Raw genomic sequence first — 70,796 nt, forward strand, 5'->3', positions numbered from 1 at the left:
AAAGACAAAGACAAAGACAAAGACAAAGACAAAGACAAAGACAAAGACAAAGACAAAGACAAAGACAAAGACAAAGACAAAGACAAAGACAAAGACAAAGACAAAGACAAAGACAAAGACAAAGACAAAGACAAAGACAAAGACAAAGACAAAGACAAAGACAAAGACAAAGACAAAGACAAAGACAAAGACAAAGACAAAGACAAAGACAAAGACAAAGACAAAGACAAAGACAAAGACAAAGACAAAGACAAAGACAAAGACAAAGACAAAGACAAAGACAAAGACAAAGACAAAGACAAAGACAAAGACAAAGACAAAGACAAAGACAAAGACAAAGACAAAGACAAAGACAAAGACAAAGACAAAGACAAAGACAAAGACAAAGACAAAGACAAAGACAAAGACAAAGACAAAGACAAAGACAAAGACAAAGACAAAGACAAAGACAAAGACAAAGACAAAGACAAAGACAAAGACAAAGACAAAGACAAAGACAAAGACAAAGACAAAGACAAAGACAAAGACAAAGACAAAGACAAAGACAAAGACAAAGACAAAGACAAAGACAAAGACAAAGACAAAGACAAAGACAAAGACAAAGACAAAGACAAAGACAAAGACAAAGACAAAGACAAAGACAAAGACAAAGACAAAGACAAAGACAAAGACAAAGACAAAGACAAAGACAAAGACAAAGACAAAGACAAAGACAAAGACAAAGACAAAGACAAAGACAAAGACAAAGACAAAGACAAAGACAAAGACAAAGACAAAGACAAAGACAAAGACAAAGACAAAGACAAAGACAAAGACAAAGACAAAGACAAAGACAAAGACAAAGACAAAGACAAAGACAAAGACAAAGACAAAGACAAAGACAAAGACAAAGACAAAGACAAAGACAAAGACAAAGACAAAGACAAAGACAAAGACAAAGACAAAGACAAAGACAAAGACAAAGACAAAGACAAAGACAAAGACAAAGACAAAGACAAAGACAAAGACAAAGACAAAGACAAAGACAAAGACAAAGACAAAGACAAAGACAAAGACAAAGACAAAGACAAAGACAAAGACAAAGACAAAGACAAAGACAAAGACAAAGACAAAGACAAAGACAAAGACAAAGACAAAGACAAAGACAAAGACAAAGACAAAGACAAAGACAAAGACAAAGACAAAGACAAAGACAAAGACAAAGACAAAGACAAAGACAAAGACAAAGACAAAGACAAAGACAGCCAGGCCCCCGGGGGTCGCGGCTGCGCCGCTCCCCCCGACGCCCCCCGCCCCGCCTGCGGCGGGCCGGGGGCCCCCGGGGGTCGCGGCTGCGCCGCTCCCCCCGACGCCCCCCGCCCCGCCTGCGGCGGGCCGGGGGCCCCCGGGGGTCGCGGCTGCGCCGCTCCCCCCGACGCCCCCCGCCCCGCCTGCGGCGGGCCGGGGGCCCCCGGGGGTCGCGGCTGCGCCGCTCCCCCCGACGCCCCCCGCCCCGCCTGCGGCGGGCCGGGGGCCCCCGGGGGTCGCGGCTGCGCCGCTCCCCCCGACGCCCCCCGCCCCGCCTGCGGCGGGCCGGGGGCCCCCGGGGGTCGCGGCTGCGCCGCTCCCCCCGACGCCCCCCGCCCCGCCTGCGGCGGGCCGGGGGCCCCCGGGGGTCGCGGCTGCGCCGCTCCCCCCGACGCCCCCCGCCCCGCCTGCGGCGGGCCGGGGGCCCCCGGGGGTCGCGGCTGCGCCGCTCCCCCCGACGCCCCCCGCCCCGCCTGCGGCGGGCCGGGGGCCCCCGGGGGTCGCGGCTGCGCCGCTCCCCCCGACGCCCCCCGCCCCGCCTGCGGCGGGCCGGGGGCCCCCGGGGGTCGCGGCTGCGCCGCTCCCCCCGACGCCCCCCGCCCCGCCTGCGGCGGGCCGGGGGCCCCCGGGGGTCGCGGCTGCGCCGCACCCCCCGACGCCCCCCGCCCCGCCTGCGGCGGGCCGGGGGCCCCCGGGGGTCGCGGCTGCGCCGCACCCCCCGACGCCCCCCGCCCCGCCTGCGGCGGGCCGGGGGCCCCCGGGGGTCGCGGCTGCGCCGCACCCCCCGACGCCCCCCGCCCCGCCTGCATGATTTGGGGTGATCCAAAGATTGTTGGGGGTTTCAGAGGGCTTATATTTTCACCACTTCCTTATTCAAAGCCATGTCAAATACAGGGTGCTTGGAGCCAAGCCACATTCGAGGCCTTAGGTCCAGAACCAGAGACTGGATCAGCTCCAGCACATGCCCTCTTGTAGGGGACAGTCTCTGGAGTTCAGGGGTGTGTGATTTGGGGGGATCCAAAGATTGTTTGGGGTTTCAGAGGGCTTATATTTTCACCACTTCCTTATTCAAAGCCATGTCTAATACAGGGAGCTTGGAGGGAGGCCACATTCGAGGACTTAGGTCCAGAACCAGAGACTGGATCAGCACCAGCACATGTCCTCTTGTAGGGGACAGTCTCTGGAGTTCAGGGGTGTGTGATTTGGGGGGATCCAAAGGTGGTTTGGGGATTCAGAGGGCTTATATTTTCACCACTTCCTTATTCAAAGCCATGTCTAATACGGGGTGCTTAGAGACAGCACATTCGAGGACTTAGGTCCAGAACCAGAGACTGGATCAGCACCAGCACATGTCCTCTTGTAGGGGACAGTCTCTGGAGTTCAGGGGTGTGTGATTTGGGGTGATCCAAAGATTATTTCGGGTTGCAGGGGCTTATATTTTCACCACTTCCTTATTCAAAGCTATGTCTAATACAGGGTGCTTAGATACAGCACATGGGAGGACTTAGGTCCAGAACCAGAGACTGGATCAGCACCAGCACATGTCCTCTTGTAGGGGACAGTCTCTGGAGTTCAGGGGTGTGTGATTTCGGGTGATCCAAAGATTGTTTGGGGTTTCAGAGGGCTTATATTTTCACCACTTCCTTATTCAAAGCCATGTCTAATACGGGGTGCTTAGAGACAGCACATTCGAGGACTTAGGTCCAGAACCAGAGACTGGATCAGCACCAGCACATGTCCTCTTGTAGGCGACAGTCTCTGGAGTTCAGGGGTGTGTGATTTGGGGTGATCCAAAGATTATTTCATTTTAGCAGGAGTATAGGAATTTGGTAAACATTGCACTTTCAAAACCTCTTAAAAACCAACGCTGGAACGTTGCTTCAGTCAGTGGATTCCCTTAGGCTCCTGCATTCCCTTTAGGCACAGAATCAAAGATGATCACATTAGTTTTTATTTCCAATTTATCTTTATTGAGAGAGGTGGTTGATAATGTACATAAACGGTGCTAGGGCATCTAGCACCAACTTTCCCTCGTCAAGGTGGCATCTGTTGCCAGCGGCCACCTCGGGCTCCTCAGCCTGAAATTTTATTCAAGAAATGGGGGCAGTGTTATTGAGTAACACCACATATTTCGAGTACAAATTACTTCCGACCACAAAGCATTTGATAATCAAACAAAATGACAAACATAAAATTAATCGTTACTCCCCCTGGTGACCATTTGAGGAACAATTCCTAACAATAATTCAATTTATGAGGAAATGGAAGGGATGCATGATGGGATACCGTTCACCAGTCTCGGAGGAATGCCAGGAGAATCCGTGCAAGGGCAGACACGTGTTTGATTACATTGCTGAAAGACTGACGAGTGTACAGAGGAGACCCGTGTAAGTTGGTTCCCGTGTCATTCAGGAGTATTTAGTAACGTGTGGTCCGGCTCTGTGTTTTAACTCGATGGGAAAGCTTGTTTACGATTGTACTGCGCGTGTTGCATAGAAGGCTCTACTTGCGTTCAACGCGACTCACTCTTCAATGGACCGGAGCTCTTGTCTTGTAAATAGCTAGGTCCCCTTGTGTAAGTTTTATTTATTTATTTACTTTCCATTTCTATTCCGCCCTCCCCGAGCTAGCAGGCTTAGGGCGGATTACATTCTGTAAAAATTACACTAAAAACTTACGATTTTAAAACAACAATATAAAAGTACAATATAAATATTTTTTTAAAGGTAATAGAAAGCAGCACAGGTGTAATCAGTCAATCCATCAATCTGCCACCTAATCTGCCATATTAAAAGTTACTTACAAGTTGGTTAAAAGGTTAGATGGTGGATGCCTCTAGTAAGGAGGGACTCATTCACCTCTAGTCGGCTGGTGGGGGCCCAACTCAGCCTCAACCATACAGAACAGCTCTGTCTTACAGGCCCAGCAGAAGGATAACAATTCCTGCCAGGCCCTGTGCTCATTGGACAGACCGAAAAGGCCCTGGCTCTGGTCAAGGCTAGGTGGGCCTCCCTCGGGCCAGGGACCACCAATAGATCAGGAGTCATCTCTGGACCCTGTGACTTGAGGGTGGGGAGAACAGGTGAAGTTCAGTTTTTCCTTTGAGGAGGTAGGGGAGCTCATTTGTAGCCCTTGTACAGAGCTTTAGAAAGATCAGCTGAAAAATCGCAACCTAGTTTGGAATAAGTCTTGACTGTTTTCGGTCTGCAACTGGAACTGATGGTATGCTCTGTTGTGTTATGGAGCGGTAAGGCAATTGCCTTTCCATTCCTCAAGGTAGAGGAGGGCCCGAGGCCCTAAGCAGTGGATAATAATATCTATGCACTGTTGTTGTGGAAGCTGCTGGTCCAGCATTACCAAAATATTCAAAACACTGTTGCGGTTAGCAAAACTCTATTTGGGATAATCTCTGAAGATGCAAAATGTGAAAGATCCTGCAGTGGGTTAGTTATCATATGGTGTGCCAAACTGCCACCTACCCTCCCCCCCCCCCCCCCACACACACTGGGCCAGTCTGATTGCAATAGCCTGTTTAGGAACGCTTAGTGTTGAACTGGGGGGGGGGGGGTACTGGGAGTGTTGGGAAATGGGAGAATCATTGAATGTTTCTGAAAAATAATAGTACATCATATTAACAGGATGCTGCCTTCCCAACCTTTTTTTGCAGCGGAGGAACACCTAAATTAATTTTTCAGTTCTCATTTATTCTCAGTTTGGACATGTGATAGCATCTTCAAGTACTAATAGAGAAAGATTATACAGGACAATGAATCTGTTCAGGAACTGAAAAAGATACAGCTGCAAGAGAGAAGATAAATCAGATGCAGGTCCCAGCACCATCATTCCTATAGCAGTGACAAATGATTTTTTCACAATCAACTGCAATTTTATAATTGTGTTTGAATACATTCTTTCCCCTCTGTTGCAGCATCTGATATAATTATGGAGCAGAGTGGCTCTCGCTTTGAGTCTGAACTTGATTTCTGCCCTGAGTGTGGTACGGTCCTGCCTCTGCCTGGGATCCAAGATAAGGTGACATGTCTGTGTTGCTCCTTCTCCGTCGATGTCCGGGGTGAGTGCTTTGGGCTTTTATGGATGATTTGGTTGAGATCCTAGATAGCCAAGGACTGTAGTCAGGACGCCTCTTTCTTCTGCCCAGTTCAGCTCCTCTATATTAAATGTTTGTAACAGAGCGTTTTACAAAGTGTATTATTAGCTCCACAGTAATCACCCTATAAGGTGGGTGGGGCTGAGAGAGCTCTGAAAAGCTGTGACTACCCCAAGATCACCCAGCTGGCTTCAAGTGAAGGAGTAAGGAATCAAACCTGGTTCTCCAGATTAGAGTCCTGCTGCTGTTAACCACTACACCAAAAAGTATACCTACTTTCCTCCCCAATGAAGACCCAAAGCAAGTCTCTTCCTCTATCCTCACAATAACAACCTTGACAAATAGATTAGGCTGAAAGAAATGAACTAGCCCAAGATCACCCTGTGAACTTTCACAGCAGAGTGGAGTTTTGAACCTGGGTCTCCCAGATCTATTCTGGCACTCTAAATACTGCACCTCAGTGGTGCAAGGGCATTCTTCTACTTAGGAAGCATGGAATGCTGAGGGCAGTTTAGCATTAGTTAAAGGTATGTGTGTTATCAGGGGCGGGGGGGATAGAAAGGGGTGGAAAAGCTAGCTTGTCCAGGCCCCTAAGAGTTGGAGGGTGAGATCCGGTGAGGATTTCACAGTAAACCATTCCCCCTGCAATTCCTTTCAGGTCCCAGCTTGGAAAAAATGTTACTGGAGGGGGACTGCACACCTGAATTTATAAGTTCTGTTGTTGATTAGCTTGTAGTGTTTTGTTGCACAGAGTTTGAAGGAAGAGTGATCTACACATCCATCACATTCAATACAGTAGATTCCATATCTAAGATGAAAGTGGAGGAGGGAAAAGAGATCAAGGGCCCCTTGGTGAGTAAACAAGTCAGTTAAAAGGAGTGATCATCTTGGTGGTGGTTTCATCTAATTCAGAACTGTTTCCCCTTTCCCTGCCTCTAGATTTAACCTGTAGCTACTGAGCACTGTGCCAGAAGGCAAGACCTTGTTTTATTATTATTTTATTATGGAACTCAAGGTGGCTTAGGTTTTCCAGGAAGTCTCCCAACCAGGCACTGACCAAATCCAAACTCGCTTAGTGTCAGTAAGGTAGCTGTGTTGTGTCCCCTGTAAGTGTACTTTGTGCCCAAATGTGCCCATTTTTAGCTGAGGTGGGGCTTTCTTTTGGGGTCTCCTTGCCTTGTGGAGGAGAATCACAACGGTAGAAATCACAGTTGGCACTCACAAGAGAGCTATTGCTTATGGCAAAATAATATCCATTTGAGCTGGTCTTTGACCATAATAAATCATTCATTCATGTATCTGTTACATGTTTCTCCTATCATTCAAGGGGCATGTGTGCTTCCAATGTTATCCTCACAAACCCCCCAAGAAGTAGGATAAACAAAGAGAAAAAGGCTGGCCTAAGATTTCTGGCTGAGTGGGCATTTAAACCAGAAATGTACCCACCCAGTCCTCATCCTGCCCCTTAACCGCTGTACCACATTGGGTTGTTTTGGGATGACAGTAGCAAAAACTGAACTGGAAAAATGTACCCCACTGAGCCACAAAATAGGTGATGGTGGCTTGATTCCTCTGCAGGTTTAATGCTGTGCCTAGAAAGAGAAGGGGGAGAATGGCACAGCTTTGTGTTACCTAGCAACCACACCCTTAGGTGTTCTTAGACTTCTTGCCACTAGAATGAGCTTTACCACTATTGTTGCTAAGCAACCACCAGCACAGAAAACTGGAGTATCACAATGGTGCCTTTCCTTCATTATGTGATCTAACATTCTTACTATAGAGTAAGAGTACCGAACATCAGGCTCTGTCTCTATATTAGACCCTTTGGGTCCCTGCAGGACCACCTTACACGTTCTGCACAAATCACTTTCAGAGTCAGAAGCCTCGAATGGCAGCTGACACTTCTTACTTTCCAGGAAATCCAGTGTTGGCTTGCCATTTTTCTAACTTGGATCAGCAGCTAAGCAGTCTACCACACCAGCATTCATGTCAGGGCGCTGAGGGGAAAGGGATTCCTGCCTGCTTAACCTGGCCCTTTTCAGCTTGACAGGAACTGTCCCCAGTGTGGGCATGAAGGCATGGTGTACCACACCCGTCAGATGAGGTCGGCGGATGAAGGACAGACGGTCTTCTACACCTGCCCCCACTGCAAGTAAGGAAATGGCCACTAACAAGTTGTTCCATATGTTGCCTGTCTGACACCTGTTCACCTTGCTCGTTCATTATGGAATGTATTGGTTTCTCTCTGCTGAATCGTTACTATTATGAGCATCTTGAACTGGGCTGTTAAAGGAACTTGCTCTGCAGGCTTTGTTAGGATTACATTGGGTTGAATCCTGTGACTCTGTTCAGTAGTAGTGGAGCGTTCCTGTGTTGCAAAGAGCCTCTTCTGTCCGAGGAAGGCCCCACCATCAGCAGTATGAATTCATAGGATCAGATCCATTATATTCAACCTATCCTATGGCTTCACGGCAAGCTCTGATATATTTATTTTATTCACATTATTTATAGTCCACCTTTCTTCTGTCTTTGTTGCTGTGCTGACACATGTACCTGATTCCAGAGTGAAAGCTGACCTGTGCTTCAAGCAAGCTATCAGTTCATTTTCTGTTTTGTTTTCAAAACCCCTGCAAGGTTATCAGATTAAAGGCTTGCTCAGAGCATTATTTTTAATGGCTTTTTGTTTTACTCATTTGAAATTGCTCCCAGCAAGGGAGGCAAAATTGGTTGAGTGAGTAATGCAGAGGACAACCAACCAGCACTGTGCTCAGCTCTGCTATGAGAAAGGGAACATAAACTTCATGGTTTTTCAAAAATCCAGCCAATCAGGACTTTGTAAAGTCTTTTTCTTTGTTCTCAAAAGCTGAAAAATGATCCCTTCTTTCTCCAAACTCAATCCTGCAGGGATGTTACGGGTGACACAAATACAGTAAGAGCAAGATTCAGCTCCAGGACCAATAGATTTCCAGGATGTGAGCTCTTGAGAGTCAAAGCTCCCTTTGTCGGACTCTTGAAATCTAGTTGGTCTCTAAGGTGCTACTGGACCCAAATCTTGCTCTTCTACCACAGTCCAACACTGCTGCCCACCTAAAACTACAAATACAATAAGTACACTTCCACATTTAGCTCTCTGCTGAAGAGGTTTATATCTGTACTTTGCCTTAGTTATACTTCCTCTTTCTATATTTAAGATATTTGAAGTTGAATGTGCACACTCTGACGTTTTAAACAACTGTTGTGAGGAGGAGCTTTATCTCTGCTGTGGGCAAGGCATCACTTTTAAAACAGACATGGAATAAAAGAGTCTCTTTGTCTGCTTTAAAGCAATGCTCTGACCTCTAAATCGCAGAACTGTATTAAAAGGGCTGTTCACTTCCTCCACCTCTTGTTACAGCCACAGCCTTCTGACGAGGAATCAGATGTTTCTTTTTATTCCAGTTGTAAACTGAAAACCATGTATATCAGCCAAAAATCACTCATGATTGTCTTTAAGAGTTTTATTTAAAATCAATCTTGAAATAGGCAGATATACAAAGGTCACAAATATGCAAAAAAAAAACCCGTGTCAAAGATAATAGAGGCAGATAAGCATACATATCGTCATCCCTTATCTATCTTAGACCTATCAATACAATTTTAAGAATTTCACCAAAGTGCTTTGCAAAAGATTAAGCAGTGTGAGAGATTCAGGGATTTTTATAATTCCTGTCCCCCACTGGTTCCAAAAATATAGACACTGCCAGAATTTCATGTGTTAAAATATATTCTGGCTCTGATCCAGGGTGTTCCATGTAGGTATGCACATCTCCATTACAGCCAAACAGATTTCTATTATTTTGTCAGAACAGATAATCAGCAATATTATTACTGCCAGGAAAACTTAAACCTCCTGTAAAGAGTCATTAATTGACTGATCTTCTGTGTCCCAACTATTTTGTTGATGATTCTATGGGCTTGATGTGTACCGTTGCTGCATTCCATGACTGACACAGTTTATGAGTTTTGTTTTTAATTTAATTTTTTTTAACTTCTAGATTCCAGGAGAAGGAAGACTCTTGATCAAACAACATCTCCATCCACTCGGGCAAATCTGAACAACCCTCTCCTTTTGATTTAGGATTGTTCCAGATCCGGGAGGGGGCGGGGTATACAGTGACTACAGCATTTTTGGGTGCTCTGGAAACATCCTCTTCTGGAGTTTAGTTCACATTCCTCCATCCACTGTTTCCTTTGTGGAGCTGCCATTGCTGTCTAACTTATTAGCCTTTATAGATCAGGTTTGGCTATGGGGCCACAAGTTGCTGGCCTGTCATCTGTAAAGAGGCTTTGATGTGCAGAGGATTGCAAAGGGTTGGTTGCAGTGACCTGCAAGAACGATGGTTCTGTAGTGACATATACCTTTTAACTGAAGTTTGTTGTGTCTCTGTTTCATGCTTAATCCCTCCCTACAATTCCCATGCTGTATTTATATCCTGCCAATTATGAATTGGTCTGTAATTATCTCTATAAAATAAAATATTTTATGGCCTTCTTTGCACATGCATCTTCCTATGTAGTACATTTTTATCCCTTCCTTGAAGGAGCATTGTTTATATGGTTCTCCCTTCCTCATTGTATCTTCACAAAAATATTAGGAGGTCAGCTAGACTGACAGCAATGAAGATTAAGCTGTTTTCTATATTACTGTAAAGAATGAGAGATCAGAGATTAACATTGATCTTTTATCCTTACACCAAGAGTTGGGCAGTTTCAAAGCTTTATCACATCTACAGATTCCCAGGGCTATTTGCTATTTTCTACACTGACACAGTGACTTAGTGTCAGTCAATGTAATTATCAGCTGGGAAATTCAATAAACAATACAATAGAGCATGTATGGATTTGCAGAAATTTGGAAACAAGCAGAACTCCAATACAGAACTGAAACAAAACACAAGAAATTTAACATGACATTAAATTATGCAGACACTAACCAGTAGCCGCATACTTGCAGCCACAGTATGGTGTACAGTTCTTAATCCCTTTACCAAAACATCTCTCTGTAACTAACTGCACAAAGCAATAACTTTACTAGAACAACAAAATGCAGTTTGGCCACAACACTAAATAACTTCTTGTGACACAACATCTAAAAATTGTAATTAATTATGTAAGTGTAAATGATTCTCCAAACAGTAAATTATTCTCTTTTGTTTTTATACTGACATCCACATGGGGGGGGGTCATCCCAATGGAGATAGGGCAGCCCTAGGTTGGCACTGATGATAGTTTGCATTCCTGCTTGGAAATACCCACATTTATAGATGTCCAGTAGGAGCTCCTACTAAGCTAAATAGCATATTTATTTATGTCATTTATTTATGTCATTTATAGTCCTCCTTTCTCATTGGGACTCAAGACAGATTACACAGTATGAGATTAGTACAATCAGTATCAAGTACATTTCAATACAGTATCAAGTATTTCCATAAACAATGCCATATGGTAAATAGATACAAGTTTAAAAGACATAATATCAGCAAGAACCCAATACAGAATTAAAAAAATACTGAAACAACATAATCAATTCTAGGACTAACATTCGACAACATGGAGCACAGTTGGTACACAGGAGTACATATTTAAAGCAACAGATAATATGTAAGGCGATTAGTGATGAAGTCTATGGTCCCTAACACATTAGTGAAGCATCTGAGACCCCATCCCTACAATACAGCCCTCCCATTTGAGTAAAAAGCCTTTTTGAATAGTTCAGTTTTGCATCATTTATGGAAAGCCAGGAGAGTGGGGGCTCTCCTGACCTCAGGCAGGTCATTCCACAGGATAGGGGCCACCACAGAGAAAGACCATGTATGGGCTGCTGCTGACTTCACCCGTGTGCTGCCTGGCACAGTGCTAACAAATGACACAGTAAGAGAAGCTGCTACCCATATACTGGCACTCTTGGTCTCACAAAACATTTGACCAGGTTCACCTAATTGTCTGGCATGCCAATAAATAAAAAATCCTTCAAGCTGAAACTGACTAGAGATGTAATTTATTGCTAGGGTGTTTATTTCCCCTCTTTCTTAAAAACTAAAAAAAGGTTGGCAATGGCATCTGTACTTGGCAAAAATTACTCAGCGTGAACCAACCTCAACTGTTTCAGAACCATGAGAACTAGATATACTTCTACACACATCTGTTTTCATTGGTGGTTGTGGGTTTTCCGGGCTGTATTGCCGTGGTCTTGGTATTGTAGTTCCTGACGTTTCGTCAGCAGCTGTGACTGGCATCTTCAGAGGTGTAGCACCAAAAGACAGAAATCTCTGTCTTTTCGTGCTACACCTCTGAAGATGCCAGTCACAGAGATCTCTGTCTTTTGGTGCTACTCCTCTGAAGATGTCAGTCACAGCTGCTGGCGAAACGTCAGGAACTACAATGCCAAGACCACAGCTATACAGCCCGGAAAATCCACAAGAATCATTGTTTTCCGGCCGTGAAAGCCTTCCACAATATATCTGTTTTCATTATTTCAAAAATATTTTGATGGATATATGCATTTAGACATGCATTCTGAGTAAACATGCATAGGCTCCATCCCTATCCCTAAAGTGCAGTAGAGGGAAACTACCCTCCATCAGTTGACCTAGAACTGCTGCAAACGAAGCCGCTTCTTGCGCAAACGTCTTTTTGCGTATGGCGGAAGTGACTCTGGGGTCCACCTGGGGGACATTTTAGTGAACGGGATACACACCGGAAGCAGGAAGAAGCGGCACCGGAAGCGAGCTGCTTCGGGAGTGTTGCACGGGCGAGGGAAGAGGCAGGAAGGGAGGCGGCTGATTGATACCCTGAGGCCGGGGCGGGTTTGGGTGAGCTCCGTGGCGGAGCTCTCCGAATAGCCGCCCTTCCTGCAACCGACACCGCGGCGGGCGGGGTCCCGAGCATGGCGGAGTCGACAGCCAGCGTGGGAGCCACAGCGACTGTCACCGAGACTGAGGTGACTGAGCCGGTGAGATGGGGGCGCCACGGAGGTGTACATGGTGACCTGGAACATGGCGGGGGGAGGAGGTACGGGGATCGCCATGGCAACCGGGAGGATGCAGGAGCCATGGCAACGCCGGTGGTTGCGGGCCGAACTGCCACGGTTGTCGCGGCAACTACCGGGCGTTTATGGAGACCTCGTGAAGGGCCCTGCGGTGACACGGTGGCCACTGTTTTGGCGGCGGGGAGGCGATGGGCTCGTTCACCTGCGATCGTCCTTTACTTGTCACCAGCCTCCTCTCATTGGCCGCTTCTGATTTTAACGCACGCACTTTTATTTTATTGGTCCCAGGGGATGAAGGCGCGTGATGCAGCCACTTTGTTGGAATTAAGCAGGTGTGGGTCAGGATGGACGATCTCTTGTGGTGGCGGAGAGTGCCCTCAAGTCAGAGTGGGGTTTTCATGGCAAGAGACTAAAGTGGTTTGCCTTTGCAACCCTGGCCTGCCTTTGCAACCCTGGTCTTCGATGGAGATCTCCATCCAATTACTAAGCAACGCTGACCCTGCTTCTGAGATCTGACGAGATCAGTCATCCTGAGCTATCCAGGTCAGGGCGGAGGATCTTTTAGCCTGCCTGATGTAGGCAGACTTGAGTTTCATGATGTAGAAATGCAGAAATCCCACGTTTCTGCCATCTCAGGGTGGTATGTGTGGGGCCTCTCGGCACTGACTAGGCTCAGTTCTGCTTAGCTTCAGCACAGTTGCTGCATTGTTTGTCTTTTTGAAACATGCTAGCTTCTTTTCTTCAAAATAACAGCAGTAACTAGTAGGGGTTGGACTGGAATGAGAGTAGCACAGGAGTGTAGGTGTGATGCTGTAGCTAGAATGTCAGGATAGGATCTGGGAAACCCAGGTTTGAACCCCCCTGCTGCCCTCGAGGCTCACTGGGTGACCTTGCGCCAATCACCTTATTTCAGCTTAACTTACCTCAACTGTTGTGAGGATGAAATGGAGGGAGAGAATGCTGTTGTGAGCTGTCTCCATTGGGGAGAAAAGCAAAGTATCGAGGAGTTTGGAGAATTTCAAAGTGGGGTGGAAGAGCCAAGCATGTCACAAACTACTAGAGAAGGCTTATGTTGCCAGATCTGGTCTGTGGGCCAATCATTGCTTGTCAAGCAGGCCAGCCTCAGGATTTCGGCAAGATTCTCTAAATACAGAAGCATTGGAGTCAGGTACGAGTTGCTGGAATATTAGAGAGCACCATAGGAATGCAAGAGCCGGAAGAGCAAAATCAGTGCAATCCATCCAGCTTCCTCAGTAGATGGTAATCAAAGCTGCTGTCAATGTCAACCAATTCTGCTTTAGCATCTTGAAAGTGATGGCACTAGCAGACCTGAAGGTCTGTTAGGGCAGCAGCATAATGTGGGAGGGCTGTGACTGTGTATTCATTTTGGCAAGATGGAAGCATATTAGTAATTGTAACAATGCTAGTAGGGTGTATGCCGTGTTCAAGTTACAAACTAGGGCCAATCGATATGCCTGAAACAACCGGGTGGCCAGTGGCCCTTAGCCATATAGGGGATCCCTTTGTTTGCTGTGCATAAGGGAGTTGAACAATCCTATAATAAGAACGAAGGTATTTCTTGCTTGTCAGAAACCATGGCAACTCAGGAGAGGTGTTGAAAGCTAAGTAAGCCAGGATGCAGAAGCCATTGAATCTGGATGACGTGGGAGCCAGTTTTTGCAGAGATTATGGAGAATATGTGTCGGCTCTAAAATATGGAAGCTGGAATAGAGGTTTTGGGAGGTGGGGTGGGTACAAACCTATTGACTTTTCACAACAGCTGGAAAACATTCCATTGTATATTCCTTGGGACAGAAGCATTGATCATTATGACCTTCCTATTCTTTCTAGTACTATGAACCTTCCACAACCTTTTGTCAAGTGTTTCTGATTGTATGTGCCACACAGAAGTGTACACATCTTATTATGTGGTACATCTTTTCCGATCCCATCAGTAGCCTGTGGAGTTCTGTTGCTGAAGCAGTAGCTCTACCTGTTTTCTTGACAGAGCCCCACCCATCCTGTACTGTAGTTTCACAGTGCCACAAAACATGGGTGAGACTACAACAGAAGTAGCCACTTTAGCCTAGCCTGGCCTCCAGCACCTTTGTCAGAAAGTCAGTAACATCACATCTTGCTTGGCATAAGGATGTCATCGCATGAGTGAAAGTTAGCAAGAAAAGCAGGAGGAGCTATCTCTGTTAGGGTGTCCCTTTAGTTAATAAATATCCTGATTTGCAGCTGGCATCTTCAGTTAAAGGATCTGGGGAAATGCTGTGCCTGAGATCCAGTCTGAACAGATAACAGATACCGCTGAGCTAGGTGGACCAGTGCTCTGGCTCAATTTAAGACCACGTCTGATGCAGTATAAGGCATGCTGGCATTCCTCGGAAGCTACCAAGGTTGAGAAGATCAATGATGGCAGAGGACTTTTCTTGCAAGGTAGTTTACCTACCACTTCTGGTGATTTTCCCCATCTAGATTGGGATACATTCTGAGGCAAGACTCAGCAAGCCTTGAACATGCTCCCAGAATCTTCTGCAGTGCACATGGTGGCTTCTATGGTCAGTGTGCCGATTCTCTCAGTAGACAAGCCAATGTGGAAAAGATTCAGCCTCTCATATGTTCACGACAGAGGAGCATATCCTTCTTCATACTATAATTGAAAACTCTGTTCCTCCCTTGCCTTCACCCTCGTACTTGCAGGAGAATCGCAGTCTCACCATCAAGCTAAGGAAACGAAAGCCGGCCAAGAAAGTGGAGTGGTCAAGTGACACAGTGGACAATGAACACTTGGGACGTCGGTCTTCTAAATGTAAGCAGCACACTCATCTGTGTCCCTTTATGTCTACCATCCCATTATGCAAGCCTCCATCTTTCATGTTAATCAGTTAAGTGACCCACAAGCATGCGCTCCATGTGGTTAACAGCTCCCTCACCCCTGCTACCTTGATTCCTTTTGATACTGTTGGTGGCAGGATGTACATTTACAGAATCCTAAGGAAATGTGGCAACTGCATAATAGGAGCATAGGAAAGCTACTCAGTAGGCTGAGCAAGATGGATGTAGCTGTAGGACCAGTTGCGGAGGTCTGAGGTTTATCACTTGCCAGTTTGGCTGACAGCAATGACTGTACTTATGAAGGATGAGCAAAGGTAGGATTTCTGGAGTGTGTTTCTCAGCTTCTGTGTGGGAGGAGAGTCTAGAGCATTGGTAGCCCATGGTCTGAATCCAAGCCCTTGGATGGTTTTACTCAGCCCCCAGTAGCTCTGCTAACTGTCTTTTCCTCCCAGGCTCATAGTTTGGATGAACTTTAACCTTTTAGTCCTGGCAGTGAAAGAGACAAAGCCTTTTTAAAAAGAACTAGACATAATGGTTACATGTTCTTAACTATTTAACTATTCTATCAAAATACATGGAATGGTTAACAAATTCTTTGTCATGAATAAATCAATGCTGTCAACATCATGGCCAATCCAGAAAATTCTTCTTAATACATGAAAATAAACTCCTAAAAACGTTGTCATCGGTCCTTGGGTTAAATCCAGACAGATTTTTTGTTCAATCTTGTGTAATTCCTCTCCTTATTACAGCCCGTGTCCAACATGGCTTTTGTCCATGCAGGTCCCATGATTTTTTGTGGTTAAAGGGGACTCCCTGCTCCCTTTTTCACCAGTGTAAATTCTGGTTGGATCCAACCTGTTCCCTGCACTGATAACCTTGCATAATATAAAGCTACAGTCAGGGTGGATAAAAATCAATGATTTAAAAAAAAAAATTAAAAAATCAGATTTTTTTTTATTTAAATCGGATTTTTTTAAATAAAATGCTTTTTGAGGAAAATATATTACCATCCAAAGGTTATTCCATCATGAAATAAAGATTAGTTTTTAATTATATAGAATAAGGCTGTATATGTTTAATTTTTTTGGTAAATAAATTCCATTAATCCATTCACAATGTCATGCTCTTCCAGAGGTTTTTGTAAGATTATTGGGCAGTTTCTCTGCCTACAAGATATTATCACAGATGCTTGGTTTTGCAGTTCTCAAAACTGAATTTGTGTCAGCTCAGCAGAGATCACATGCCTCTTCTTCACAGCAAAAATGTTATAACATGAACAGAGTTGAGAAAACGACCTTAATCCTATTGTTCTACAGACCTATGAAGACAGAATCAACCCCTCCAGTGCTAAGTTTCAAGAAGTTCAGTGAATAGAAACAATGTTTTTCTGATTGTTTGGAGTGGAATAGATCTGCACAAGAAGAAACTAAGTGTGAGGAGGGAGGGGCAAGCAGTACAAAATGAAAGTGAAACTTTTTGAGCACAATACTGCACAAGTCTTTGGATCTTTTGTGTGTATGACCTGAGGTTTATCACATTCTTTCCTTGGAGGAAAAAACCTATAATGGCAGCAGGCCGTAAAAGAGACCCAGTTTGGGAATACTTTAATGAAGTTCCTTTACCTATTGGTAAGGCAGGCATCTACTTGCATATTAAAGTTATACCAGCAAGAATTAGTCTTTATGTAGAAAATTATGATTTAAATCTAGCCTTAATGACTAGTGATTTAAATCGTGATTTAAATCGTGATTTAAATCATGATTTAAATCAGTTTGATTTAAATCAAATCCACCCTGGCTACAGTTAATAATCTTAGTGATTTCCAAGAACCAAGTGACAAAAGCCAGCATGGTGTAGTGATGAGTGTTGGACTAGGATCTGGGGGTCCCAGGTTTGAATTCCTACTCTGCTACAGAAGTTTGCTGGATGACCTTGGACCAGTCACACACTCGCAACCTAACCTATGCCACGAGCAAGATTCTTGACCGTTTCTAATCTGGCTTCAGCCTAGGTTTGGGACTGAGATAACACTTGTAGCCCTGGCTGACAACTTCTACCTTCAGTTAGACAGAGGTAGTTCAGTGTTTGCTGATTAGATCTGTCAGCCACTTTTGACACAGTTGATCATTTGATCCTGGTCGACCACCTGGCCTTAATAGGGGTTTAAGGTACCACCTTAGCATTGTTTTTTTAATTCCTCCAGGGATGCTCTCAGAGGGTTGCCATTGGAGACAAAAGGTCCTTCTAGTGGTCACTAGTTTGTGGTTGTTTCATAGGGTGCAATCTTCTCCCCAGTATTGTTCAATATTTATATGTGCTGTCTTGCTGAACTCATCATGCTGATGACAACCAGCTCTTTCTCTTGCTGAAGAAGCAGCCTGAAGTGGCTTTCTCAGACGTGGCCCAGTGGCTGGATTCTGTGGTCAGGTGGTTAAGACAGAGCTGGCTGAAACTGAATCCATCTAAGATGGAAGTTATTTGGTTGGGGAGGACTGGGCTTCTGGAGGGGGTGCAGTTACTGACTCTTGATGGGGTCTAGTTATCTTTGGTGGATTCCATGAAGAGCCTGGAGATTTGGTTGAATACCTTGCTTTCCTTGGATAAGCAGGTGTCCACAGTGGCAAGATTGGCATTCTGCTATCCTCACTTGGCTCGCCAGCTGGCCCCCTATCTGACTTGGTCAGATCTGGCCACAGTGATACACACCATGATCATCTCCAGGTTAGACTTCTGTAATTCGCTCTATGTAGGGCTAACCCTTGAAGATGCTCCAGAAACTGCAGGTCGTCCAGAACGTAACTGCTTGGTTCTTGACCAATTCGTCATAGTCTACCCATATGCAGATGGCTCTTCCAGTATGATCCTCCACAAAACCTGTGTTCTTCAGCTTACAGCTTACTACTCTAATAAGTAGATAAATAAATAAGTTTATTGTGAGGATAACATGGAGGGTAGTTGAGGAGAATAATGTAAGCCTCTTTGAATCCCCATTGGATAGAAAGGTCAGAGTATAAATGACATTTTTAAAAAATTAAGAGTTGGACAGTTCTTGCTTGTTGGAGCACACGGACTAGGAGATTTATAGCAGAAATTTTTAACTCACCTAGAAGAGAAGATAAAACAAAAAAGTGATTAAAAATATATCAACATCCCTTTGGGATATGACCTTATCTTTTATCACGTTCAGTGGGGTACCTTCCCCACCTTGACTTTCAGCACAAAATGATAGTTAATTAAGAAATATCTCTTTATTAGGATGGACTGTTGGTACCTTAATAATTCTCTGGAAGATTACAATCCAAACTGGGTATTGTCAAATGATTTGTGTTGCCTGTTTTCATTAAATTGGCTTGTCTCACCCCCTTTCATTTCTCAGTTCACAAGGCCAATACATTATCAACAACACTATCATATCTTGGAGAGCCCCTCTTCTCCAGTTCAAGAGTTTCTAACCTTATTTGGGAGAAAATTCAACCAATTCTTGGCAGTTTTCCTTATTTGTTATACAGGCATACGTAGTCTCAGTCAATTGATATTCCTCTTAAGTGGCTTTTCCCACTTGTTTACCACTCAGATCTATTCTAGACTATTTAGGAGTTTCCCACAGCCCCGCATACTGCTCTATGAGTCAGTATGAACTCTTTTTTCCCCAGCCATGTCAATTGAATGTCAGAGATGGAGAAGGCAGTACGGCAGACCAAAAGCAATCTGCTTCAGACAAAGTCCCAGTATATATAATGGCCTTGAAAACCTTGAATGCGGGTGTTTCTTAAAGGCAGAGGGCTTCACAGAATGCAACAGCTCTGCCAAATCATAGCCAGCATATGATAAAACGACTGTCCGTGGTTTAATTTGTAAAGAAATATGTTTCCAAATTGCAGGAAATATTCCACACTTTGTTACAAACAAATTAGAAGTGTATGTTACATGTAAAGGTATGTATTTCCATTTAATGCTCAGCTTGAGCATAAGTGCACCACAACCGGGAAGAACCTGCTGCTGCAAGATAATTATGGCATAATTGTGGCAATGTATAAAATGGCCTCAGTTTGCTTGACAAATACTCTTCTGGCCCTCAGACAACTATGTAGATGAGAATGGCCTCCCAGAGTGCCGAAGTTGGACATCCCTTCTCTGGTGTATTAGGCTGGAGTGTGGGCTTTAGGAAGGAAGGTAGTTGAGAGTTCGGATTGCTGGGTTCTGTTTCTGGAAGTCTGAGGATTACTACAGATAAGCGGGGGGGGGGAACAGTTGGGAATATGTAAGTGATATGTAGGAAGCTCTTGTGAAATTTTTTACCAGTCTCGCCTGCAGTCCTCAGTGTGGGGCCAGACGAAAGCTGATGGCTCCCTAGAAAGGAGAGGCCTCATGTCTGTCCTAGGCTGTAACTTCACTGAATCAAAACCCAAGGACAGAACCTGAAACTGAGATCCTTTGTAGAGAGAAAAGATTGCGTATGTCCTTCTGAACCTATTTCCTGCTGGTAATTGGCATCTGTCCAAGGTATCTTGGGCACTCAGCAGTTCTGGCTAAAAGCTTGAAGAGAGCACCTCACATGATAGTTGTAATGGGATAGGGAGGGGGAGAGGATGGCTATTTTAACAGGAGCTGAATTGATGGAAGAAGGGAGTGATGGTAGGAAGGGGGAGGAGGTCAGAAAAGAAGGGTAACAGTAGTGTACCTGAGAGCAGATCAAAGCCTGAACAACTGTGTTAGCATTAGATGCAGGAAGAGTGTGTTCAAGAGAAATAAATTGGGAGAAGCTGCAGTGCTTGAAAGCAGGAGGAGAGGGGCCGGAGGGCAACGAGATTAAAAACGGCTAGGGTGGAAGAGGTGTTACATAGAGCTTAGCTATCATGGCATGGATGGGGCTTAAAAAGTAAATCCGGGGGGTGGGGGAGATGGAAGTAAAGGAATGGGAGGGGATGTGCTCAAGTGAACAGAGTTGGAAGCACCTAAAAATGACCTTCCTGGATCTGACCAGATGGATTTCCATCTGCAGGGTGGGAAAAGGGAGGAGAGGACCAATGGGTGTGGGTGAATGGAGGAAACCTTTATCACATCCATGTTTTCCTTCAAGATTTTGTCCTTGAGTGCTGTCAGATTTTTAGATGAGGAAGGGAAGAGCCTAAGAAGGAAATACTGATATGGGGGGAGGTCAGTAGTAGTTTGCCTTGTCTGAGACATGAGTTTGTTGGCACCCACTAAGGAATCCTCAGGCAGGAGGATAGGAGCCTTGCTCTTTCACCCTTCTTTTCCTTGAGTTTGCATTTGTCCATCTCTCTTTGGAAACCCTGTGCTCCTTTCTTCTGTGGCCCACTGGCTACATGCATGCCAGTGTAGGAGTTAGAGCATTGGCTTAGAGCAGTGATGGCGAACCTTTTTGAGCCCGAGTGCCCAAACCAGCTTATTTATTTCAAAGTGCCAGCACTGCAATTAAACCTGAATACTGAGGTTTTAGTTAAGAAAAAACAACTCATACAGTTGTCCCAACTAATTAACATCTCTTTCTCTCACTCACTCAGGAGCCACGAATGAAAGTAAAGCAAGTTAAATCAAAGCAGTTTGCCCTTCTTTAGACCAGCAGCCCTGCTTGCAAGCACTAAATCTCTCTCTCTCTTACTCACTCACTCAAGAGCCATGACTGAAAGTAAAGCAAGTTAAATCAAAGCAGCTTACTCTTCTTTAGAAAGCCAGCCCCAGCAGCCTCACTGCTGCCTCCGCTTCCTGCTGCTAAAGAGACGGGCAGCAGGGAGGCAGCCTTGAGGAAAAGGAATCATGTGGGCAGGGCCAAAACCCATGTGATCTCTGCTCAGAGCTACTGGAACACGGTTGCAGGCGTTCCCCCTCCAAATGAGCCCTGGACCTAGCGACTGGTGACTTGGCTTGCATGCCCACAGAGAAGGCTCTGTGTGCCAGCTGTGGCATGCGTGCCATAGGTTCGCCATCGCTGGCTTAGAGTGTCAGCCTAGGATCTGGGAGGCCCAGGTTCAAATCCCCGTCCTGCCATGACATTCACTGGTGACTTTGGCTAGACACACACAGCATCACACAGTTGTTGAGGCTAAAATGGGGAAACAAGACCCACAAACACTGCATTGAGCTCCTTGGTGATAGGGTGGTATAAAAATGTAGTAGGCAGACACATATGAAGAAATGGGGGAAGGGAAGGAGATCCAAGAACATAAAGCGTCTTTGCTGTTTCTTGATGGCTGCCTCTTGTGGTGAGTGGGTCACTTCACGCCACTTTTCCTCAATCCCAGAACTCATACATGGCAGGAGGTAGGGATGCTTGTACCAGTCTTGTGTGTATTCACTGAGTTGACATCCCATTCTTGAGAAGGATGCCCACTTTTCCCTTCCTTTCTCTCAGAGTGAGAGGAGTCCTGTACCAGAGAAGGTTACATGGCTGAGGTTCCCCCAGGGATTTGAATGGTTGACAGATGGTGTGTTCTGATTCTCTCTCTTTGTCTCTCTCCTCCTCCCTCCCACATCCTCCTTCTCTGCATCATGTTACCCTCCTGTCTTACGATTGCTCTTCCCTCTCCCTCTTTCCTGTTATGTTTGTGATTTTTCTTTTCATCCCACCACTTGTTAAAACCATGCTGTCCCTCAACCCCCTTTACATAATGATCTTCCGTCTCCTCTGTATCAAATCCCTTCTTTTCTCTTCCCTGGTGTCCCCCACTGTGCCTCTGAATCCCAATTCTATCTTCTTTTCATTCTCTCCCCGCCCTGACACAGGCTGCTGCATCTACGAGAAGCCACGGGCTTTCGGTGAGAGCTCGACAGAGAGTGAAGATGAGGATGATGAAGGCTGTGGCAATGCGCACTGTATCCGGGGCCACAAGAAAGGCCAGCGGGGGAAGGCACGGGATAAAGCAGGAGACGCTGGTCCCTCAGACAGCAGCCCCCAGAAGTCAGAGCCACCTGACCAAAACCACGCTGGGGCCATGCAGCATTGAACCCCCCCTGCTGCAGTGTGGGGGGAGAGCCCCAACTCCAACCCTGACCAGGGACTGACGCCGCCCCAATTCTGGGGCAAGGGGGGGGGAGGGCAAGGCAGGGCACATGCATCCAGCCCCCCCATCTGTCTTGTGCCGGTGCTCACGCCACGCCAACTTTGGGGGGGGGGAGGGCACGGGCATCCTGCTCCCGTCTGTCTTGTGCCAGTGCTGCTGCTGTCGTCTTATTTGTCCATCTGTGGCTGGTGAGTCCGTCTGGTGCTGCCTGTCCCACCCCACGTGGAATGTATTGACAGAGCCATCCAGTTCTTTGGCTGAATTTTTTTTGTCTGCTTCTCAATTAAATATTTGTATCGGTGATGATCCAGGTGGGAAATGGGTGCTGCTTTGGAAGGGGTGGTGATGGAGACCCCTTTGTCCAGCACAGGTGGCCCCTGACCTTACTCCCCGAACCTTGTCTTGGAGCCCCTTCCTCCAGCACCTCTGATTTCTGCCAACGTACCTGCATACCGTCCCACTTCTTCCCAGCTCCCGGCCTCTCTGTCCTTCCGTACCCTGCCTTTGCTTTCTCTCTCACTGTGCCTCAGCTGTTAAGATTCCTCTGGGTACCAGCTCCACTGCCTTCATCTGTGTCCCCTTGCTGTTTAGTCGCAGCTTTGGAGATGAATGTGACACACAGCTAGCAGTCTTCTTGGGACAGCCTCCAGTTCTCCCTCCTGCCCTAAATTTTTCCAGAGACCAGAAATAGAAGCCTTGATTCCACTTCCTTGTCGCTTCCTGACTATCTTTGTTGTTTACAAGTATGTCTTTCTAAGAGGATACCTTTTCCCTCTGATTGTTTTTTTTTTGTTTTATTGCACTTTTTGTTGTTATTGCTGTGGAAGCCTGTAAGATTTTGTCTTGTTTGGGAGAGTGGAAGTAAGGGGGAATCTGGAAAGGGGAACAGAGTCCATGGGATATGCTATGGCTTGGATTGTAAAGAATGTTAATGTTTCTTTGAGTTGTATGTGGTCTAGTACATTGGGGAAGGAGGTATGAACAAGTCTACTGTCTTGTGGAATTTTACATTTGCATCACAAGGCAAGACAAAACCTCTAGGAGTGATAAACCACTGTTGTCACTATTACTTATTTAGAATATTTTTTATCCTGCCTCTCCAAAATCATGTTCGGGGGTGGCTAATAAAACCAAGATAAAACCAATAAATACACACTTGAAAATGAATGAAGAGTTCAACGCAGTTCAAAACGTTCCAAGTACTGAAGTTCTCAGCAGTAAAGCCATTTCAGTGACAAAGCAATAATCAAGTAAATCAACTGCGTACGGTAATTTACAGCAGAGAGCAGACACTGTGCTGTTTCTGTTGACTTCCCAGCTTACTTAGGATTCTTCCCATGTAAGGCTGCCTTCTGCAGTCGCACACAGATCCAAAAGTTTCCTGGCAAATGTCCCACAGGGGCAAGGCTCCTTTTCCTCTTCAGTAGCTCACATCACCTAATTGCTCTTCCTACTTGAGTTGTGATGAGAATGTGTGTACACCCTCAGCATTTCCCATGGATTTCTATGCACCGCTGTCAGCAAGCATCTACTTTAAAAGCAAAGAAACTTCAATAGTTACAGCCTATTTATAGAGGGTTTCCTGAAACACTGCTTGCATGTATGTGGTCCTCAGGGCTAACTCATACACTCCACAGAGCAGTTTCCCTTCAGATGGCTGAAGTCCACTCATTTTGAATTCAAAACTGGAGACGTGCTTCTTAAGGGGAAAGGTGTGGGGTTCTTTTGAGAAGTGTTCATTTCATGGATTTCTGCATCTGAGCTTTCCTCTTGCTTGGTGAATCATACAGAGATGCAGTGGGCAGCCACCTTCCCCCATGGATGCTTTAGATGTGGGGAAACTGTTCAGTATCAATTTATTTCTTGTGCCATGTTAGTGTGCTCCAATTTCTAGTTGCAGTGTTGCTAGATAGAACAGAGTCCAAGTGGGATCCTTTGGGGAATGGACCTGCACTGGGGCCTTACAGCTGGCCTGTGTTGAACGGCAAGGCTACTCTGCTGGGGGGGCCACCAAACTGCATTAGCATGTCGATATAAGGTGTGGTGCATCAAATAATAATGATGCTGGACAAGACGCTCTCCAATAACACGTCTATTTTCTCTCTTCCCGTGTAACAAGAAGCTGCTTCATCTTTTAAAAACATTTTTAAGAAATACATTGACTTGGATCCAGTGATGCACAGATGGAAACATAGACTGACTTTGCACAGTTCTGCTTGCTCAAGGTCTTGTGCAAGCAGAAACACAAGTAGTGATACAGTAAGTTTTATTTAATACAAACAGCTACTGGATTCTTTTCCTTGTGCCTCCATAAGCACCAAAACTCTAGCACAAATGGAAATCTTGCGCCCATTGGAAATTTTCCAACCCATTGTCTGCTGAATACAAATAATTTTTCCCTGTTCACAATGACATGAATAGATCATTTGATACATCAATCAAGTTTGACAAATCTAAACTCAAGATCTGTGTGGCTGAAGTTTGGATGTATGATTCGAGGCCTTGCTGCGAGTGGGGACTGCCCTCATTATAGAATAGCACAAGTACGGAAGAAATGTAGCATATGCAAAAACTGCTGTGCTAGGAAATCGGACAAGAGGATGCTGCAAACAATGAAGTATCTATCAAATCCTTGCATTCACTCGTTTCCCTCAAAAGCCTGCATGACCTCTGCAACAGTGAAGGTTTGCAATATGCCTTTTGCAGATTTGCTAAGATCTAATGAGTAGACTTTAGCCTGCAAGCTACATTTTAATTTCCCTAGTTCAATAAAGGTCATGCAGCCAACCAAGATCCTTGCTTTTATATGCAAGCAGTTATGAAATCTTAGCTGTAACTTGCTGCTCTTTTAAACCATGTGAATGCAATTCTACAAATACCATGTGATGAAAGTGATAGATTCGCCACTAGAGGGCAGGAAAGTGGTATATATAAAAAGATTTGCCAATATTTTCCTGGAGAGGCGCATTAACCCCTTGTTTCAGTGGATGGTTTGTTGAATTTCTGTATTCCAAGTAGGTGAGAGCAGGAGGTGCAGGAAGAGTCTGAGGGAGGCATGAGATGCTCCTATGCTATTTGATTCAATCAAGATAAAGACTGATAATCTGTCTCCCTCCCTCCATAGCTGCAAGATTAAGCTGTAGCTTAGTGGAAGGGAACAGATCTTAAAGGTAAAAAGGTCCCAGAATTGTCCCCAGTGCCTTCAGTTAAAGAGTCTCAAGCAGTAGAGTGGCAAAAGCATAGAGGAGCTGCTGCAACTGCAAGAAGATGGTCGTCAGATTGTTCCCTCTAAAGGTGCTCCCTGTGGCAGGGGCACGGTGAAGCACTTCTATGCTGGAAGGTCCAGCTTTCTTTCCCTGGTTTCCGATTGGATGGCTTCTATTCAGGTCTGTGTGCCTGAGCAAGCGAAATTCTGCACCAAGAAAAGCTGCATCGTGTGATATATAAATTAAACAGGTTTGCACAGTTATTTAGCATAATTGAGTCTAACTTTTACAGTTTTGCATCAATTATTCTGATTAGCTAGTAGGGAAGGCAAAGAACTTATATAATCACCCACAGCCAAGGGAAATCTTAATGAGCAATCTTGTGGATTCAAATACGCATACGTTGTACATTTTCAAATATTCCATAAGGACTAGAAGCATACTATTTTTAAAAAATGGAAGCTGGCTTCTGTGCCTAATACTGCATTAGGTATCCTTGCAGAAACACAGCATGCTCACAATCTTGTTTTTTTTATTTTAAATACACATTACCTCAAAAGCTCTGCAAATCAGCACTGAAAATGACATTCAAGGGTTTCTTCATCTTGCTTAGAGGATGCATGGTAAAACACACCACTCATAGATAATGGCTACATCTAAAGTTAAATCTAAAGCTTTTCCCAAGGGAAGTGTAGCCAGTTCAGGGTAGCACATCAGTAGCATGGATCGCCAGATTTCTTGACTCAAGTAGTCTCGTTAATATATTTTTTAAAAATATCTCTGTCCTGCCTTTCTCCCTGCAAGGGGGCTCGAGGCAGCTCCCAAAGCAAGATCGCTCCACGTACCTATGCACAGCCCGGTTGATCAGTGTCCCATTTCTCTGAAACGCTCTCTATGAATGTATTAGAAGCCAAAAATGAAAATGTTGCGGGGTGAGTCTTGCTTTCATTGGTCTGCATGGGCAAGGAAGCCATTCCTTTGACAGGGCCATGTGTGTTTGTAGGCCTGCAGGTCTGCAGTAAGGAAACATTTCCATTTCGCCCCAAATTGCAGACATTCTGGTTCTTCCCCCAACTCCTCTCCAGTTGACAGACTGTTTTTCACAAATTCCAAGATTCTTTTCCTGTGGCTTTGTAATTTTGCTGTTTGTATACATTCAGCTTTGAAATGGCACATATGCAGCATTTACAGATGATGCTTTGTGGATTAAGAGGCATTCGGACAGTGTGATTATTCCTCCGGATGTTTACTCGAAAGTGATTCCCTACTGAGTTCTGTCAGATTTACTTTCTCTTAAGCGTGTTGAAAAATTGATGCCTGATCCTGTGCACGTTTGTACGGAAGGCAGGCCCAGTGTATTCAGCAAGGCTGGGGCCCAATTTAAACACAATACCAGATCTGCAAGAAAACCTGGGAGTGTGGGATTGTCACACACTTAATGCTTCCACCTGCAAAAATGAATAAAAAAAGGAAGCACCTTAGGAAATAATCTAATTTAGGCTTTTGCATTCTCTGCTAGTTTTCCACATGCAGGGAATAACTTTGGAAAAAATAATCCCCTCCCTGCAATCACAGGCTGTCCGGTCGCTGTCACCCTGGCACTCTGCCGTTTCGTTGCCATTTCATCTTTTCCATGTGAAGATATGACCTCATTTATGCTGCAGTCTGTGCCATCTGTGTATTGCTGCCAACCTCCAGCTGGGGCCTGGAGATCTCCCAGAACTGATTTTGAGGCTACAGAGATCCATTCCCCTGGGGGAAATGGCTGCTTTGGAAGTTGGAATCTGCAGCATTATACCTCCCTTACCCACATCCTGCCTTTTCCAGGGTCCATCCCCAAAGCTTCAGGAATTTCTCAGCAAACCTGTATCCGTGCCTCATTTAAATTGGGCTGCCTTGCCTACCTGTGTGGCATTATTACAAAAGGAACTGATGGCTCCTATGGGCTGAATGCCAGTGTGCTAATGCTACATGCATAGCATCTGAGGGAGGGTCCCCGTTTAAGCAAGAAGCCCAGCTGCATACAATGCTGAATGAATGAGGCCCTAATGCTATGTTTTAAAAACATAGCCTGGTTCCCAGGGCAGTGTGCATAAGATCACAGCTCTAATATTGCTTATGAAAAACTCTTGCAGTGATTAGCAAGTTAAAAACAACAACACACTAGCGAGTCCCTACATTGTTGCTTCAAGCTCCCCTTCAGACTCTCCGTCTCAGCTCTAAAAGTTTCCCCAGAGAGAATGGGAGATCATCCATGCTTGCCTGGATGTTGTTGTCCCACTTTACTGGGAACAGATTAGAATTCCTGCATTACGTCTCTGTGCCAATTGATTTTGGTTGTGATCTACCCTAAAGTTGCTGGCCTACATTCCCATACTTTTCACACACACACCCCTCCCTGTTATGGTTGCTAACTCCACCTTGAGGATACTCCTGGAGATTTGGTGGTGGCGCCTGGGAAGGGCAGAGTTTGGGGAAGGGAAGGAGCTCAGCAGGGATGTGATAATGCATTGTATGATGTTACATCCACATCAAAGACGAACCCCTCAACTCTGCCCCTTCCTGTGAGGTAATTTCTGCCCATCAAATTTTAAATTGAAAGTTCCCACCTCATACCTCTGCCCTGCCTTTTTCTCCCACCTTACATCATCTGTAGGCTTTTGTATGCAAGTTCTGTATGTCATACTATGCTTTTTCTCATAAATATTTGTGGTGGTATTAACTGGCTGCTCCCCAGTGCTGTCCTAGTCAAGCTTTACAAAAAATCTTCTCAAAACCCTCTTCTGGTTTTCCTCTATTTTAAGGAGAAAAAACCTCTCTGAAGACCATAGTAAGACCAACCAGTATCAGTCCCAGCTCTCAATTCCCAACTGATCTTTGGCTTTTAGTATCTTTATGGGTGACACTCAATTTCTTTTTGTCTCTATAGTATATCACAGTTTCTCTCTGGTATACCATAGGAGAAGCAGAAGTCTTAGAGCATTCACTCTCTGTAGCCACTCCATTTCTCCTGGACTCTATGGTGTCTAGGGCTGCTAGGTCTCCAACTGTGGCAGGAGACCTGATGGCACCCCTTGTTGCTCGCCACTACTCAGAGCAGTGGCAGAGGATTTTTTTTTTTTAAAAAAAATTAGTGTTGCTCATTGCATCACTTCCAGGGACACACAAAAGTGATGTCATGTCTCTTTAGGGTTCCCAGAGAGATGTGACATCACTTCCACTTTTTCTTGGAAGTGATGTCATGACACACACACACACACACACACATGTCCCACCACCTCTCATGTCCCAGCCATTCCCCCCCCCCAGGCTCCTGGTGGTTCCCAGGCACAACATGGCAATCTTAATGGCATACCATAGAGTTCATCCTCTGCAGCTGCCATTTCTGCCAGGTCATAGTTCTAGAGGAGTTAGCCGTGTTAGTCTGTAGTTGCAAAAGAGTATAGAGTCTAGTAGCACCTTTAAGACTAACCAACTTTATTGTAGCATAAGCTTTCGAGAACTACAGCTCTCTTCGTCAGATGCATCTCTCTTGCATCTGACAAAGAGAGCGGTAGTTCTTGAAAGCTTATGCTACAATAAAGTTGGTTAGTCTTAAAGGTGCTACTGGACTCTTTTCTATTTCTGCCAGGGGAACTGACCTCTCTAGTCATCTGAAGGTCAGTTGTAATTCCAAAACTGTAGGACCCACTTTGAGGTTGATAACCTTCTGAGTTCCATGAGGTTTTGGGGTGTTCTGTGCTTGCCAAGGGAACGAAGCAAATTCCTGCCTCACTCATATCAGTCACATTCAGTCATCAACTCCATCATCAACAACGGTCATAAATGTAACTCCTCCTGTGCATCTTTTTAAAAAAGGCTACTGGCATGCATGCAGGAGAACAGTTATACATAGAAAAAATGGGGAAAGAAAGGAGACACATAACTGTACAATTCTTACTATTGATGTGGCTATCACGAACCACCAGGAGCTGTGAACAAGCAGCTCACGTGCTCTAGAATTGCTCAAACACTGCATTTCGTCATTTATTATTGATAAAACAATGGAAGCTCAAATTTCCAGTTCCATCAGAAATTAGAGGTGTTCTTACAAAAACACTGCAATGCTTAATTTTGATCTGAAAAGTATTTCAGAGCTGCTACAATAAGCATTTTGTGTTTTTACAATATTTTTATTGTTGCAATAGTTGACATTTTATTCCTGCAACATTGCTTTCTTTTCTTTTTCAGTTCAAACTTGGGAAAAACTTAGCAAAGCAAAACCCGTTAAGTCCTGTAACTGAAGGTAAGATTGCCTGTGCAACAATATCAACAGAAATCTGGAACAACAGTAAAACAAAAAAGAATCTGGAAGAATAAAAATCTGGATGAGGATTTATTAATAAACTATTAACAAAGCCTGTTGTGGGGAGAAAGTCAACGGGCTCTAGAAAACTGATTTGGCTGTGCCCCGCAGCAGGCTGAATTGTCCCCAAATGTGCCCGATTCAGGCTGAATCAGGTCGCTGCAGAGACTAGGAGTGCTGCTGGGGGCGGGGCATAAGAGGCCCTGGAGCGCTCCTGCGCTCTGCAGCCACCCAATAGCTGTGGGCTGGGAGCGCAGAGGGTGGGAGGCAGAAATGGCAGTAGAGTGCTCCTGTACAGGAATGAGGTTGATAAAAATGGGGTGGGGGATTCACTATACCATCCATATATTTCTGTCCTGACTTTTAAAGATGTATTCGTTAAAGTCACAGCTGGCGTATGAGATGGCAACCTCATAGGGTTTCCAAAGCAAGCGATGTTCAGAGGTGGTTTTGCCATTCCCTTTGCATAGCAACTCTAGAATTCCTTGGTGGTCTCCCATCCAAGCACTAACCAGGGAGCTTATGAATCACAATTAAAACACTGCAATTTAAAACCAACAAAATAAACCCTTAATAATCCCCTCCCCTCCTAAGATACCTGTGTGGTCCAAAAAGTTTAGGCATCAGTAGATTTCCTCAGCCTGTTCCTTCTCTTTTCTTCCCCTGTGCCATTAGGAAGCAAGTTAGATTTGGGTTTCCAACATGCTTGGAGAATTTAAAACTTCTGCCGTCCTTTTAATGGAGGTCGAAGCTGCAGAAATCAGCAAGTAAAGCTTTTTATGGCATGGAGGGGAACCTCATTTCTGGTGATTTGTGGTTGATCAAACTGCTATTTTAAGGAACATTTACAGAGGCAACCAGTGAGGAAAACGGGCAGAAGATTCAGGACAGATGAAAGGGAGCATTTATTTTGCTGCTGCATAATTGTGGAACTCCCACAAGGTTTTTAAAAAGATTTTTTTAAAATTCATGGATGATGGGGTCCACCGATGGCTATTGGACAAGCTGGCTAAGTAGACACTTCATCTTCAGAGGCAGTACATCTCTGAAAACTAGTAGCTAAGGAGGCAACATCAGCTGGAGGCTTTGTCCCCTGTTTATGGACCTCTTAGGTTACCTAGTTGGCAACCGGGAGAAACAGAATACTGGACAAGATGGACTTTTGGTCTGGTCTAGTAGGGCTTCTCTGATGTTTTGGGAGCTAGTTCAAAAGTTAGTAACTTGGTCAGGTGCCCACTATAGATAGTTTGAACTCTCTAGTAGAACATTTGTGGTTTTAAGATTAGTATGATAGAAATAAAGAGGCAATGCCTTTTTTTCCCTATGACGACGCATTGGTGGGGCGCACCTTTACTAGTGGTATACCATTTTTTCCAGGTGTTGTTTTGTAATCAGGGACTTTTGTTAGTTCTGTTGGTTATTGCTCCCATTTATTTTTGTCATATTTGAAAACACTTCACAAAGGGTTTTTTCCTCCCCGTTCTTTGAAAATAAAAATACAACCCTACTGTGCAGGTATCAGAAGTACAGCTAAAGTCAGAAACTCCCATCTTATGTCATTAATTTTCTGCTCCTGTTGTGCATTCTCTTGGCAGTTAGCACCCAAACATCTGTAAAAAGCTGGATCCTTCCCTGGCCCCAAACTTGGCTGTACAACCTCCCGTTTTCCTTAAAAGCTATTTTCCCCCTTGCAGACGTGCTGAGACAGGGCGGCCTAACACAAGAAAAATCCAGGTGGGGTTTCTGAGCAGTCATCAGCCCTGAGACACATTTAAAGCTGAGTTTTCAACAATTCTCACAAACTGTGAATGTTAATTACCTTGGCAAGACTCAGCCTGAAGGGCTCAGAGTTTTGCATCATATTTGGATAGAAAATGCACTTTAGAATGGGAGTTGAGACATCATCATCATCACAGTTGAGTTCCCACATGCAAAAGCGATGAGGAGAGAATATATATGTTCTCAGGGCCAATAAGAAAAACAGCATCTTTGACAGACTCCTTCTCCCAGACTTTTTTTTTTTTGTAGAGAGCTATTTTTCAGGTAGGGAACATTCAAAGGCAAACTCCTCACCTACAGCCAAAAGCGGGCCACGGCACAAAAAAACTCTCTTTCACTGAATATGTCAACTGGCCTTTCCAGTCTCTCCCTCTGAAACCCTGGGCTGCCACTAGACAGATTCCCAGTGAGCCTTCCCACTGCACACAAACACAGTCGAAGCATCCTATGAAAGTCACATGACTTGGCCAGGTATGTCCCCCCCCCCCGCCCGCCCACCTGCCCCATGACTAGAACCCTAGAAATTTCATCAAATTAATCTCCCCACACACAACTCGTACAGCCATTTAAAAAAAAAAAAATGGAAATTCTGTGGCTTGAGAACCTGCTGGGGAGGATAGAGTGTATCTCATCTCAAGTCTCTGGCAGAGCATTTTACAGGTCTCTCCTTCCCACAGATGTTGTCAACACGGTCTTATCATGCCTGCCGATCATTTTTTGCTGTCTTCGGTAAACAGTTTAATTTAAGCCAGGGCTCAGACCCAGAACGTGCATACATGCCAAGACTTAACTCTGATGAATGAAGTCATCACAAAAGGCAATATTCTCTCCTATGTTGCTTTGCCACTGTTTTAACTGGCCCTGTTCTTGTATTTTTAGGAGCAGGTCAACATGCAGAAGTTTAGAAAGCGGAGTTTTCCCTGTAGCTTTACCCTCTGAATTCCTGCATATCAGGCAGCTGAGAAAAGTCCAGGGCCAGTAAAAAAAGGCTGCAGCCCTGCTACCCTAGTGCCACTGGAATTAGGGCCCCCCTAGCAGGCTGACCCATTCGCACCTCTTTCTCACTAAACAAATTCCTACTATCCTTGTATAGCTCGCCAGTAGGATTGCCAATTTTTTTTTAATAAGGCTTCTGTGCTTTTAACGACTGCCAAACAGGCAGCAATTAACCAAGGCTCACGCAGCTGCATCCTGGTGGGTGCTATTGGTCACACAATAGTGCAGTTGAGTAAAACTCCTTCCACAAAAATGTCTCTTTCTGCACAACTGTTAACAATTCCCACCCTATTGTTGAAGTATATGACTTGGAAAATTAGCTGGAGCCACTTCTTTAACTATTCCTGCAAACAAGCTTCCTGTGGATAGGCTCCTTATGAAGCTGTCTTGGTAAGATTCTCTTACATGCCTGTGAGCATCTTTCTCAACACCAGTGACCAGGAATCCTTTCTCAGGAGGCGCCTGGGACCCTCTGCACGTGAAGCATCTGCTCTTCCATTAGGCACTGGTCCCTTCCCGCTTTGTTACATGGCAGGCTGACTGATGTGGGTGGTTATAATGTGGTCTGGAAGATCTTCCTGTAGAATCTAGAATGGGATTGGAATATATCATTTCTAGTGCCTGTGTTTCCCTAAGCTGCCTGTGGTGAGATGGTATCCAAACTGCTGGGCTGTAGAAATTAACTCTCCAAGGGGGAAAAAAATCTCTGATTTCCTTTGCAATGTTGCTTTTATTTACCTGGAATTTTACAGCTGTAAGTCCATTCCAGTAAAGGACTACAATAGATAAGCACATACAAAAAAACAAACATTGATACTCGGTACACAACAAATAAAAACTAAGCAGTGTTAACTGCACCACAATACTGCCTTTTCTTCCACATGCAGGTCACAAACAGCACAATATATTGGGGAGATGGGTTTCAGGAAAAGGAAATGTGTTAATGACATTTCTTTGTAGGTATGAGGATAGGGCTGCCAACAGACTTGGGGGGGGGGCGGAATGACCTGCCCCTTTAATAAAGGCTTACCGTGTAAAAACTGGAAGCTGAGGTTTTCATAACTGAGGTAAATAACACCTCATTAAGCCTCTGTTAAAGGGACAGGACACTTTTTCTCCTGGCAGTTGGGAACTCTATATGAGGAGGGCAAGAAAAGGAGTCTTCCCATTTCTGTCTAGAATGATGCTTAGCTTAACTTTAGAGACTGATTAGCATCAATGGCATATGGGGCTTTTCTTTGCTATCCTAGCATCCACCCCAGTCTAAATGTCTACCCTGTTATCAAAGTAGGATTTCCATCTCTGGATTGGGAAATTCCTTGGGATGGAGCCAGGGGAGTGACCTCAACAGAGTATAATGCCACAGAGCCCATATTCCAAAGCAGTCTTTTTTCCAGGGGAACTGATCTCCATATTCCAGAGATCGATTATAATCCTGGGAGAAATCTAGGCCCCAGCTGGAGAATGGCAACCTTATAGTCAAAAGAGATACTTGAAAAATGAGACTAATCGTTTAAGGAATAATTACACCATGCACTTAAATGCAATTTGATGTTCAGTGAACACTAAATTATATTTAAAAGCCACTTTCATTTCTGCCTCCCAACATTTAAAACAGTCCTGAGATTACAGTAGACAAAGACTGTGGAAGAAATGTGACCTTTGCACAGATAATTTTAAATGTTTGTTAAGACAGATGAGCAAATGGTAGAGGGTGCTAATAGAGATTTATTTATTCATTACATTTATTAAAACCTTTGTGTCCTGCCTTTCCCTTGTGGCTCACAATTAGCCCATGAATTGTAGGAATCACAAGCGGAGCCATTAAGACTGAACTCCCTTCATACATTGTATTTTGCAAAATCACAAACATAGGAGCCATCAACAACCAGCTCACTGTGTGGGATCTGCAATATAAACTAGAAATCAGCAGTTCGTCTCCAAGGCCCAACAGCCCCCTGCTAATGCCCGTCATCTCTTGTACTGAAGTCTTCTCCCTTACCAAATGGCATCTTGGCAAGTACCAGCGTAAGATTTTCCCAGGAAGCCGATTTGATGGTTTTGGCGTTATGCAAAACCTCCCTGATTCAGTCCAACCAAAGTCTGTTCTGGTAACTGGGGCAGGGCTTACATTCAAGTGGAGACCTGGAATAAGTCTTCAGTTGACAGGATTCAGTCACAGAAGATGCAAAGAAGTCTCAAAGAAAAGGAGCAATCTTGCCATAGAGTGAATGCTGTTTCCTTTTTACAGTCCATAGCTTCTGAAGGCTTGAGGGCTGGCATTTCCCTCTTTTTTAAAATTGCTGGGGGGATCCCTTCCAACTCTTGCAGCTCTGTTCTGACGTGCAGATCTTCATACCTGGCTACAGGCCCAGAATCTTCTGCTGCTCCCCCTCCTCAGAATCCAGCTCTCCTCCATGTAGTAATCTGCTCCAGAGAAGGCCTGCTTCCCCCGTGTATTGACTCTCTCAGCTCTTGGCAAGATGGTTGGAGCGGCTTCATGTTGAATGTCCAGCAAATTCATGTCTGGGAGGGCATCAGAACCGTACTAGCTGTGGATTAGAACATGAAAATATAAATAGGCAGCTTGCGATTCTGTGCGCCCCATACAGAACCATAGCCCTGAAGTATACATTATATGTCGTTTCAAGATTCTTTAAAGGTGTGCCTCTTTTCACAGAATGCTGCTGCTGAGGTGGTAATTTGAAGAGGGAGACCAGAGTGAAGGGAGAGGGGCCATGTAACTGCTTTCCTCATTTCCCGGTTGAAAATCCACCCCTACCCCCTGCCAGCTGCTTTTTGTCCCAGTGGGAGTAGGGTTACCAACTTTGCAGGTGGGGTCTAGAGTCCTGAAAGAAAAATCTAGATATACATACACTTTCTCCAGCAGGGCTAAAAGCAACTGTGTGTGTTTTGGGGTGGGGGTGGGGGGTACCAGGAAAACAGACTGAGGATAAAAAGCCCCTCCCACGGTGCCTAGCTTGTGTCCCATGTCAAACACAGAAATATACGTGATGAGCATGTAGACGGTGAGTAGGTTTGCCTGGTCCCCCGGGCTCCAAACTGGGGGAGATACTCACTGTGCACATGCGCAAAGCATGTACACACTCCAGACCCTTTGTTGTTGCACAAGGAATGATGTCATTCCTGGCACAACAATGAAGGGTTTGGAGCATGTGGGATCATGCTCCAGAGCTCCTGAGCCCATTTCCTGCACCTTCTTTGCAGATGGCAGAGGCTGGTAGTGGGGATCCTCCACTCCCACTGGAGGACTGGGAACCATAACAGAGATTACTCTTACACATTCTAGAAATGAACCGTTTTTAGATGGATAAGTGACAACATCCCATTCTAATTCAGATACAAATGTATGCCTTGGCTATCAGAAGTTTGAGAAATATTGCTATTGAAGAGACAATGAAAAAAATCAGCATTTGTGCTGCAAAACAGTCCTCTGGCCAATACATGGTGTCCCCCCCCACACACACACATAACAACAAACTGAATGAAACAAGTGTCACTTTAAGATTCTAGGACAGAGCCCCCAACCTTGCTGAACTTCTGGCCACTTCTGGAATTCTGAGAAGGGGTAATAGGCACTACAACAAAATGGCTGCCATTTAGATGAAGAGGTCCCAAGGTAATCACGGGCACTCCCTGCAGATACAAAGTCGAAGCCTTCAGAGCTCTTCTGAAGCACCTCCTGCTCCAATGAACTGGAGGGAATACTCACTGTTGTCTGATACTATGAAAAGGTGAGACAGCTGTTATTTGTGGAATTTTTTTATGGGCCAAGCATGTTTATTAACTGGAGCATACATAATTCTCATTTGCATGTGTCTGAGTCTATATGTCACTGGTAGGGCACATGCTTTGAGTGCATGGGTTTTCTCCTTGGCAGCTCCAGTTACAAGGTAGCTCAAAAAGAAAACGAACTTACCATCTGCAGACTTCTCTGATGTCCTGCTGGAGAAAGAGAGAAGATGGCATTAGATGGATGATTTACTTATCTATGGTTATGGAGCAAAGGAAAACTTAAAATGGCCTTCCTCGTAGTGTTCTTCAGCAGTAGTAGTGTTATGGCAGACAAAAGGAAGTGCACCCTCCCATAATGCATAAATAACATACAGAATTCATAACCATAGTCTGTTCCCATCAGAAGGGGAGATGAGGGCCTCCCGACACATTTGATCTCTAGCCACTCCTCTTTTGGGGAAACAACCACTGTACAATTGATTAAATGTTGTGAGGCAAACAGCTATTGTTTTATTTTAGGGGAGGCTTCTCATATGTGCTCAGCATTTCAGACTCCACCTGTGTTTGCATGCATGATGCTCAGTGCTACTCAGGCATTCAAAGCACAGGTGCAAGTTCAAAGCACATGCTTCCACTGATTTCTGTTTCCTCACTTGTAAACAATGGGCATTATTCAGTTATAAGCTGAGACAAACTACGAGCTCCTCCTTCAGTGTCATGCTGTCAAAAAAGTGTCATCTGAAGTCATCAAAAGCACAAACTTTGGATGTACCTTTTTAGCACAGGAAAGTTCAGAGGCACTCCACTTCCCCACAAAAACTCTTCCTTGCCATCTTTTTCTTGCCTCTGCACGGCACAGCCACCCCCTCCTTTTGGTCCTCCATTCTGCCACACACAGTGGTGGCTTAGACCCTCTGGGTAAAGTTGTAAATCTGGCCCTTCCTCTTCCTGCCAAATGACTCTGATGTCAGATTACTTCCTTGTCATATGCTGGCAGGTCTGTGAGTCCAATGGCACCACCTGGCGATTAAAGGTTTGTCCCAGGTCTGGAAAAGTGGAAGACCACTGCCTTAGAAGACAGCTGTAATCTTAAGGAATTTTAAGATTACAGGAATTTTACGGGAATTTTAAGATTAAGGAATCTTAATCTGTAATCTTAAAGAAGGGAGGTTTATTCAATATGTTGTTGTTCCTCTTTTCAGCCAAACGTCGGCTTTTAAAACTGCTCACAGGGGTCAGAATCTAACTCAAATGACACAATTCAACACAAAATCTACCTCAAAAAGGGTACTCTCAGCTGAGGTAGATTCCTGCATGGCTGAGAGGTGTTTAACCACTTCTTGCCCTCTTCCTGGTGTTCTTGTTGACAACAGTATCCCTGACAACAGTGGCAACACTGGAAATTGCACATGCCCATCTCATTAAAGATTTATGTCTGATATTTATCTGAACTTGTTATCACAACATCCAAATTATCCTAATAAGGGCAAGGCTGTTATTACAATAAACTAGCTGAGTGATGGATCCGGCTAGTTTAAGAAGATTTCCCTTCTGGTAATGGTGCTGCTCCTGTCGACACCCTGGTTGACCTCTGCAATAAGGAAATGACCTGGGCAATTGACTTCAATCACTTCTAGGTGCCCTTCTCAGGTCTAAGAGCCCAGGCAGCCTCTAGGTTTACTGAGGGTCTGTGGAAGACGAAAGGATGAGACAGCTAGAACAACAGTGGAGAATGACTCAGGACAAATCTGACAAGGTACGGGCTAGAGCTCATTTTGAAGCCTGCTCTGGCAGTGATAGTGAAGAAGAAACAATATTTCTCTGCCACCACTGCATCTACACAGTCTAGGCCTGGGGACGTAAAGGGAAAACTGTGGCAACTGGAAAGTTATTATATTTGGAGATTAGGTGATACGAATCTTTATCTGATAAAGGGAAGTTTTAACTATTGGGTTTAAGATTAGAATTTGATCTGAAATTAATGGATATTATTTAGTACAGTAAAGTAAAATGTTATAATGATATGTAGAAAGGATAAGTAAGTAATAGATTTTGCTATTGGGTTGGAAAGCTGTTGGAAGTCTTAGAAAAAGGGGGGGAGGGAAAGGGTGGGGGAATATAGATATTAAGGTTTTAATAGATAAATGTCATTTGTAAATTATGCTCACCTAATAAAAATACTTTTTAAAAAAATACACAGTCTAGGCCTGTAGACCTCTTCTAGTGGTCAGGAATCTATTGGGATCCAGCCTACAAGAGGAGGTAGTCGAAGTTCAAGTTCAAGTTTATTATTATAGTCTAGGACCAGTACATATAAAACCATTTGCAAATCAGTTTAAAAACAGTTGAGACTGGATACAGGGGAAGAACGGTGAATAAATATACGAGTAAAAAAATAAGATCATCATAAATTAGTTGTTTAATGGAGGAGGTAGACTGGTCCGCAGCCCAATGCAATAATTTTGCTAAATGCTTTGTGGATAAAATCTCTCACAACTGCTCCATCTTGGATTCTACATTAGCAGTGACAGGACTGGATAGTGCCAGGGTGCTAATTTGTCCACTTGTGCAGGATAGCTTTCTGCCTGTCCAGTCTGAGGATGTGGACAGGATTCTTGGATGTTTGAGGCCTACTACTTGCTTGTACCAAACTTGCCCCTCCTGGTTGCTTAGGGGGGCTCATGGAATGAGTCTAGGAGACAGTAAATGCTTCCCAGAGAGGAGGAGGAGTCAGTCACCCCTGCCTTAATGTGGGCAGTGGTGTATCCACTCTTAAAGAAACTACTCTTGACACAGGAGAGTTGAATAACCGCTGTCCAGTGTCAAATGAGCAAGGCTGAACAGAGGACAAGTACGAACAGTGCTATTCTTAATGAGGAAACTAGATTAAAGCCAAAAGGACATCCAATTGCTGATGTGAATAGATGCAAAAGGAAAGTCCAGAGCTGTACAACGCATCCCGTCAGTGACCAGACCCTGCCCAGCTTAGCTTTGGAAAGGATGCAATGGACGCATACCCTGGCTTGATTGTGTGGGAAAGAGCCAGTCTGTGTTGTCTGTCTCAGGCTGGAAAAAGTCTGCTGCTGCTGGTTCTGGTTGTTTTCCTTTTACAAAAGCTGTTAAAAGCACAGGAGCTCTTCGCCATAGAAAATCTGGCCACTCTTCTTGCAAGGCACCATCTGAGCTGCACTTATTTTATTTGGAGGGTGGAATGATTCTCCTTGCAACTCTTGGTGGGACGATTTCAGAAAGGCTGTAATCACAGCCACTTTAAAGCCTGCACTCCAGCGCCATCATGTCCAAACAGCAAATGCACATGTCTTTAATGTACATGTTCCAAGGAGGCAGGGTTAACAACTGCCTAGAGAAAAGTATCCTGTCCCTTTTAATAGAGGCTTAATGGGAAGTTATTTACTTGGTGTAATTATTTATTTCCATGAGCAGCTTCAACTGCTCATTAAGCCTCTATTAGAAGGACATGATCGTTTTTCCTGGCCTGTTGGCAGCCCTATAAAGAGGAAGCACTGGAAAAGCAGGTACATAAGGATAATAGGTAGAGAGGTGGCTGGATCAAGTAATAATAACAACAACAACCGATTTATATACCGCCCTTCAGGACAACTTAATGCCCACTCAGAGCAGTTTACAAAGTATGTCATTATTATCCCCACAACAAACACCTTGTGAGGTGGGTGGGGCTGAGAGAGCTCCAGAGAGCCGTGACTAGCCCAAGGTCACCCAGCTGGCTTCAAGTGGAGGAGTGGGGAATCAAACCTGGCTCTCCAGATTAGAGTCCTGTGCTCTTAACCACCACACCAAACTGGCACAAGGACTGGGTCTTGTGCAGGGTGGTGAACAGCTACCCTGAACCAAGACAAAAAGCCTTAGCTCACATGAAGCTGCCGTATACTGAGTCAGCCCATTGGTCTGTCTACTCTGACTGTTAGTAGTTCTCCAGGGATCAGTCTGGGGTCTTTAATACCACCTATTACCTGCTTTGTTTAACTGGAGATGCCCAAAATTGAAACTAAAGCAGGTGCTCAGCTACTGAACCAAGTCTCCTCCCCTGGAGCTGATGTCCATAGCAGGTGATGCTATTTGCCTCCATGCCATAAAAAAATACTGCTGCCCATTCCACACTAAAGGGGCAGGTCATTTTTCTCCAGGCCAATTAGCAACCCTACGAGCAGTGACTCTCTGAGGAATAAGGCAGACCAAAGATCTTCAGTTAAGAGGTATTTGGAGAGACCTTAACTGAAGATGCCAACTTCTCTCATCCTCCATGACCAGCTATGCCTGCCAAGATTTCCTGTCTTAACACTCTTAGAGCAGACCAGTGCAAAATCTAGTAATTTTATCATACACATCAAAGTTTGTTTAAAGTGAGGAGGGCAAATGAATTCATTGTTACCAGATTGACTGCCTTCCTGTCAGATCCGCCCTGCTTATCTGCCATGTATGTCTATTGCACTCTGTGTTATATCCTGGGACTCTGAGAATGTGTGGAGGAATATCTGTGTAGCTGGGTAACTGTGTAGCTGGGAATCGCTTATCTTTCAGGTGGCTACTTTCACTTTCTCGGCTGGCATGGGAAAGTGTCCTTGAAGTGCTGGTCGAAGCCATATCTCCCTGAAACATGGAATGAGCTCATCCTCTTATTCCCTTCCCCCCTACCCCATCCATCCTTCTAGCCCCTGCGCACTTCAATTCTAACAGTCCTTATCCCAGGGCGGGAACCTTGCCCTATAACTAACATTGCTTCCCCCCTTTTCGTCACTTCTGCCAATGCTGTGGTCTGAGTGCACTGATACTGATGGATCTCTAATAAAGAAACTTTAACTGGACTCTTGGAGTGTCTACAGTGAAGTATCCGGGGATCTAACTGGCAGGGCCTGACACTTCCCAAAGAACAATGGTATTCCAAAATCTCTTTTCTACTATATACATACAGGATAGGTCCCCCTCCCTTTTTTTGTTTTGTTTTCATGATAGGGGCTTTATAGCTTTAACACTTGTATGGCAGCCTGAAATCCAAAAGGCGCAGCAGTCTCAGTTATGGCAAGAAAGGGTTACACCTGTTGAATTTCTACCTGCCACACAATTACTATGGGCACAGTTGCCGGGGCAGAAATGAAAGTGGCAACCCCCCCCCCACGCATAATGCACATATGACTCCACACATGATTTGCTCACTTGAGATCCCATGTGTTGTTTATTCTCAAGAACCAGGAGTCCCTGGCAGCAGTCCAGGTCAGAAGCGTAAACACCCCAATGTCCTTGTCCACCTTACCTAATAGTTGGCTTACGAGTTATCAGTCACAGGGAAGGCGGTGCCCCTGTCATCCTTCCAACAAACTACACGCACACACTGTGCCTGTTCCTGAGCCATCTCCACTTGATTATACAACCTCTGCAACATTCTCCAGCCATCCTGCACATGCTGGGTCACCTGCGCCCAGCTCAGCCTCTAGGAATTTACAAGCTGCCTGTGTTAATATTGTGGTCTGGAGCGCAGCTTTGCTCCAGCTCTTTGGACATATTTACAAGGTCTCTAAAACTGAGTCACTTGCGATCTGGTGGACTGGGGTACCAAAGAGCATAAATTCATTCCAGCCTCACCTCAGCCATGAGCTTGCGGTACAGAGGTAATACTAGCCTACTTTCTAGGATTGTTGTAAAAACTTCTGAAATAATTGATGAGAAGCGTACAACAGTGTGAAGCAGTATTCTTAGTGATCTTAACCAATCAATGGGCCTATTAGAGGACCAATTCTCAACATTGCTATTTATTTAGTTATTTATCCCCCAATTTTCTCCACAATGGAGACTCAAAGCATCTTACATTTTTCTCCCCTCCTCTGTTGTTATCCTTACAAAAGGCCTGTGAGGCAGGTTAGGCTGAGAATGTGTGACTGGCCCAAGGTCACCCAGCTCCTAGTCCAGCACTCTTACCACTACCCCATGCTGGCTCAATAGACCAATGGCCAAAAGTGGGGCTGACCACATTATGGACAATTGTAGAGCTTTACTGCTAAGGAACAAAACATAAACAATGGACTCTGCTGTTGGAGCAGTTTTGCTTGTAGGATTGTATAGAATCGGGTGTGGTGTCACAAATGGAGGGTGTGAGCTTTCACTGAACATAAAAAATTGTGCCCCTCAATTGTACCTGAATAATAGGCACACTGCCTTGGTTCTCATTGTCTGTACCAGCTGCTGTTGTACACCTAATTGGTACCTTAAATGGCTGGAGCATTTTCTGGTATTGGGCTGGGTACATTTCCTCTCAGTTCAGTGGCGTGTCTAGCGCTGCCAGCATACAGCGTGCTGTTCTGAACACAGGGTGACAAAGCGCAGGTGTAACTTCTTGTCCTCTTTCTCTACGCCTATAATAAATAGGATTCCAGTAGGGCTGCCACCTTTTTGATGTTGCCCTTCACATTTCCAGTTGAAGCTCCCCCATGGCTTCTCTCACCAGAGCTGCCAACTCTCAAATCATTCTCTTCTGCTGAGAAGCAACTAAATCAGCAGCGATGGGTGCATGACATGAGGAAAGCCTGGCTGGGTTGGACCAAAGGTCCGTTTAGTCCACGATCTTTTCCGTCACTGGGGCCAACTCCTCCAAAGTCCAACCTGTCTCGCTTGTTTTTTCAGTGGGATGCCTCTTTTTTTTAAATTGCTTTTTATTCCGAGAAGGCTTATGTGTGCAACTTAATGCCAGCAATTTTTAAAATCTACCTAACAAGTATTTTATACAGATGCTGGCAAGACAAGGACTGGTCTAAGATATCTGGCATCACCACCTCCCTTTTTCACATCTAGCATGATAAAGAGTTCTGGAGAACTTGAAAGCTTGTGCGCTGTTTTGTTTCATTTTGGTTGGTCCTAATAAAAGATATTATGCAGGTTGCTACCTGGCAATGGAAAACGTTGAACCTGCTGCAGTTCCCGGTCTCCTGACTTCCCCTCTGAAGCAATAATATGTTAGGATTACCTGCGTATGTCACCATCAGGAGATGTGCAGTATGCAAAACCCCATGACGTTAGTCCTACCTCAAAAACATTGGCATTGTTTGTATTACAAGATAGCATGAGGTCACTGCTGAGCAGCTGCCAGCTCTTCTTCCCCCCAGGAGTATCAGATGCAGTTTCTGATTGCTTTGCAATGATGTCACACACAATGAATTAAAGGACCCCACCCCCCACTGCTCAATCACTTCCTCATGTTTGGAGCGCTGAAGGCCTCTGGTCTGATGCACCCATTGCACGATCTGTGGCCACGCTGGGTTGTGATCTCAGTGTTGCCAACTGTGTTGTGCCATCACTAAGAATAAGAGAAAGTCTGGAGTGGAGCAAGCCTAAACTGATCTCCTCAGAAGTAAGCCCCATGTTGTTTATTAGAGCTTACTTCCAGGATTGTCCTTAGGATCACACCCTAGGTTTAGTCCTTACCATATCTGAGGGGGGCACCTCACAACCCAAATGCATACCACTGAAATCGCTCAGACTCCAGAGGCAGAGAAGACAGTCAGAGCTCTTCCTGCTCCCACCATGCAGCTTATCAAGCCAGGAGAGGGAAGTGGATGATGATGACAGAACCTGGGAGGGCCTGGGCGGCATGAACCACTGCTTCCATTGCACTGGGAGGTTGAAAGGTATCTGTTTTGTGATCAGGGGGCAACCCTAATCCCCCTCCACCTATCACACACAAAGTGTTGGGGGAAGGTGAGAGAGGCCTGATCTTCCACAGATTCAAAAGTGCTTAGGGAATCTATGCCAGATATAAAGGAAGGCTATTATGCTTCTATGCAGAAGAGGGAATGTTTAAGGCCCTGCTTTTCTCATCCCTTCATGGCTGTCTATGCAGCTTCCTTCTTCTACAGAGAGGTCCAAGGTTAGCCAAGGTTGGCCTGAGCTCATCAGGGCTTGGGAGCTAAGCAGGGGTGGCCACAGGCAGTACTTGGATGGGAGATCACCAAAGAAGTGTGGGGGGACTACAGGGAGGAAGGTCATGGCAAACCACCTCTGCTCAGCTCACGCCTGTGGAAGGGGTCGCCATGCTTCAGTCGCAACTGGACGGCAAGTTCTTCTTCTTTGATACTAAGTCAGCCCAGTGGTCTATCAAGGGTAGCATTGTCTACTCTGACTAGCAGTGGCGTCTCAGAGTCTCTTCAGCATCACCTTCTACCTGATCCTTTTAACTGGACATGCCGGGGATTGAACCTGGCACCTGCTGCACACAAAACAGATGCTCTACCACTGAGCCACAGCCCCCTCCCTCAATTATCTGCACCCATCAGCTAACTATTCTAAAACTATTTAGAATTTAGAAGTGCTTTGACCCTAGATGGATGTCTTCATTTTGCTGCTTTTTATAGGACTATTACAGGTACTAGAGCAGGCTGGTACTGGAGAGCTGCAGCAGCACAGTGGTTAAATGGTTGGGTTGTGAATATGGACTCTGCTGGTTCGAATCCCACTACTGCCATGACCTCAGTAGGTGGTCTTGGGTAATCCACTACTCTCAGTCCCAGTTCCCCAGCTGTATTGTGGGGAAAATAATAACGTGGACTTTGTTCACTGCTCTCAGTGGACACTAATGTGTCTAGAAGAGTGGTATATAAGCACAGTTATTATTATTATGATCCCTTTTTTATCTCAGCACCCTATATGTTGCATTCATTAAAAGCATTAAAATATAAGTTGAAGTTATTTTTGTTGTTGACCCGGCTGAAAATGTTAACACATCTTTTGTTCCTAGGCTTAATTAACTCCTGATAACAGCAGTTATCCAGTTTGCAGGATCTGAGCAAGTCTGTTAATGACAGGACGTTTTGGAGATCTTTCATTCATAGGGTTGCCATAGGTCAGAGGCGACTTGACGGCACGTAACACACACAACATTATGGAAGACCTTTGCTTTGGCCAGCAAAAACGTTCCAAAAGTTACGCTGCGTGTCCTTCTGTCTAGCAAACATTTATTCAACGTATAATTAAATAAGATATTTATAAGCATGTCCTTCTCCTGATCAAGTCTAGACCCATGTTTAGTAAACATCAGCGTAATACATAAAAGGCAATCTAATTGAAACTGATTGGTGCAAAGGCAAATGACAAGAGGAGATGACATACCAAGGTAATAAGGGTGTTGATCAAAATAGTATTCATCCAAAGGATGGTGATACAAAGAAGAAACATGCATGTGTGAGATTGCTGTGCATATCTAGGCAAATTCGCTTGCCTATTCACTCCACAGCTCCGTTGCCGAAGAGACAAGCTGCCCTTCAGCATTAAAATGGCTGACCACTTTGGCCTTGGGGGATTGCTCCAGTGTCTTTGAATTCTGAATTGTGTCATCACAATGATGAATACATTTTCGCTTCTCTTGAGCTGCTTGTGAAGGACTGTAACATGGGATACCTTGCACTAAAGAGAGACAATTTAAATTCCTCCAAGGGTCTGGCATGAAAGTGGATTTGCATCCCAACGTAATGCAAAGGGCCCGAATTTGTTTGCTTGCAAATGAATGCAGTCCTGTAGCACCACTGAAAATTCTTTTTTTTTTTTTTTTTTTTACAATATCTAACATACAACTACTACATACATACATACCCTACAAAACAGTAACTACAAAAGACTACAATAACACAAGGGATAGGAAAGAGGAAAGAAAAAAGAGAGAGGGAGGGAGGGGTGGAAAAAAGGGGAAGGTACCCTACAAACACTAAACACTAAACACTACATTTCTGTTTTCCCTTCATACTGCCATTATTCAAAAGTTAAAGCTTTATATTATATTGATGGAGTGGTTGACCTTACTAAATGCAAATTACAATTTAATTTCAAGTTAAATTTTTCTTCCCCTCCTGGGTCCCGGACGGAGTTCTCTCTGCGCAACTGCAGCCGCATTGCTCGTTTCCTCCCCCTCCCCCTCAGACTTCTCCTTTTCGTCTTGCTTGGTGCACTGGAATTCTGGGTTCCTGTCCTCAAAATCCCTTAGTTGATCTTCTGATACTATCTTAAAGGCTTGATCTTTATGGGTGAACCAGATTCCTTCCGGAAATAACCATTTGTACTTTATTCCACGTTCTCTCAGAAGAGCTGCGAACTTTTTATACTTAAAACGTCTTTTCCGGACTAGAAATGGGACGTCTTTCAATATCTTAATTTTGTTGCCCAAGAAGTCCAAATCCGCATTGTATGAATTGTATAGGATAGTGTCCCGGATCCTCTTAGATGAAAAATCGATGATGATCTCGCGCGGCAACTGACGCTTCATTGCATACTTTGAAGTAGCCCGACGGGCTTCCAAAATGGCGCTTTTAACTTCTTCTTTAGTTGCCCTCGCGGGTATCGCCAATAGTTCCGAGACAAGACCCCGTAAGTCCTCGTTTTCCTCCTCTTTCACATTCTGGAGGCGCAAAATTGTCTGTGTTCGTTCCACTTGTAGCCCGATCAACTGATTCTCCACCAGTTTAAGCTCTTTATTCGTAGCCTTCACGAGTGACGCACTTTCCCGAGCAGACTTCTCTGCCCCCCCCGCTGCTTCCTTGATGGTTTTCACTTCGCTCTCAATTAAGCCGACCCTTTGATCTGTTTCATTCAGCTTGTCAACAAAGGGGTTTATAGCTTCACCAACCGCCCTCCGTACAATTTCCTCCAACGATTCTCCCTTTAAGGCAGCCGAAACTGACTTGCCAAGGGCAGGACTTTGTTTCTTTGTTGCCATTTTGGGGGGGGGGGCGCCAACCAAATTTTGAGACTCAGCAAAGGGGAAGAGTGAGCCCTCTTGGCTTCAGATCTCACCTCTCCTTCACGTACGCTTGTAATAACAGAAGGAATTCGCTTACTTGTAGGCTCTCGCCTAATTCTGCTCTTTGCCGTTTCTCATGGCCCGGCAGCACTCGAGGCGCCGCGCACGTCCGCCGGCCTCCGTAGGGACAAACGGGCAATTAACCCCCCGCATTGATTCCAGGGGGCTCTTCCCGCAGCGTCCCGGACCCAGCCTCCCTCACTGGGAGTTTTGGGGGCTAATCTTCGCAGATCAGCCGCCCGGACAGGGTGCTCGGCCGCTTCCTCTCGAGCCAGCGAAGAGGAGCGTCCGACATGGCGGAGAAAACGAAACCGACCAGCACCACTGAAAATTCAAGAGCCAGGCTTCCTTCATGCAGACAAGCCCTCTTCCGATTAGGTTGATAGTTGCAATGGAAAGCAGAACCACAAACAGACCAAGATGTAGACATTCTTAATGCAGCTATTTGCAACATCATCACAGGGAGGCATGTGATTTGGAAACAGTGACCTCTGCATTCTTTATGAAGTTTCCCTGTACCCACATATTCTGTCCCATGAAAATGTTCCACTTTTCCATTTTATTAATGGTACTGTTATTTAGAAGGAAGGTGGGTGTGCCATCGGTTGTCTAATTCATTATTCACGTCTCGGGATCTTATATTTTGGGGGCACTACAGTACATCTGCCTTGACCTGAATGGCCCAAGCTAGCCTGATGTTGTCAGATCTTGGAAGCTAAATAGGGTTGGCCCTGGTTAATACTTGGAAGTCCAGGGTTGCTATACAGAGTCAGGCAATGGCAAACCACCCCTGTTCATCTCTTGCCTTGAAAACCCTATGGGGTCAGTGTAAGCTGGCAGTGACTTGATAGCACTTTCCATCACTAGAGTCCATCTGTCACAGCTTCTATTCCATTCATGATTTCGTTTAAACAAAAGAAATCTATAAGCATATATGCCCAAGGCTATTCAATCTGTCCTCTCAAAATGCATTTTTGAAGGGAAGTCATCATTTCCCAAGGGAGAGAAGAACATTAGGTTTGCAGAACACCTCTGGCCAAGCTCAAGCTGATCAAGAAATTAGTCTTATCTGAGGGACCTAGAGCCCCTGAGATAGAGGGAGGGGAAAACAAAATGTATAAGCCAAGTGATGTTTGCACATGTGCTGCCCTAGTATTGCCAACCTCTTGCCAACCTGATAATCTCTCAAAATTACAACTGATTTCCAGACTACAGGGATCAGTTCTGGATACAATGCCAGCTCCAGAGGGTGGACTGAATGGCATTGCAACCCTGCTGAGCGTCCTCCCTTCCCCAAACTCCATCCTCCCAAGGCTCTGCCCCCAAATTGCCAGGAATTTCCCAGCCTGATGCCCAGTCATGAGATCTTGGTCTTATTACAATAATGCAGACAACTGCCTTGCGTGGAATACACACTGTGAGAAAAGCAAATGGGAGGACTGGACACCTTGCGCTGGTGGGGCAACCTCAAAACTTCCCTCTATAATGTTCAGGATTGAAGGATTGAATTAAAACAGCATGGAAAAAAGTGTTTATACGTATCCATTTCTATACTGTATCCTCAGGTTGGGAGGGCCGCCTGCCCATCAATAATTGCTTCATGGAGAAAGGAAGACTTTCTGAAGACCTAGGTATGTGGCAAAATTGGTTTGACCGTCTCAAACCCCTCATAGTTTTTTTTATATACATGACACACATCCTCCAATTCTTATTTTGCCTTCCTCCTGGCAACTGGCTCTGACAACCTCAAAAGTTAAATAGTTATGAGTTTTAGGTGGATAGCCATGTTGGTCTGTAGTAAAACAGCAGGATTTGAGTCCAGTGGCACCTTAGACACCAACAAGATTTTCAGAGTGTAAGCTTTCAAGACAAGAGTCAAAGCTCCTTTCTTCAGAAACCAGTAGGAATGGAAATACCTGGGCCTTTATTTCCCAGGTAAAAATGGGTGGGGTGTTACAAGGGAAGGCATCAGGATGTAAAGGTACAATGCAGCTTGATTAGATGGGAGGGGTGTAGTAAAGGAAGATGACAGGATGGAAAGGTCCAATGCAGCTTGATTAGAGCAGAAATTAGCATCTGTAGTGAAATAAGAATCCTAAGTCTCTGTTCAACCCTAATAGTGGGGGCTGGGTGTGTGGGGGGTCCATTGTTCTGAATTTGTGAAAACTCTAGCAATCTCACACTGTAATCTCCCCTTGAAGTTTCTCTGTTTGAGGACAGCGACTTTTAGGTCAGCAATAGAATGCCCTGGAGGATTAAAATGTTCTCCCACAGGTTTTTAACTGTTGTGATTTCTAATGTCAGCTTTATGTCCATTTATTCTTTTGCGCAGAGACTGACCTGTTATTTAATTATTTATTTATTTACTATTTGATTCAACTTTTAGCCTGCCCTCTCCGTGAGCGGGTTCAAGTGCTATAGGAGAAAATACCAGGACAGAGTTGGCATTTTGCTTTATTGCAGGCCCTGATCTCCTCAGAAGTAAGTTAGTAAGTTAGGAACAGAGGATGCATGCTGATGTCTACTATCCACCCTAAACTCCAAGGTTGTCACTTGTCTTGTCTTGTCCATTTAATATAGGCTCGATGTGTGGAAACGAGCAGTGGAAGTTTTTCAGGGCACAAAGGCAAATAGCATTCACTGGCAAATAATATCCCATTAAACCTCTGTAAAAGGGACAGAGCATTTTTCTCCAGGCTAGTTGTCAACTTAACCCTACTATATAATAACAATTAGCTCTTACTCATCCCTGCACTTCCACTGCTCCAACTTAGTGCTAGATGAGCAGCTTCCTTCCTGCCTTGCCTTGCCCCTTCACAATCTTATTGGTGGGGAAACTGGGCTATAGCATAAGACTCCTGCCATTCCATACGGAGAGTGCAGAAAGTTCCTCAGCCCATCCCAGAATTTAGTAGCGTTGTGCTATGGGAGCACTTCCTGAGAGGTTGGACTAGATGACCCCAGAGGCACCTTCCAACCCTGCGATTCTACAATTCCTGATTGCTTTCCCCTCCCTATAAATACCTTGTGAGCCTCCAACTTGTTCCTCTTTGTGTTCTTTGGTCTTCTCTGTTCTCCATTGTGGAGAAGCCCCACCATGGCATCAACCCAAATGGTTTGAATGGGGGTAGAGCTCTGGAAGGGGTGTTAGAGATCTCATATTTCACCAACAAGCACTACTTACCTGCTGGCCACTGGGGGGAAAGGCAGGGAATTCACCTCTTGGATGTGCTCTTGGAGCTAGCGTGACAACATCAGTGACACCATCGCATCACCCCGAGAGCACTCCCGTGCTTCACAGTGGGCCGATTTGGGCCCCAAACAGGTCAAATTGACCTGCTGCAACGCATGGGAGTGTTCCCAAGCCTTGCACAATGACATCACTTCCCAGAAGTGATGTCATTGCACTGTTGTGAGGCTGCATGCACTGAGTCCCCCCCTCCCGGCAGGAGGATAAGGGGGACCTGGCAACCCTGGAGAGGGGGGTCCAAATTATAAAATCACTTGGAGCTATGAACATAGAACTCCCAGCACACCTCTGCTTTGGCCCTTGCTGTGGGATGGAAGAGCCTGGCAACAAGGTGTCTTGGTGGCTCTTTCTAGATCTGAGATCAAGCACATTGGCACTGAAGACGTAGCTGAATTTTAACTTAGAGCAATTGAAATCCTTATTCCCTCAATAACACGGGAAAACATCATTAAGTAAACCAGCCAGTTCCGTGGTTATTAATCCCCACAGTGGAAGCAGAAAGGACTTCATCAAGATGTCTGTGTATTCTGCTCCCAAGCTCCGGTAGCAATTTATAAAACCTGACACACAAAAATACATTAGAACACATGCTTTGGATGTTGTAGAGATGGCATTTGCAGAGCAGGTCCTTGAAGGTGTTCAAGGACCCGGCTTGGTTATCTGAAAAGCAGATTGGTGTGGTAGCCAAGGGGGCCTTGAATGATGCTTGGACTACTGTAACACACACTGCCCTTGAAGACCACATTGCACTGCAACTGGTTCAAAATGTGGCAGCCTGATTATTGTCAGGGGCTAGCGAACGGGGACATCTCCTGCCATCTTTTAAACATTGTCCTTGGCTGCCAGTTTGTTTCGTAATTCAATTCAAGGCGTTAGTTATGATCTTTAAAGCCCTTCACAGCCTAGGACCCACAAATCTAAAGGAACTGTCTTCCATATGCCCCTGTGAGCTGCTAGCTATGGTATTCTGATTGCCATCTTCTAGTTGTTCACCTAATTAAAGTAGCCAGCTTGGCATCAACTAGAGCCCCTTTTTTTTCTAGTGTCTCTCATTTTCTAGATTAGCCTCCCTTGGGAGCTGATGGGGGCAATATCTTTCAAAGCTTTTAGGAGGCACTGTAAGGCTGTTTTATTGTGATGGACATTTAATGCCGTTTAAGCTGCAGACTTTTCTTGCAAAGGGGGGTAAATGAGGCTTTCTGTATTTTGTACATTTTGATTTTTGAAATTGTAAGCTACTTTTAGCCAAAAGGGAAAGGCGGAGCATAAATATTTGAATAAATGAATAAGCAAGCAAAGCTGCCCTCTAGATGCGGTGGGAACTCTTCCCATTTCCTACTGTATTCAATGAATAGGCCGGCCCTGAAGCAGTTATCGCACATGCTGGTCTTGTGTTTCATGGTTGTATTGGAACAGCCAGTTAACACAACCCTTTCAAAGTGTGGTCTTGGGAAAATCTCAAACTGTGGTTGGAAAGCGCCTGACACAAGCCACCTTGCTAAAGCCAATCAGGTCTCAGTCTAGGTACTGCCTGAATGGGAGATCTTCCAGGATGGGAACCCTCCATTTGTGTTCCTTGAGAGAAGAAAAATGGGATGCAAATGTGAAAATACTAGGTAATTAGACAGGTGGCGAACACTCTGTATTATAGACCTGGGGTGCTTCTTTCTTGGGTGCATCTAACTCACTGTGGCTATCATTGTGTATGTAGAAGCTGTCAAGTTGCAGCTGACTTATGGTGACCCCATCAAGGGGCTTTCAAGGCATGCAAAGAACAGAGGTGGTTTGCCATTGCCTTCCACTGCACAGACTTCCTTGGTGGTCCCCCATCCAAGTACCAACCCTGCTTAGTTTCCAGAATTGGACAAGATTGGGCTATACCATGCTGCCATCCATCCCACAGCTATCATTAGAAACAATTAATGGGTCTACATACAAGGCATGTTCCAAAGCCATAAATCCCTTTGCTTGAACAAAATTAAAAAGTAACTGAGCTATAGCTATTATGAGGTACAAAAAGTAACCACAATATAGGCGCTTAAAACACTTTTTAGAATGCATTTATATTCAAAGAATGAGTTTCAAACCTTGTTGTAGATCTTACCCCACCCAACTGAAATATCTTTGCCACCTTCTCTAACTGCAATATGCCTGTCTCCCAGTGGCAAGTGCTGTATCCATGAGAAATACAGTAGTCAGTTGTCCTGCCATTCACTGAAGTAATGGAGCATCACAGCACTGTTCCCTCATGCACCATGACCACTGTATCATTCAACCTGCTTGTGGTAGTTTGTAGCAACCCTAAGGGTCGCACTACAAGTGACGAATGACACTTGCCTGGCAAGTGAACAGACTCACGTGTATTCCTCCCTGTTCACTTGCCATTCACTTGTGCTCCATTTGATCAAGTGGAGAGCAAGTGAATGGCAAGTGAACAGGGAGGAATACACGTGAGGCTGTTCACTTGCCAGGCAAGTGTCATTCGTCACTTGTAGTGTGACCCTGAGATCTATGTTCAAGGCTCAATATCATTTGCCCACTAACTGATATTCACAGAGAAATAGTCGTTGGTTATTTATCTCATTTAGTACTTTTTTGTTCTGCCCTCTCTCTGAAGAGCTCAGAGCAAGGTACGTAGCTCTCTCCAGCTCCTTTTTATCCTCACATCAGCCTTATGATGTAGGGAGAGTGACTGGCCAATGTCATTCAACGAGCTTCACAGCAGAATAAAGATTTGAACCTCACTCTCCCAGATTCTATTCCTATACTCTAAACACTATAACACACTAGCTCTTAGTTGTGTAAAATGGCCCTGAAACTTAAAGAAACACAAGGGAGGAATAGGGCAGGGAGCCCTAGATTGTGAGTGATTCCGCACACGTTGGATAATGCACTTCCAATCCTCTTTATAAATCATTTGGAACGGATTTTTTCGTGTGCGGAACAAAAAATCCACCTCAAACTATTGATAAAGTGCATTGAAAGTGCATTATCCAACATGTGCGGAATCAGCCATAGACACAACCAGGCCACAAATCACTGGTGATGAGGGCCTCCACTTTTTCTAATCCCCTTTTTCTATTACTATTCTCATGCCTTGGGGACCACCAAAATGGATGCATTTATTATCAAAGGAGTAAATGGGCAGTGTGCCCTGGCTGAATAATTGGTCAATCCTGATTCGCTTTCCCATTCCAGGCCAAATGACATATCTGGCATTGCTGCAATCACGAAACTTCAACATCTCTGGCAGTGGCTTTGTTTTGCTCATACTCCTGTCTCGTACCTCCCTCTTCCCTGGCAGTATCACTTAATATCTTGTCTGTCTCGACCGGCAAGACAGCTTCTTCTTAGCCGGATTTGCTAGAGAGGAGAAGATGAAGAAACTGGAGAGAAAGGACTCTAGCTGTCCCAGGTAATTTATGTGTACAGCTGGGGGAGGAGGATCCGATTTATGAAATTTCCATAGCCCAGGATTCTGCCATTGGGACTCCAGGAGCTTACATTCCAAATCCTATATGCTCAGTAAAGAAGTTTTGTTTTTAATAGTTTGGGGCTACATCTGATCAGATTATGTCTTATTGCCAATAATGTGTATGACTTAAAACTTCTGGGACTCCCCTTCAGGGATAAAAGAAAATTTAAAGTAAACAACTAGGAGGTAGGATGTTGTAACTGAAATCTGAGATTGCTATCAAACCGAGTTCATTATCAATGCAAATAGATCAATTACACCAGGCTAGCTTGTCTTAACAGCAACCTCCATACATTTTATTCAGTTACTTCATTTGTACCCTGGCTTTCTCTACAATGGGGACTCAAAGAGGCTTGCATCATTCTTTCCTCCTCCATTTTACTCTTACAACTGTGAGGTAGTTTCAGCTGAGAAAGACTGACCCAAGGTTACCAAGCAAACGTCTGTGGGGATCTGAAGCTGGGTGTCCCAGATCCTAGTATGACACTTTAACCACTATACAGCACTGTCTCTCATTAAAAAATATGTGTATGGGGGGTTCACTATCACTCAGATATGTGCATGCCCAGAGTTATACAAGAAGCCAAACCACTATTTTAAAACTTGCTTGTGCTTCAGGACCACACTATCTGTAACACATATAAGTGTCATGCTGTAATTCAGAAAATCCCCAGTTTAAATCTTGCTTCTGCCAAGTCTGCAGCTGGCTGGTTTCTCTCCACTCAACCTCCCATCTGCTACAAGAGGATAATAATAATGGCCTACCTTGCAGGACTGTTGTAAAGACTAGAGCAAGAAATGGCATGGGAGGCACTTTGTCCTAAAAGTACTATGTAATTGCTAAATAGTAAAAAGTCCAGTTGCACCTTTAAGACTAACCAACTTTATTAAGGCATAAGCTTTTGAGAACTACAGCTCTCTTCGTCAGATGTAATTGCTAATCATCAGTCATAGTAGGAGATACCTTGGGAGGGAGAAGGAATGAGTAGCCCTGGCTAATATGCAAGCCGTGGAATCTCATATGAAGATCTGAGCATTGAGAAGGAGCTAGGGAAAGAACTAGGCAGCAATCTGGCTTCAGTTTGGTACAGCAGAGAAGGGAACATCAAAAGGCAACGGGGAGAAGAGGCAACAAGGAAATAAGTAGCCACTTCAATATTCATGTCTTCCTCGGGATTAACACCTACGTTATGTTTGCTTTCTCTCTCCACACTCCCAAGCTTTCCCTCATGAATTCCTGCCCATTCTGCACCTGTTCAAAGACTGCAGTCATTCCAGCAGCCCTTCACCTCCAGAGCCCTTCTGCTGTAGATGTTCGAGGCAAAACTTGAAATAGCAGTGAGTTGAGTCAACATCCCTGGCATAAATAAAAACCAGGGCGCTCACAAGAACTCTGGAGCCTGCCAACATGTTTGTCTCAATTTTGTAATGAAAAGTCATTGTGCACCTTGTTTCTAAAAAGAAAAGGGCCAACTGGCCACCCGGCCCCATGATCGCGGTCAATGCTGGAGGGTTGTTGAAACAATTGTGCGCTGTTGTTTTAATGTTATTTATTGAGAAGTTATTATTTTGCTACCATGTTTTAATTTTTATATGGTTGTAATCTGCTCAGAGTCTGCTTGAGGGGTGAGTGGACTAAAAGTCTAATATATAAACAAATAAAAGCTCCAATGCACCTTCTGTGCCTTGAAAGCCCTCCCCTCCAGATGCTGGACTATGGTGAGAGGCACTCTGCATGTGCTCAAAGGTACTCATTTTGCCACCTTTTCCAGGGCTGGACCTTGGCAAATGCCTTAGCACTTGAAAGCTATCAAATCCAATGGCACCCCCTGTAGTACCTTTTTCTGCTGGATGCTGGTAGCGGGTATCCACCCTCCACGACGCCTCCGGATCTTGGGGGCAAGGGGCACCTCAGCCGTCTTGGCATTGAGATGCTGGGTGATCTTGACTTCCACGGCCAACTTGACATTGGTTCGAAGATTCTTCCTCTCAAAGACTGCCTTGCACTGAGGGCAGGACAGCACCCGCGGGCCCTTCCCAGAGGCGGCTGCCTCTTCCCAATAACGGGTGATGCAGGCACGACAATAACTGTGATCACAGTCCAAGATCACTGGGTCCTTGAAGTGACCCCTGCAGACGGGGCAGATAGCAGCTCTCTGCAGCTCAGCCACTAGCCCTTTTCCTTCCATGGTGTGTCTGAGCGTGTAGTGTTCTCTCCTCTGATGCCAACTGAGAGCCGCCGCCTTCTTTAAAGAAGGGGGCGGGAGGAACTGGGATGTGGGGAGGAGCATCCCTCCTGTGCCAGGTAAACAAGCTCTTGCATAACCAGCCAGTTTTTCCACTTTGCGACGCTGGCTTTCTGCACTGAAATAAATAGATGTGGCAGGAACTGCCTGTGGGGTAGAAGGCAAGTCTGTTTTGTTCTTGGAGAGATGTTGTAGCCTGATAAGCGGGGGGGGGGGCAGGAACGAAGCTGGGGTGGGGAACGGGTTCCATCCCTCCCCTTACTCTCTTGGTATCTGAAGAAGTGAGCTGTGACTCACGAAAGCTCATACCCTACCACAAATTTTGTTCGTCTTATAGGTACTACTGGACTCTTGCTCTTTTCCTTATTCCCTTTATTGAGCTTTCTCGATCATTTGTTGAGCTGGTAGAGAGGGAGTGAAGAGGAAGAACAGCAATGAATGAGATCAAGGTTGAATGGATGGTCAGGATGTTTTTATTGCTTGTGGGTCTGATGCCATGGCATGGTTTTAGTTGAGTTTTTAATTTGTCTTTGGTTTTTTTTACTGGTAGCAGGAGAGGTGGCATACAGATCTTTTCAAATCAGTTCATTATGAATCAGAGATCACCAAGAACTAAAACCCTTAAACTATTTCACTGTCCGAGCTCGGGCCAAAAACATATGAAATCATAATTTTAAAAGGCGACCTTGAGCATGTGCAGAATTCCTTTTAGCCAGTTACTCTCTCTAAGCCTAAGAAATCTCACAGGATTGGACTGAGGATAAAACAAGGGAGGGGAGAAGTGGAAAGATGCCTTGGAGAAGAAGCAAGTGGGCATCAGGAATCTCATCACTGCGTGTGGGATCACTGACATAGAGAGGAGAGCTCCCAGAGGACAGAAGATCTGAGCTTCAGTGGTGTAACCGGAATCACAGATGCGTGGATTTGGAGGCTGGTAAAGGTAGTCTTGCAATTCCCATTTAATTTAGAAGCATTCCAAGAAGGGTACAGTATTTAGATTATTACAAAAAATAAGGACACACCACTTTTCTTTAAATATCTGCTAAAACTCAGTTTTGCTGCCATAGCTAAGAAACCATGAAACATTTACCAATATATAATTTAGTGTCAAGGTATCTGAAGAACAAAAAAAAATCTGTTACTGAAAGTTCAAAATTGCAAGAAGTATGGACATGATTGATCCAGTACTGGGTGTATTTTGTTTAAAATCAGTTATTATGCGCTCTACACAGGGCTGCCCGTGGGCTTGATCCGGAGACTTCAACGGGTCCAGAATGCTGCTATGCGTGTCCTAACTGGAGCTTCATGTAGGACACACATTATGCCTATCTTGCAGCAGCTTCACTGGCTCCCAGTAGAATTCCGGATCCGGTTCAAGGTCTTGGTTCTGACCTATAAAGCCCTAAACGGACTGGGACCAGCATACCTAAGGGACTGTCTCTCCCTGTATATGCCCCAGAGAGTGCTTCGTTCAACCAGAAAACATCTACTGGTGGTCCCTCGTCCTAGGGAGGCTCAGCTGACCTCTACCAGGGCCAGGGCCTTTTCAGTCCTGGCCCCAACCTGGTAGAACTCTCTGTCTGAGGACACTCGGGCCTGCCAGGATCTTGTATCATTTAGGCGGGCCTGTAAGACAGAGATGTTCCATCAGGCATATGGTGGAGACTAATTTTAGTCCATCAGTGCTGAGCCTTCTACCAGTCTCCCTCTATGAGGGGTTATGGAGGGTCCACTGCTGGCTGCCCCAAAAAGGGATACAGTAATCTATTTGTCCGCTACTACCTCCCCATTTTGTATGCTGACGGGCAGGAGTGCAGGACTTGGAATGGTTTTATTGATTGCTGTTCTTATACTGTGATTATTGTTTTTATGTTGTATTTTAATCAATGTTGTGCCTCGCCCTGAGCCCGCTTGTGGGGAGGGCGGGTTAAAAATATAATAAATTAAAAAATAAAATAAATATGTTTTCCAACTGGATCTGAGCTTTTAAAAATTATAACCCACTTCGTAAGTACTTTGTACTGAAAAAAAGATATGCTTAAATAAAAAGAAGTACATATATTTAATTAAAATGCTTTTATATAATGTTCTCGGGGGGTGGGGGTTGTTTGTTTTTAAAGTCCTCTCAAAGTGGTCTGCAACACCAAAACTCTCATATGACTAATGTAGCCAAATAAAAATAGCTATATAAAATTAAGCAAAAAAAATCAACATGAAAAAACCTGCAATTTCCAGTTCACAGCATGCAACATCACAGCAGTAGAAGGAAAAAAACCAATAACAATCATTATCATCATAAAAGCAATCTGCAAATGTCCAAGGAAGTAAAAGTGTTTTCATCTGTGGGGATCTCTTCAAATATGGCTCAGCTGTGTGGAGGGAGCTCTACAAAAGGGGGTGCCGTAACCAAGAAGGTTTTTATTTATATATTCATATCCCACTTTTCTCCCCAATGGAGATCCAAAACAGCTTACAACAGTTTTCTCACCACCTTTGTTTTATCCTCACACCAACCCTGTGAGGTAGGGAGAGTGATGGCCCACGGTCACTCAGCGAGCTTCATGGCAGAATGGGGATCTGAACCTGGGTCTCCCAGATCTTAGTCAAACATTCTGAGCACTATACTATTGATTCCGCACACGTTGGATAATGCGCTTTCAATGCACTTTATCAATCATTTGAGGTGGATTTTTTGTTCCGCACACAAAAAAATCCGTTCCAAATGATCTATAAAGAGGATTGGAAGTGCATTATCCAATGTGCGCGGAATCACTCTATGTTTACTTCGGTTATCATGCTCCTCATTTCTTGAACAGGATCTTATTTGTCAGGAAGGTTATATGGGAGAAGGTTTCCTTTAGATATGCTGATATCCAATCCACCTATTTTCTGTCTGTTACATTTTTATTTCACCTTTTCACCAAGGTACTCTGGACAGATCACAGTTTTCTCAGCCACGGTATTTTTTGTTACAACAACCCTTTAAGTTAGTTTAGAATGCAAGAGTAGGGCTAGTCCAAGTTGAGTGGGTAGTTGCACTCACTGAATCATCCTCGTTCTCGTCTGACACTCTAATAACTACACTACACGGGCTCTCAAGTTTCTTGTCCCTGTGACTTGTAAATCATTGTCCTTGTTTTGCCAATTCGCGATTATCTTTTGGATCTGTGTTCTTAGAAAAACGCTGCGTGTGCCCGAATGCTGTAGCTTCCTTATCTTCCATGAGTGCCTATCAGGGTAGTAACTGTTGCAGCTATTATAAAATAACCGTATATCGCCAGATTCACCGTGAGATTAAAGAATCTGTTGATCATGCAAAAGGAAAGTGTTAGGGCCAATTTATTAACACACTTACTTCACAAGCTAGGGCAGGACCTGCCTTTGCAGAATAAATTAATATAGGCAGAGAAAAGCCTTCAGCCATGTAAGATAGTAGTTGGGGTGGATGCTCAGGTAGGCTTGCCAACCTCCATGTGGGGCCTGGAGATATCCTGAAATTACAGAGACCAGTTCCTCTGGAGAAAATGGTTGCTTTGGGGGTAGACTTATGGCATTACATCCCATTGAGAGCCCTCCACTCCTCAAACCCTGCTCTCTCCAGGTTCCATCCCCATATTGCCAGGAATTTCCATATCCGGAGTTGGAAATCATATTCTCAGTCAACAATCTTTGATTTGAGCGTAGCAGTATTATTTATATGTACATAATAGTGTCCCTGTTGTCAATGGTGAAATGTTATTTATTTTATTTACATCTTGTGGAGCTTCCACAGAGGTAATAGCAGGGTATACATGGCTCTTAGTTGATTTTCACCCAAACACTGCCTAGCTCTAAACTGTTTTAAGCTTTAGAAAAATGACCACACCATGTGCCTTTAGACTATTTGGCGTAGATGTGGATGTGAGGGAACTGAAGGGTACTTTTTACTTCATCCAGCAGATCCTATTTCATTTTTGTAATTGGTCTCTTGCGAGACCACTTGAAAAACAACTGCATGGAACGTTCTCAAGTGATTTCTGCATGGGGTCACTTCGTGGGATTTTGATTCTTTTTAAACTGATCCAAATTGCCAAAAAACAAAAAGCAGTATTGACAGGTGGCACATAATGAACCAGGCCTCAGCCTGCATTCCCAAGAGCGTTCAAAATAGAGTGCTAACCCTTTAACTACATTGCCACATTCACAGTCAGAACATACTCAAAAGGGGTGAGAAGGAGGAACTCCTATATTCTTTCCCTCATGACTGAGTGGGAACCCCCTAATTCATTACCTCAAGTCTAGAATGAGAAGATGGCAGTTATTCCAGGTTATAAATGATCTGGTTCTATATCTGTGGGGAGGACACAGACACCAGGGGAAAAAAAACCCTCTCTCCACATTAAGTAGCCTCCCTGACTTATAAAGAAAGAAAAGCACTGATAAAGGACATCATGTGTCACGTTGCTTGCAACCCAACACGACTTTAAGAATATTGGGTGGCAAAGAACAGAATAACAAACCACACCCAAGGTGAGTCTTCTTACCTGTCTCTTGTCACCTCCTTGAGTTCCCCCCAGGTATGTGACAACTTCTTGTCTTGTTTGTTCTGCCAATAGTATGTTCTGAATTCAACAGAAAGGAATGTTTTGTCAGGAAGGGGAGGCCTTGAAAGCTGACTGAACAATGATCTGCTCCATCCTGTCTTTCTGACCCCAGTTCCATCAGTCTACCATCTTCCAGTGCCCTCGGGTCTCCAGCTCTTTTAAATAATTCTGCTTATTCTCTGTCACTGCCCCTTGTGCCCGGAACTCCCTTCTCGGAATGTGTAATTATCCTGTGGAATTTACTGCCACCAGATGTAGAGATGGCTAATAGCTTAGAAGGTGTTTTGAAAAGGTATGTGACAGATTGATGGTCTATCAATAGTCACTACTACTAACCACCATGCTTTACAGCATTTTTGGATAACCAGAGGGGGTTTAGTTGCCACCTTTGGCTAGGGAAATTTCAGGAGATTTGTGAGGCAGTGCCTTGGGAGGGTGGAGCTTCGAGCAGAGGGGGTCTGAGCCGGGATGTGATGCCATAGGTAAAGTTTTGAAGCTGCTATTTCCTTGAGGGGGCCTGATCTCTCTAGTCTGACTGGAGGTCAGGTGTAATGGCAGGAGAACTCCAGGCCCCACTTGGAGGTTGGCAACCCTAGTTCCTAGACCAGTTGTAATTTAAGGAGAACTGACACCTTCCATCTACATCTCAAAATGAAATGAATTCCTTATAACTGCCTCAACTCACCTTCAGCCTCAGCTCTCCTAGGTCTCATTTCTCTTTGTTATTTTCCACTCTTACCTCCCAGCACCCTGCTTCCTATTCTGTCCTCAAACTCTTTAACATTTAGCTTGGGGCAAGGGCCTAACCTTTGTTGTTGTGAGGCATAACGTCAAAGCCAGCTCCTTGCCCTGGGCAAGATCAGGCCCTCTGCCAAGCATGCCACCAGGCAACATACTTCTCCGCTTCATCTGCCTCCTCATGCATGTACATCTCCGTGTGTCCCCATGCAAACACACTCTAAAGTATTTACCTCTTTGGGATTGTTAAGGCCCGGTTAAAGGGAGCCACAGAGCCACTGCTCCACCCCCTCCAGCTTCTCTCCAATTAAGAAATAGGAGATTGCCTCAGAGGCCTCCTTGGTGAGTTGGAGTGAAAGTCAACTGGAGAGAGCAGAGTAAAACATGAGAGAAAATCATGCTTCACTGCTTCCCCTCCATGTGCCCCCCCATCAGGAAAAGGATATCATCCATGTCCCCTTGACTTTACAGGGGGCGCTAAGGTGATCTGGTGGGAGTGGATGAAGCAAGCATTTCTGGTCCCCAGCGGGCCCTCTCTTCTGGAACTTGGCTCTCATTGGATGACCCAGCATGTCACCCCGTACTCATTGGATGACCCAGCATGTCACCCCGTACTCTGTATTGCCACGATCCCACAAACACCTGCATTCCCCCTTCCTCCATCATTGAACCCAGAAGAATGCCAACCAATGGAAGACTTAAGAATTAGGGGGTGCTTGACAACGACTGCAGGAGCTGATATCGGGAACCTTTGTCACAATGGATGAGATAGCCATTGTGCAGCTTCCTCCATCTTAACATACTCTGTGGAGCATCACAAAACATACTAGGCAATTACCCTAGCCCACTTCTTCTCTTTACCTTTTTAAAACTACCTGATCCTCATGGTTGTAAAATCACTTGAAAAGGCTGAGGAACGTTGAAGACCAAAGAATTACAGGGGTGGTTACGGGGTGGGTGGCAGAGTCAGCCAATCCCCAATGTTTTGTGGTGTCTACCGAGCATTCTCTTGACTGTTTGTGCAATTAGTTGAGCCTTTTTCTAAATATGCATATTCTCCTCTTACACAGAATAAAGCCCAAAAGGACTGAGTAAACTGCTAGTTCCAGTGAAGGTCAAAGTGGAGGTTTGCTTGTGAGTTCACTTGAAGCATGATTTCACCCAGGGAGTCTGCATTCTTCATTGGATTGCAAGATTGCCCTATATGGTTAGTGGTTGAGCAAAGAATTTAAACGGGAGCTCAGCCAACCTTTGACAGATTGGGAGTGGGCTGTGGCAGAGGAATCTTGGGAAATTCCTTCTTGGTGAATATGTTCAGGAAACGTGAGTGAGGCGAAGCTTCTCTCAATGACGCTGCGGCTAATTGGGAAGAACATGCATCCTTCTCTACGCCAACACTTTGATTTCCAGCTAGATAGGTTTAGAAAGATGGCCTCAGGAAGAAAGTGCTTTTGATTATTCTGGGCTGGCTCGTGTTACTGGAAATCGTTCAATCCATCTCATACATTTTCATCCTAACTTTCTCCAAGCATACATATTCTACCCATTTCTCTGTTTTATTCTCACAACAATCCTGTGAAGTAGGTGATGTTGTGAGAGAGACTGACTGGCTCACTATAACCCAGGGAACTTCATGCTTGTGAGGGGATTTGACTCCACATCCCAGCCCAATGCCCTACGCACTCCATCTCCCTGGTCGAAACTGCTTGCTTTTCATCGCAATGATAGAGCTGGCACTGTTTGGATGGCTAGGTGGCCATAGCGTTCTGCTGAATGCCTCATCTGTTGCCTACCAATGTTTGATTTACATTCTCGTCCATTTACATTCTGGGGTGGTGACTGGTGGTCTCAAGCAAAAGTAGAACTAATGACGAACGCTTTCTATTTTCTACTGGTGTTGACAGATGCCGTGGGGTGAGTCTGTGCTTGGGAAGGAGCAGTACACAAAGCTGTCTCCTGTGGCTCAACTGAACCTATGGGGACAGGCAGAGAGAGGCAATGCAGCAAGGAAACAGAGTGGCCAGACATATGCGACTTCTTATATATACATATATACACACAATATTGCTGTATAATATCTGAGAATGTAAATTTGCTCAGTGTGCTGCTAATTTTGAAGCCATGTCTCCTTGGAAGGACAGGAGGGTAGCAGTTCCTAGTGTGGCTGGAGAGCCTCAGGCAAAAGTGTGTGTTGGATAGTATGCTGTATGGCTGGGGCAAGTTGGAGGAGTTCTTTGTTGCCCTACCAGGGGTCGATTGCTATGCATTCCCTTTCCTGGCAGCAGCTCCTAGAGAACAGCAGCAGAGGGTGTGAGAGAAGTCGGCTTCATTCATTTGTTCAAAACACCTTTAGTGTAGTGGTTAGTGTCAAATTAGGATCTGGGAGTCCTAGGTTCAAATCCCCCCTCTTTCATGGAAGTTTCTTGGATGACCAGTCACACACTCTCAGCCCAACCCACTTCACAAGATTGTTGTGAGGATAAAATGGAGGATAGAATAATATAAGCTGCTTTGGGGAGAAAGGCAGGGTATAAATGAAGTAAATAAAATAAAATTTCCAAAAATGCTTGCTGTCCAGATTGTTTAGGCTGGAATCCATTTCCTGGTCCCCATTCAGAAGTTCTACTCTCAAAGTTCCAGTACAAGGAATGCCTAACCTGGCAATTTGGAGGAAACAAACACTCCCAGTCTTTCAAGGAGCAGTGTGTGCACCCAACAACTCACTGGAGCTGAGCTCAGAAACGTGGCTCCTTAGTGCAAGCATACACGTGTGTGTGTGGGCTGCACATCAAGCAGCTTTCATTTTAAAGCTTAAAGCTTTCACTTTAAAAAAATCAGCATCACTAAAACAAAGTTCTGACTTTTATCCAAAGGTCCAAAATAAGCAAACGAACAAACAAACAAAACCCAGCCTGACTAGACTATTTTTCTCTGATCAGTTAGCAGTCCAATCTCTCCTCCTTTTGGCTCTTGTGTCAGTAGATTTCCTAACCTTCTGCCAAAAGGAAGGGCAACCAGAGGGCTGGGGGGGGTGGGGGAGGCAGAAGAGACCCATGAGGCTGGAGTTCAGTGGTTTAAGCCTTTCCAGTGGTCCTTTGGGTTTGAATCCCGTTTGGAAAAAGTGGGCCATATTTACACAGACACGTGGCTCTGTCTTGACCACACATGGTAATGTTTGAATGGCTCCTTATTTGCCCAGGGAATTAATAAACTCCACCTAGGAATGTATTGGATCTTGACTAGTTAGAATTCTCTAATTGGTCACTTTCTGTTCTGTTCATCATGGGAAGCAAATGGCGTCAGCACAAAGAGGTGTAATACAAGAAAATTGCTGTTTCCAAAAGGATTAGCAGAAAGTTTGTGCTGGTATAATTAAGCAGTTTCCTCAGGGAAAGCAAATTATGATTAATTGTTATTTACAGCCCACCCTATCCCAAAGGTGCAGTTTGTCCTTATCTCGCTCTTAACTTGCAAATGCAGAAAAGACGGTAACTTGGTGGGTGCTGCTGGGATTTTAATCTTGCTTTTCCTGACAGGCTCCTTTCTGCAGCAGCTGGCTACATGTGTGAAAGGCAACAGGAGGGCAATTGTGAAAACTCTTTAACTCTGGAACAAGCTAGAGAGCTTGGGATACTGCTATATCTAGTTATCTCACACAGCTAGTCTTTCTTACCAGTAGAGGAGAAGGGAAGATTAGCCACATGAGACACTAAAGTTAAAAGTCTACCAGCTGCTCCTAAAGCATTGCTCCTGTCATTAGGCAATGCCTGTGTGAAGTGCAATGCCTGTTAGTCTAGTATATTTTTAAAAGTCCAATTTTCCTCTGAGGAGTTCAGCATGGTGTACATAGTTGTCCCTTTTGACTTCACAAAACCCTTATAAGGTCAGGCTGGCAGAGGGTAAACTGGCTTAAATTTGCCCTGTAAGCTTCATGGCTGACTGATGAAAAACCTTGGTCCACTGTTCTAACTGCTACACCATGCTGCCTCAGTGACAGGATTTGGGCTACTATTCAGTGGCAGCAAATTTACAATTGTTTAATTATTTTTGGCCGCCACGGACAGCAACTTCTGGATTTTCTGCCTGATCCCCAAAATGTCTTGGGATGTCTCTGATGAGTTTTCCTTTCAGGCTAAAACAAGGCGTATGGTTGCGTCCAAAATTAGTGACCAGAGTCTTTTTCTCCTTTCTTCCTAATAGTATGTAAAGGTAAAGGTAGTCCCCTGAGCAAGCACCGAGTTATTACTGACCCGTGGAGGGACATCGCATCACATTTTCTTGGCAGACTTTTTGTTATGGGGGTGGTTTGCCATTGCCTTCCCCAGTCATCTACACTTTACCCCCAGGAAACTGGGTACTCATTTTACCAACCTCGGAAGGATGGAAGGCTGGGTCAACCTTGAGCTGAACCCGGCTTCCGCCAGGATCGAACTCAGGTCATGAGCAGACCTTGGGCTGCAGTATGGCAGCTTACCACTCTGCGCCACGGGGCTTGTAACAGAACAAAAAACAGAAGATGTGACATCATTAGGTTCCAAGTTTGCCTGCCTCTGAAAGTGGCAATCAGTGAAAAGGACAGTAAGCAATGGAACTCAGAATGTAATGATGTTATGTTACATTTTATTTTACCACACTTATATAGGGAACGTAAGAATGTAAGAAGAGCCCCACAGGATCAGACTAATGTGTTTGATCCTAGTCCAGCATCCTGTTTCCTGCAGTGGTCAGTCAGATGACCCAGAAAGCCCACAAGCGAGAGGCAGAGAGACCAATGTCTCCCCCTATTGTTACCCCACACCAATTGGCATTCAGCTTTTGAACACTTAGGTTCTAGTTAATTATCATGGCTAATACCCATGGATGGACCCACCCTCCATGGATCTCTTTTTCAAAGCCATCTATACTAGTGGCCACGACTATATCCTGTGGCAGTAAGTTCCACATGAGAAGATACATGCAGTTTCTGTTTTCAGCCGCAACCACATATCTCAAAGAACATTGAGTTCTAGCCTCAGAAAAACCTCAGGACAAGTTTCTATCTGCTGTTGACCATGGGCAGGGAACCAACAAAGTTCCTGATAGTCAACACACAGTGCCCAACTTTTCATGTAGCAAGTATAACGTGTTACCTGTGTTAGGGAATTTTGGGGGGTGTTCTATTGAGTTTTATATGTGATTCTTTGTGGTCTAAATTGACTAAAGACTAAAACTCTTCTTCCTGTGTGCTTCTTACCCCTCATTCTATCCCGTATTTTGGTTTTAATAACATGAAGGCCTTGCTGTGTACAGTCAGTTTTTACTCTGAGAACAAATGAAAGCTACGTATGTTCCCTACCTGCCCTGTTCTCAGCCTTGGCCATGTTCTTCCTTAACAATGTAGAGATAACCACAGAGTCTTTCTGATAGTTTATGTTACATGACTGGAAAAGAAACATAATCTCGACCTGTCAATCTATCATGTTCCGAACATCATGTGACATTCATTTGATTGTTTATGTATTCTTGTAATAATCCTCTGTACTGTAAGCATTTTTTTTTACTTACATCATGCCTGTGTGATGGTATAAATGTAGGTGCAGCCTGGTTGTTGGCATGCACCTTGCTGTAATAGCATGTGCATCAGGCTTATTTGAGAACTTCTTAGAATAAATTTTTTCTGCTTCTAAAATCACCAAGTTTGAAGCCTTGATTTATTATTCAGACAAGGAGAGAATTAGGACCTCACAATTGGCAAACAGATGTAATAACATAACATTCGTAATAAAATAATAGAATAAAAATAAAATCGTAATAAAATAAATCGTAAAATAAATAAAATAAAATCATAATAAAATCATAATAATAAAAATTTCCCCAACAACTGGCTCCTAGTCTCATCGCAAATAGGGTAATGAGACTTATTTTTTTATTACTACCAGGACACAGATTAGGTGAGGAAGGCCCCAACATCACAGTTTGGAGCTAGGGATCCCAGACCCCCAGTGGGGGCGGGGATCCCTGCCCCCACTTATCTGAGCAATGGGGGACGCGCACCTGTGCTCCGCAGCACCCCAAAAACGGGCCTGCCCAGGGGCTGCACGATGAAATCACACCTGAAGTGATGTCATCGTGCCTGTGGGGGCACGCACGCACTCTGCGTGCGCTCACCCCCCTCTTCCCAAAGGTAATTGCCAAGCCCCTGTCCCCCGCTGGGAGGTTGAGGGGGCCTGGCAACTCTATTTGGAGCTCTGTAAAGCTTTTAGTGGTTGTGGTTTTGCTTCCTTTTACTTGTTTTTCTTTCATTGCACCATTGTAATTGTTCTTAAATTAAATGTAAGTTGATTGAGTCCTATTGATCAGGAGAAAAGCAGGGTATAAATTTTTCAAATAAAATTAATTAATTGTGCCGTGAGAGAAATCTGAAGGACAGGATAAGTATTAATTTTAACTACAAGAAGGCAGATTTGAAGTTAAATTTGCAGGGATCTCATGGAATATTTTCTCCTTCCCGCCCCCTCCCGGGAGGAGAGGAAGAACACCGCTCTACAAGGGAAGGTAAGTGTGGGGCTGGAGCTGGGGCTTGGGCAGGGTAGGGGGGGGCTGGGGTTTGGGCAGGTTAAAGGGCCCTGCCACTGGCAGGTCCCTTTAAACTATCAGCTGGCTGGCAGTGAGGGGGGATTCCCCCCCCCGCCGCCTGCCAGCTGATAAAGGGACCTGCTGCTTACAAGGCAGGAAAGGGTCCTTTAAAGTGTTAAATGCCCCTTTCCCTGCCGCTGTTATGGCCGGAAAGGGACATTTAAACCCCATGAACCACAAACCGGTTCGTAACTGGTCCAGTTCTGTGGTTTGTGAAACCCATGAACCATGAACCTCCTGGTTCGGGTTTTTTTTGTTCCGTGCCCATCTCTACTCAGCAACACTGAACGAAAATGAAAAATTAGCCCTTGATTTTATATTGCTTTTACAAAATGTCTTGTGTCGCTAGAACTGCTTTAAGCAAAACTTCTCTTCCGCTAATACATGGTGGGATGAAACCAAATTACTTTGAGATACATTGTGAAATCTTTCTGAGAATCTGATAAATGGACTTAATGAGGTTGTGAGGTCTTTTTCCGTGGAAGCAGTTTGGTTTCCCGCAATGTGCTTCTGAATTAACAGAGAGATTATGGACTCATATTCTTCGGAATTTTCTAGGGAGTGATATAGGATATGGACACAATGAACTTGTGCTAATACTGAAATAGGTTTCATTAGCTGCTAACCTAAAGCAACCTGAAACCTAATTCTTTTTGCCTGTCAGCAAATCCACCATACACTGGCATAAGGAGGTCTTCTTAAAACCATGACCGAAAAATTTGCTTAAAATCTTCTCTCCCCCCCCTTCTTTTTCATCTTGTAATCTCTGGCCTGATGAAGAGTTCTGTGGAACTCAAAAGCTTGCACACTGTTATGTGTCATTGGGTTGGTCCTAATAAAGAGATTACATGGATGGCATTGTTGGAGTTTTGGCTTTTACTTTGGGGGCAATACAGCTATAAACAACTTGCCCTCTTTGTTTCCAGGCTTAATTCAAGCTGCTGGCTCTTACATTTAAAGTGAGTACCTACATACCTAAAGGGCTACGGACTGATACAAACCTGTGCACCAACTTAGATCAGCTCAGCAGGCTTTTTGGGTGATACCTTCAACCTGACAGACCTGTTCTCTTGCAACTAAGAACCTGTACTTTTTCAGCTATAGCACCCCATTCTATGTGGGCTGGTTTCACTGTTTTTGTTCCGTTGTTTCATTGTTTTTGCTGTTATCTGGTGTTTTGCATGTGTAGTTTATTGTAATCCACACTGGACTTGGGAGAGATAAAAATGTTCAAATACATAAATGATGAATTAGAATTTGGTGACTTGCAATTCTAACAAACACAGAAGAACCCACAAAAGCCAGTGCAGACCTATGACGAATTCCAGAAATTCACCCCTACTAGGGGGACAAGATTTACTGCTATAGCGCTATAGTGGGAGATCTCATTCCACACACCCACCCCCCCACCCCCAGTGCAGTAATGGTAGAAATTGTCAGGGGGCAAGGGTGACATTGCAGCAATACCACAATGTCACTTCCAACTCTGTAACTAGAAGTGATGCCATGTGTCTCCACAATGCTCTAGCAACCCCCCCCCCCAATGCTACGGTTTTCCCATAGACACATACTATTCACTTCTGGTTATGTGACCAGAAGTGATGTTGCAGTGTCACATGCTGCTGTGTGCCACCTTGCCCAGCCTCCAGAAGCTCCTAGAGGCTAACACCTATCAGCAGGGCTGTCTCATCTGCTGCCGATCAGACCTGGAGGGCTGTTTTTCATTATAAGTATCTATTTAAATAATGTTCCTCCACTGTGCCTCAAGCATCATGTTGTGGAATAGAACTGGAGTCTATTGCAATGTTCATTGTACATCATATCTGCCTTTACTGCAGTGTTCCCACTTTTGCAGTCCACATTCTGTATCATGGCATTGTCAGAGTTTTTGTTTGCTTGCTTGTGTTTAGGTTTCTGCTGTTATGACTCCTTTTTGAATTGTTTAATAGAGGTACTTGCTGACTGATAAAATTGTTTTTAAAATATTGCAATTCGTTTTGAGTACCAGCGAGAAAGGCCAGCTATAAATGAATTAAAAAAAATTAAAAAGGTATTTCAAAGCAAGCTTGTCCTCTGTTGGGCATCCTAGATGGGTGTCTCAGCTATTCCCCAGCTATACCAAGACGGAGACTCTTTGTAACCTTTAAAAAGTCTGGGGCAGGAACATGTGTCCCATGAGCCACACAGGTAGCTCAGCCACGGACTTACCTTATGAATGCATGGCACTCCAACAGTGGCAGTTCTCTAATTTTTGACCTTCAAGACACATCAATGCCACATCCATGTCAACTGTTCTGCTAAGGAATCTCTCTGTCTTTCAGAGAATTGTGTGGAGCACCCAGTGGAGCATATTCAATTCACGTGGGGCGCTGGCCAATCCTGTTAGACCCCCTATTACCCCATGTGATTCTTCAGTGCAACATATTGAACAGTCCCATGCAGTTGTGCATTGCTGGAGATTGGAAGACTGGTTGTAGCAGCCAGTCAGAGAAGTTTGTCCATTATTAGTGATCTTCTCATTGAGGAACGCCCAACAGGTTTCTGGTGCACCTGAGAGTCACCTGGAACACTATTGCCCTGGATGTTTCCTACAAAACCTGTACAGTTTTTCTCTTAATGTATACATAGGAAACAAATACACACTATATCACATCTGACTCTTGGTAACATCACATCTTTCAAACAGAGAACACTGAATTCTTCTGA

At 44.7% G+C, this 70,796-nt stretch overlaps 3 protein-coding genes across 5 annotated transcripts; 2 read left to right on the plus strand and 1 right to left on the minus strand.

Annotated features, from left to right (window-relative positions):
- The first annotated feature begins 3,561 nt into the window (after window positions 1-3,561).
- Window positions 3,562-9,910, plus strand: POLR1H (RNA polymerase I subunit H). The gene is made up of 5 exons (XM_054977656.1): window positions 3,562-3,674; window positions 5,216-5,359; window positions 6,147-6,247; window positions 7,438-7,547; window positions 9,430-9,910. The coding sequence occupies exons 2-5, from the start codon at window positions 5,230-5,232 to the stop codon at window positions 9,452-9,454; spliced, it is 366 nt and encodes a 121-aa protein (XP_054833631.1). The 5' UTR covers window positions 3,562-3,674; window positions 5,216-5,229; the 3' UTR covers window positions 9,455-9,910.
- A 2,250-nt stretch (window positions 9,911-12,160) lies between these two features.
- On the plus strand, window positions 12,161-23,455 carry PPP1R11 (protein phosphatase 1 regulatory inhibitor subunit 11). 2 transcript variants are annotated; one of them, XM_054977348.1, is made up of 3 exons: window positions 12,161-12,386; window positions 15,129-15,237; window positions 22,011-23,455. In XM_054977348.1, the coding sequence occupies exons 1-3, from the start codon at window positions 12,321-12,323 to the stop codon at window positions 22,229-22,231; spliced, it is 396 nt and encodes a 131-aa protein (XP_054833323.1). In that variant the 5' UTR covers window positions 12,161-12,320; the 3' UTR covers window positions 22,232-23,455. The 2 variants fall into 2 exon arrangements, with proteins under 2 accessions (XP_054833323.1, XP_054833324.1); XM_054977349.1 differs by having other exon boundaries at window positions 12,161-12,374.
- A 9,869-nt stretch (window positions 23,456-33,324) lies between these two features.
- Window positions 33,325-56,119, minus strand: RNF39 (ring finger protein 39). 2 transcript variants are annotated; one of them, XM_054977428.1, is made up of 3 exons: window positions 55,747-56,119; window positions 36,555-36,577; window positions 33,325-35,166 (listed from the first exon to the last, which is right to left on the minus strand). In XM_054977428.1, the coding sequence occupies exons 1-3, from the start codon at window positions 56,095-56,097 to the stop codon at window positions 35,163-35,165; spliced, it is 378 nt and encodes a 125-aa protein (XP_054833403.1). In that variant the 5' UTR covers window positions 56,098-56,119; the 3' UTR covers window positions 33,325-35,162. The 2 variants fall into 2 exon arrangements, with proteins under 2 accessions (XP_054833403.1, XP_054833402.1); XM_054977427.1 differs by having other exon boundaries at window positions 36,555-36,580.
- Window positions 56,120-70,796: the final 14,677 nt, after the last annotated feature.

This window comes from Eublepharis macularius, chromosome 4, assembly GCF_028583425.1.
Source record: "Eublepharis macularius isolate TG4126 chromosome 4, MPM_Emac_v1.0, whole genome shotgun sequence".
NCBI lineage: Eukaryota > Metazoa > Chordata > Lepidosauria > Squamata > Eublepharidae > Eublepharis > Eublepharis macularius.

Bases quoted from the DNA above. Each gene is read 5' to 3' on its own strand.
- RNF39 (XM_054977427.1), bottom strand. From the start codon at position 56,097: ATGGAAGGAAAAGGGCTAGTGGCTGAGCTGCAGAGAGCTGCTATCTGC. The intron at 36,581-55,746 runs GTACTACAGGGG...CTCTTTCTCCAG, and splicing joins CCAGCATCCAGCAGAAAAAG to CAGGACATCAGAGAAGTCTG.
- POLR1H (XM_054977656.1), top strand. From the start codon at position 5,230: ATGGAGCAGAGTGGCTCTCGCTTTGAGTCTGAACTTGATTTCTGCCCT. The intron at 5,360-6,146 runs GTGAGTGCTTTG...TTTGTTGCACAG, and splicing joins CTTCTCCGTCGATGTCCGGG to AGTTTGAAGGAAGAGTGATC. The intron at 7,548-9,429 runs GTAAGGAAATGG...TTTAACTTCTAG, and splicing joins TACACCTGCCCCCACTGCAA to ATTCCAGGAGAAGGAAGACT.
- PPP1R11 (XM_054977348.1), top strand. From the start codon at position 12,321: ATGGCGGAGTCGACAGCCAGCGTGGGAGCCACAGCGACTGTCACCGAG. The intron at 12,387-15,128 runs GTGAGATGGGGG...TCGTACTTGCAG, and splicing joins AGACTGAGGTGACTGAGCCG to GAGAATCGCAGTCTCACCAT. The intron at 15,238-22,010 runs GTAAGCAGCACA...GCCCTGACACAG, and splicing joins GGGACGTCGGTCTTCTAAAT to GCTGCTGCATCTACGAGAAG.